Source organism: Myotis nattereri (genome assembly GCF_964212035.1).
Source record: "Myotis nattereri genome assembly, chromosome: 6".
Lineage (NCBI taxonomy): Eukaryota > Metazoa > Chordata > Mammalia > Chiroptera > Vespertilionidae > Myotis > Myotis nattereri.
This window is the reverse complement of record NC_138081.1, coordinates 42,446,431-42,518,519: the sequence shown is the minus strand read 5'-3', so window position 1 is coordinate 42,518,519 and position 72,089 is coordinate 42,446,431. Positions and strand designations below refer to the sequence as shown.

At 40.4% G+C, this 72,089-nt stretch overlaps 1 protein-coding gene and 1 pseudogene across 2 annotated transcripts; one reads left to right on the top strand and one right to left on the bottom strand.

The window, feature by feature from the left end:
- Positions 1-42,995: 42,995 nt before the first annotated feature.
- On the bottom strand, positions 42,996-57,767 carry LOC308520831 (PC4 and SFRS1-interacting protein-like; annotated as a pseudogene). Its single transcript has 2 exons — positions 57,659-57,767; positions 42,996-43,921 (listed from the first exon to the last, which is right to left on the bottom strand). The product of its transcript is annotated as a PC4 and SFRS1-interacting protein-like (transcript).
- A 10,246-nt stretch (positions 57,768-68,013) lies between these two features.
- On the top strand, positions 68,014-70,770 carry TENT5A (terminal nucleotidyltransferase 5A). The gene is made up of 2 exons (XM_081093538.1): positions 68,014-68,571; positions 69,874-70,770. Exons 1-2 carry the CDS (start codon positions 68,047-68,049, stop codon positions 70,648-70,650), a joined length of 1,302 nt encoding a protein of 433 aa, XP_080949664.1. The 5' UTR covers positions 68,014-68,046; the 3' UTR covers positions 70,651-70,770.
- Positions 70,771-72,089: the final 1,319 nt, after the last annotated feature.

Genomic DNA, 72,089 nt, shown 5'->3' with positions numbered 1-72,089 from the left:
GAGGCCTGATGCATGAAATTCGTGCACGGGGGTGGGGGGTTGGAGGAGAGTGGCGGGGAATGTCCCTCAGCCCAGCCTGCACCCTCTCTAATCTGGGACCCCTCAGGGGATGTCTAATGCTAGTTTAGGCCAGATCACTGTGGGATCAAACCTAAACCAGCAGTTGGACATCACTCTTACAATCCGGGACTGCTGGCTCCCAACCGCTTGCCTGCCTGCCTGCTTGATCACCCCCTAACAACTCCCCTGACAACCTGATCAACGCCTAACTGCTCCCCTGCTGACCCAATCACCTCCAGCTGCCCTCCCCTACTGGCCTGATTGTCCACAACTGCCCTCCTCTGCCTGCCATCTTGTGGCTGTGGGTGCCGCCATCTTTGAGGGTGGGGCAGTCAATTAGCATATTCCCTCCTTATTGGCTGTGGGCACCGCCATCTTTGCGATGGCATGAGGGTCAATTAGCATATTCCCTCTTTATTAGATAGGATCATGTATTTATGGTCTCTGGCATAGGACCTGGCACTTAATCACTCAATGAATATTAAATGTTTTCCTTTATCCTTTCTTTTGTAATTCTTTTCTGAATTAGTGGGTAGGATTATTTTATATGATTCACTAAATAACCTGAGAGACAGTCACTGCTGTGATTGAAAGCCAAATGTATGAATGTGATCTATGCATCTACACTAATAAAAGAGAAGATGCAAATTGACCATACCTTCGCAACACCCACAAGCTAATCAGGAGTGAGTATACAAATTAACCCAACAAAGATGGTGGGTTAATTTACATACACAGATGCCAAGTGGCCGGGGGCGGGGCAGGACACTTGCATCATTGCCATGGCAACAACACAGGCATTCCACACTGCCCCAGCCACTCTGGGCCTCTGGGCAGCATGGGAAGGTGGAAAGGCGGCTCTGGGTCGGAGCAAAGGCGGTGCTGGCAGCCAGGGGAAGGAAGGCCCATTTTTGTATGAATCTTCGTGCATCAGGCCTCTAGTAATAGCAATAAAAAGAGATACATGAGTATTACTTACAATAATTACAATGCTGTGCTGATGGAACAGGGCTGATTAGTTTGAAAAAATGTTAATGTTAGAAACTGAACTACCAAGCAAAATAGAGACAGGCTCATAGAAAGCAGGTTCTGGTGTGTGTGTGGGGAGTGGTTGGGGGTAAGGGTTGGTGGTAGAGGGATTCAGGGAAAAAGATAAAAAAAAGAGAGAGAGAACTCATGTACATGGACAACAGTGTGGTGATGGGGGATGGAAGAGGGCATAGAGGGGATAATTTGGTGATTAAAAATAAAATAAAACAAAAAGAAAATAACAGCAGGTGGAAACATGAGTTTAAAAGCAAAAAGAAAGTTAATGTTAGTAATGAAATTCTTCTGAAGCCTTCAAAAGGAAAGAACTATGGCCATCTTCAAATACTTAGAAAGGCACTTCTTTTCTATTGTCTTACTTTTGAAGACTATGCAGGTAGTGATTCTAAAAAGGAAAATGTTACTGAAATACATATATGATTTTCATTTTTCTAAGAATTTCATTATCATTTCACTCATTCAGGCATTAATTCAATATTTAATTATTTACAGTACCAGATACTGTATTAGGTGCAAAGAATATAGAAAACAAAACAGCCAATCAACAAATAAATATGCAATCACAAATTTTGGTTAGGGCATTCAAAGAAAAGGATGTTATCACAATCAGTTCCTTTCTATAACCTTAGGCTTTCTATTGGGAGTCAGGTAATTCATTTTCACCTCTTACTTGTTTTTCCCTTTATACATTTATTTACTTACCCTCTGTAAATTCATAGATTTTAAATTGTGTATTTTTCTTTTTACATGTTTCTGTTTGTTTAGCCTTTTATTGGTAAATAAATCTGAAGGCTGTGGTATGCTAATTAATGTTTCACAGCAAAGCTCTGAGGAATAAAAAGTATGTGTGAATATATGTATATATACACATATATGTACATACATATATACTTTTATTATAAATTTTATACATATAAAATATATGTGTAGCACAGTTTATAAATAATTATAAATGCTATTTATAAATTCTATATATCCAATTGAGTTTCACAGAATACTGCTATTAGTTTTTGCAGAACTGTTGCATGCAATTGAACCATGATTTGACAAATAACGATACATCCCAATCTGCTACCTCTTTTCCCAATGTTTTTTATCATTAAATATAATATACATTTATTGTTAAACTAGCTATCTCTCTTGTACAAAAGTTATATTCATTAAACAGTAACCTCTTTCATCTTCAGCACTAGGCACAACACACTGTTAAGTGTAATTTGCATTATTAACATTTTCTCCATCACTCTCTTTAGTCACAACAATTGATGAAACAATAAGGCATGCCCTGATTTGTAATGTTAGCTATTTTCTGTCGTGAAACATTGCCATCATAACCATTTTAAAGCTATCAATGTAACATCACTAAAATGGAATTGGGAAGAACAGTAGCACACCATCATATCATATTTCCATCATGCTGATATAATAGAGTTAAATAACCTCAAGATCATAGAATATTAAAATAGAGTAAAATAACTGAGATGTGATAAATTTTGAATATTCATGAACTTCATTTTTTTTTTAAATATATTTTATTGATTTCTTACAGAGAGGAAGGGAGAGAGATAGAGAGTTAGAAACATCGATGAGAGAGAAACATCGATCAGCTGCCTCCTGCACATCTCCTACTGGGGATGTGCCCGCAACCCAGGTACATGCCCTTGACCGGAATCGAACCTGGGACCCTTCAGTCCGCAGGCCGACGCTCTATCCACTAAGCCAAACCGGTTTCGGCCATGAACTTCATTTTTAATATAATATATTGAACTATAAGTTTATAAAATTAAATATTTAATGATAGGCATGTTTAACAATTGACTCACTAAATTCCTAAAAATCAAATGATTTGGTTCTAGCACAGCCCTGCTGAAGGATGCTGGAAACATTGGGTATTCTAGTTGTAACAATAATAGTGCTCATGCATCTAGTGCTCACTAGATCCCAGGTATTATTCTAAGTAGTTTAGATTCACAATCTCAATTATAACTCATAATGGCTCTGTGAGGCAGATATTATCATTTCTATCTCTACTTTACAAATGAAGAAATGGAAGCACATAGAGGTTATTTAGCTTGTCTAAGTTTTATAAAACTCCATCTGCCTCTCAAAGATAGATACATTTATCACAAATTTATTGTGCCTCTAAAGATAAAATCAATATTCTAACCAGGCTCAGAATTTAGCAATGAGAACAACAGCTTTGTGTGTGTGTGTGTGTGTGTGTGTGTGTGTGTGTGTGTGTGTGGTGATTTGAATAAAGATCCAAGGCTATTTAAAAGAGGGAGGCATAAATGGTGCTTGGGAAGGGAGACGAGGATTTACTGAAGTCTTTACTACGATATATCAGCTGAATGAGTGGGTAGCTTGGGACTAGCTAGCCTCATAAAGCAGGTGTGAACTGAGAAATGCTTTGAGGAATGGATGAGAATTTAAGTTTAGATAAAGGAGGAGGGCATGGGTCCACAAAGTACCCAAAGTGAATGTGGCTATTATTTATTAATGTAATAAAGTTTTTACTTTATGCTGTAAGCACTGGAAAGCCTTAAAGAGTTAATACATAGAAATATGAAAGTGTCAGTTTAGGCATAGAAGATGAGTAGTAGAATGACAAAGCGGCAGATAGGACACCCTTGCAGAATATGATTTGAAGTTTAGCACTCCCACTTATAAGGTGAATGACCTTTGGCCATTGCACACATCTGTAAACCTTAATTTCTCATGCCAAGAAACAGGAGTATAATAGTATCTTTCTCAGCATGGTTTTGTGACAATTAAGTGATTATAAAGACAAAACACTTAGCACAGTACTTGGACAAAAGAACATTATAATAGAAATAATTATCATCCTTATTATATGGTTGGTAATAAAAGTCTGACACCAAGTGATGCAAGTGGAAATAAATTTGGGAGGAAAATAAATAGTTGGCAAGACTAGACTGGATGCAGGAAGAAAGAGAGAAGGCAACATCAAAGCGGATTCTTGGTTTAGACCCTGAGAAAGCAGATAATACCATTAGTATTCATGGAGAAAAAGGCAGGTAGAAGAGAGAAGCAAGTCATCTTTCCACTGTACTTACTGTCTGGGAAGGTCTGATATTCTCCCCAAGACCCAGTCAGACACAAGCAAGGTCACATAAAGGTCCTGGAGTCTCTACCAGGGTGAGACTAGTGGTAAGGTGAGTGCTCCCCATTGGGCAATATGGCAGAAGAGCTGGAGCCAGGGAGATCCCATCATAGGCATCTGGGTCAGCCCTGGAGGATGAAGGTGTGGTATCTGCATGAAGCAACAGAAGGATCCAGGTTGCAAACAGAGTGAGAGTTCAGCAGTAGCCAAGGTTTCATAAACAGTCAGGAGTAAAATTTTAACAAAAGATGCTTTTCTAGAGGAATAGAAAATTGAGACTTAAGGGAAAATAAGATGAAGGAAGATCATGTGTTGGAAGGTGTGCTGGAATATAGGTGAGGAGTGAGAAAGAGAAATAAGATACAAACCCAGATACTAGAGATCAGTATTAAAATAAGATTGAGTCATAAAGAGGAAATCATAAAACTAGAACTGGAATAGAACTGAAGAGCAGGATTAGTGGTTCTAAGGCAAAAGCTTCCCTTTTTGTTTCTTTTTCTAAAATTATATTACTTTTATTAAATATTCAATAAATCTGAAAATATTTATAAATTATGTATAGCTATACGAAAAAGAATAACCAGAGACATATCCAGGTTTTATGGAACCTAAAACTTATGCATATTGTGGGATCTTCTTTAAAGAAAAAAGGGCAAAGTCATGAATACAAAATTAGATATAAAGACATTTCTTTAGAATTAAAAAATAAATCACAATAAATTACAAACTTTAAAAAGGCAGAAAAGTACGATAAACTTTACAAAATCCAGAAAAAATACATAGTATTTATTCAGTGGGTTATTTATTTTATTTTTGCTTTATTTTTAGTTGCATAATGGAGAAGTACAGAACCCCAAAACCTTCCCTATGCTTAGGGCTCTAACGAAAGAGCTTGCTGTAGCTCTGAAAGTGATTTTAATGAGAGATAGTGGTGAGGAGAAAAATGAATGAGGAGACAATGGCAGGAAGTTGGCAGCTCCCAGAATGTTTCATATCTGTGCCAATCAAACAGTGGAACTCTGTGAGATTTAGTCTGAACAGTGCATTGCTTATGCCTACAAATCCACACTACACAGAGTTAGTCAAGCCATACATTTGTACTTGCCGATTGTGCTGGGGTGTGATACAAAATGAAGGGAGGAAATATAGGTGGGGAAGTAGAGGAAGGAGGGAAAAATTGGGTCATAGGGTGGAGTGTTTGATAACATGACCTTTCATCATGATGTTCTGGATATACTGCAGTGAAAACTGAAACAATCTTTTAAAAAATACAATAAGAATGATTTATGTGTATTTATGTAATTTTAAATGATAGATAAATTTTGTGGGGAAGAAAAAATAAAATAGATTCTTACCTATTATTTTTTAAAACCTGGGTTACAAAACACTATGAATAATATGACTGTTCTGTGTGGAAAGGAACAAAGGAACATACACACACATGCCCACATAAAATCATGGGGAGCAATACACATCAAACTACTTTTTAATAGTGGTTACACCAGAGGAATGGGTTTGGTGTGGGACAATGGGAAAGTTTTGAAGTTTTGACTTTTCTACTTAATCTTTTAAATTTTACTTTTTATAACAAATATATATGTGTGTGTGTGTGTGTGTGTGTGTGTGTGTGTGTGTGTATAAACAAATTTAAATATTTGAAGCAGATATAAAAGAGTGGGTGAGAATGATTGGGCTGGAGAAAATGTCAGGTATTCTGTTCCTAAATTGCCCTTATTAGCTGCCCAGAACAGAGTATTCTGGTTCATCATACCTTACAATACACTTATCTTGGAATAAAATTTGAGATTAAAAATCACTGGTTATACAACAGTTAAGTTCCAGGAATCAGTACCGTATTAATTAGGTCAGGATGACCAGCTCTGGCTTTATCTTTTATTCTCACATTTCTGATTTATTTTCGAATCCCCACTTGGTCCTAATTATTTGCTAACTCTTTTAATGGGTAATAATGAATGAATGAAATACGTTCTTAAAAAAATAGAGTGAACTACAAAACAGTTGGAACATTTCTATTATAATGCCCCTCTTTATACAAAGTTTTTCTAAACAGTATTCAGTTCACCATAGCCTGTAACTTTATTAATTACATTTAGTCATCCCTGAAAACTGACATGTAGCATTTTAAAGGACAATATTATACAATGTTGCATGGTGCTAAAATTTTTCCAGGGTAACACAAAACACTCCTTGGGTTATTAGGGAAAGAAAATGGACTATTGTATGTACAAGAGATTTAAAAATAAAGTGTTTTTAGAAATTATAGTTTAATAATTATTCTATTTTGATAGGGTTGCCTTCTACTTAAAGTCTTAAAATATTCCAATTTCATAGAATTCTATATCATCTCTTCCATCTGTAAAATTTTCACTTAATATACAACATCTTTTTCATGGAGCTTCCTCTGATAGTTTTATGCTTAGACATCATACAGCATCATCTATAATAATAAAAGCGTAATATGCTAATTAGAGCAGATGTCCTTCCAGACTACCTTCTGGACAAAGCTGGGACTGCAAGGGAAGCCAGTGCCAGAAGCCGGGGGAAGGAAGGCCTACTCTTGCACCAATTTCATGCATCGGGCCTCTAGTAATATCAATAAAGTTCTGAGAAATGCTACTGCACACAGAACTTGATATCTAATTCTTCGCTATGTTAGGTATCTTGAATGAATGAATAATCAACCTGCCTTCTTAGTGGTGAGATAATGGAAAAGTAAACTTGCATTGAGCATCCCATGCATGGCTAAAATCATGCTATCTAATCAATAGTCAACTGTCCTTATTTTGCTCCACAGCTCATGTTAATAAGAACTTTAGTGTAGAATTTTGGATTCCTATCTAGGCACACATTCCATACTGTCACCCCCAAGTGGCACTTATACCAGTTAGCAAAATGAGGTAAAGTCACAGACCAATTACCTCAAGTTGTTGTTTCTAGAGCTCTCTGATGTCCAAGGGAAAACAGAGTCAAAAATCAAGACCTCCAAAATGGAAGAAACCAGATTTTTTTTTTTTTAAGGGGAGAATGATGACTATTATTTATTTATTTTTTAAAATATATTTTATTGATTTTTTTACAGAGAGGAAGGGAGGGGGGTAGAGAGTTAAAAACATCCATGAGAGAGAAACATCGATCAGCTGCCTCCTGCACACTCTCTACTGGGGATGTGCCCACAACCAAGGTACATGCCCTTGACCGGAATCGAACCCGGGACCCTTGAGTCCACAGGCTTATGCTCTATCCACTGAGCCAAACCGGTTAGGGCAAGAAACCAAATTTTTATGTCAATTCCTCATTCTGTTATTTTTCCTAAAAGAAACCCAGCATGCAGCATGAAAGGAAGCTAAACTGTAGGAAAACATTTATAGCGTTGGTCTTTAAAGCATGGTTGGATCTGGCCCTGCCAATAACTTACAAACAGTAATTCAGTTTTATCCACACACATACTCTAAGAAAAGAGCACAATAAAACTATGACTTTTTGCCATTCACTTGTCATAGAATGTTGAATATAGTTGAGGTCAAATTCCACACAGTTTTACAAAATGCTACTAATATAAATTTATCTGATCACTCCTGAAAAACCTTCTGACAGAAAATTACTATATAAAGTTGCTTCTTTTTCCTTATAAAAGAAAACAATTTATTTTCATTGTAAATAAGAGAATATTCTTGTTTCTCCTTCTAATCCACCAAAATAACAAAGTATGAGGGTAATTTTTAAGGATATGAGAAGATGGTTGCATGAAACTTTCACATCCATCCCAATATACTACCCGTTTTGAGAGGCAATGGAAAACATAAATGCCCTTGACTTCTCTCAAAGAAACTCTTATATAGCTATATACAAAGGAAAGTTTCAAACAGGTTTATCTTGTATCTTGTGCCTCAAAAAATCAATACAATTATAGAGCACCATTTAGAAATTTGGAAATGATTCTCTTCTTTTGATATCTGGAGCTGCTATAGCAAAACACACCAATATTCATCACCAAAATTCAATTTATATAAGAAACCTCTTCATAATATCAAAAGTTATAATTTCACATGGAAAAAACCTTACTTTTCTTTTTTCATACAAAAAGTGAATCTTAGTTTTAAGTTAATCTAGTAAATACTGGAAACTACAATGTGCTAATTGTTTTGTGTATATTTCAATACTTTTATTTTATTTTATACTAGAGGCCCGGTGCACAAAATCCATGCACTTTGGTGGGCGGCGGGGGGGGGGGAGGGGAGGGACTCCCTCAGCCCGGCCTGCACCCTCTCACAGTCCGGGGGATGTCCAACTGATGGCTTAGGGGAGCAGGCCTAAGCCAGAAGTCAGACATCCTTAGCGCTGCTGTGGAAGAGGGAGAGGCTCTTACCACTGCCGCTGTGCTCGCCAGCCATGAGCCCGGCTTCTGACTGAGCGGCAAGGACCACCAGGGGGCAGCTCCTGTGTTGAGCATCTGCTCCCGGGTGGTCAGTACATGTCATAGTGACTGGTCATTCTGTCATTCAGTCTATTTGCATATTACCTTTTTATTATATAGGGTGTTAAGGGTACTTCAGTACATTCACCAAAGTGGAAGTAGTGGAGCAAGTATTTTAGCTCTTTTTACTCTTCTACAACGAGAAAAATGTTTAATAATTTTAATTAAATAAAATTAATTGAACAAAGTTCATTGAATGTAAATTATGCTGGAGATAGTGTCTTTCACATTCAATACAAATGGCAAATACACAGAGATACTAAGATGCAAATGGTACAGTGTCTGTTCTCAAAAACTTTAAAAATCCAGTAAGGTAATAAGACAAAATCATACTAACTAGAAAGCAGGATATTTTAAGTCTCTTACAGTAAGAATGAAGTGCTTCACAGGAGAGTGAGATACATACATAGAGATAAAATCAGAATTGGAATAGAAAAATGAGCCAAGTGGTAGAAAAAGATTCAAGTAACCAAAACCATTTGATAAGAATCTTGAAGGTTCAGTAGTTTTTAATGTTTTAACTTTTCATTTTACAGTAGTTTTAGACTCACAAGAAGTGCAGAAATAGTATATAGTTGTCATATACCTTTCATGCAACTTTCACCAATGACAGCACCTTCCATGATAATGGTACATTATTATCAAAACCAGGAAATTGGTATTTGTAAAATACTGTTAACTAAAGTATAGACTTTATTAGGATTTCACAGTGTTTATATGCACTCCTGTGTGTGTGTGTGTGTGTGTGTGTGTGCGTTTATGTAGTTCTTTGAAATTTTATCACATGTATATATTTATGTAGGTATCACCAGAGCAAGGACATAAACCTGTTCCACCACCACAAAGAAAATACCTCGTGTTACCCTTTTAACACCCTCTTTAGATTTCCCTGGAAATCTAGGTTAGAACCCTGGAAATCACTGAGCAGTTCTCCATCGTTCTCTTTTGCAATTTCAAGAATATTACATATGTAGAATCAAACAATATGCAACCTTTCGTTTTATTTGGCTTTTTAAAAATTGAGAATACACTAAAGATTCATCTAAGTCATTGCATGTATCAACAGTTAATTCCTTTTAGTGCTGAACTAAATGGGTATACCACAATTTATTCATCCATTTCAGCTGAAATGAGTATGGGGTGTTTCTACTACTTGGTTATTAAAAGAAAAGCTGCTCTGAATGTATATAAGATTTTGTGTACTAATATAAATTTTTATTTCTCTTCCCAGGAGTATGATTGTTGGCTTGTTTGGTAAGTGTATATTTAGAGGTGGAATTTTAATAAATTTATAGTCATTAACCACTATAAACTTCCTTGTATAAGCATTGTTGTTAATTTTTAAATATTTATTTGAGAATTACAATTGCTATCTCAATGGGAATAGGCTTTTAAATGCTTTTAATATATATTTTATTCTCAAGAAAAGGCATGGTAATTCCAGTCATTCACACCAGAATTATGTGAGCAGGCCCATTCTCCAATCTTGCAATAACATGAGTATCATCCTTTTTAATTATTGCCAACCTGAAAGTCAAAACTGGTGTCTTGTGTTTTAACTTACATTTTGACTATATGCATTTCCTCATGAATTTCTTATGTATAACTTTCCCTACATTTGTATGGGGATTTTTATTGTTCTTACTGATTCAAAATATTTGTGTGCGTTATTTATACATATAAAAGAAATATTGTCAAGTATGTTGCAAAAATGTTCATAACTAGTGATTTGCCTTTTAACATTTAAAAAAATGCTTTTTGACATACATACATTTCAAACTGTTATACAGACAAATCTAACACCCATTTTCCCTTTATGGTTTTTGCACCAAACTTTATGTTTATAAAGGCTTTCCACATGTGAAAATTATATAATTTACCAGTGTTTTTAGATACTAATTTTTATAATCTTTCTTTTCTTTTTTTCTGTCTTCCAATCACATAATTATACATTTGGAATTCATTTCAAAGTAAGAAAATAGGTTAGGTAAAGAACTAACTTATTCTTCACCAAGATTAGCCAGTGGTCCTAACTCCATAATAGACTATGTTGTCTTTTCCCACTGAAGTACTACCTTTTTCACATACCAAATTCTTACATTTGAGTATGTTTTGAATTTATTTTTCTCTTTCATTGGTCTCTTTTTCTATTCCTGTACCAATATCATTCTATTTTATTAAATATTGACTTTGAGATACATTTTTATAATCTGTAAGTTAAATCCACCATCACTATTTGATCAAGTATCAAAAAGTCACATTGGGATATGGGGACTTTTATTACAATTATCAAAATGTTTAAATTTGTTTGGAAATAACCTGTTTTTAATATGAAAATTTCCATTCAGCCTCTCAGGAAAGAAGTATTGTATATTACTTGCTAAATTCACATTATTTTGGGGTACTATTATGAACTAATAATTTTTCATTTCATGTTTTCTGTATGGTTATGGGAAAATGTATTAAATTTGTAACAAGTCACCTTGCTGAATTTTCTTTTCCTTTTTTTTAAATATACTTTTATTGGTTTCAGAGAGTAAGGGAGAGGGAGAGTGAGCTAGAAATGTCAATAATGAGAGAAAATCATTGACCAGCTGCCTCCTGCACACCCCCCACTGAGGATCAAGCCCACAACCTGGGCATGTGTCCAGATCGGAAACTGAACAGTGACCTCCTGGTTCATAGGTTGACACTCAACCATTGAGCCACACCAGCCCAGGCTGAATTTTCTTATTAGTTCTAGCATATTTTTAAAGGCCACTTTATATAGATTTTCCAGGAAGGGAAAATAATCATTCCATATGTAAATACTGATAATTTAATCTTCACCTTTCCAATTTTATACCTCCTATATCATGTTCTCCTCTGAATGCATAATTAATCACATCTAGAATAATTGTAGGTAAGAGAAATAATATACTTATATATTAGCTAGAGGCCCGGTGCACAAAATTCATGCACAGGAGAGGTGGTCTCTCAGGACTCGGGCCTAAACCAGCAGTCGGACATCCCTCCCACAATCCAGGACAGCTCGCCCCTAACTGCTCGCCTGCCTGCCTGCCTGCTCAGTGCACATCACAGCGACTGGTTGTTCCACCATAACAATTGCTTAGGCTTTTATATATATAGATCAGCAGTCGCCAACTGGTGGTCTGCAGACCACTGGTGGTCCATGAGGTCCAAAAGGGTGGCAACCGCTGGTTTAGGGAAACCTTTGGAACAGCGGTTGCCAATCAGTGGCCTGTGGACCACTGGTGGTCTGTGAGGTCTGAAAGGTTGGCGACCACTGATATAGATTATTTACAATAAAAGATGTCCTAATATAAAATCCTTGGACTTAGAGAATAAATATGTAGCCAGATATCGTTTTATTTTGTCACATCATGCTAATATTTTTATTATTTTTACATTAATTCATATGTGAAATATACTACAATGAGGTTCTGCTAATTATATATCAATGCATTACAAAGCTTTTCTTCATTCTCTATTATCTTAAACCAATTAAGTGGCTTGAGAATTATTTATGCAGGGAATATTTGGGGGGAAAAACTACTCAGAAATCCAATTGGATCAGGTACCTAGAGTGAGGAGATATCGCTCTTTGATATCTCTCTTCATTTCCTATGTAATTATTTGTTTCTTGGACCATCCAATCTCTCCTTTAGTCCACTTTTCTATTTTGTTTACATTCTCTTAAAAAATAATCAATTTTCCTTGGGATTGTCAACTTTATTCCTAGAAAACTTTACAAATCTTTCTAATAGACTTAGCAACTTACATTTTTAATGAAAAAATTACAGCCACTAACTGAATTCTTTCTGATTATGGTATTATGCAAATAGAAATAAAAATTAAAATAATTTTCTTTTAAACTTAGTAAAAATTTTCCTCTTTCTTTTCTCATTTCTTTATTTTCCCCCAGAGAGGAAACATTTAGCTCATATGTTTCCACACACTTTGTTCTCTCTCTTGACTGTAATTTCTCATATCCTCTCTTTTCTAGTCCCCTTCAACCTGACTTATGTCCAGCCTTTTTTACTTCCTCTCATCCTTCAAACAAACAAACAATTATAACTGAGAAAGGATTCAGAATAACATATCCCCAAATGCTTCTGTTAATCTATTCCTCACCACCTGGGAAAATCATAATTTCCTGTGAAGAAACAGAGTATGTAATTTCTGAGAACTTTATAGTCTGGCTCAGTAGAACCTTTTAGACAGTCATGTATGTCAGGAGTAGCCATGCTTCTAGACAGAGACTGAGTAGAATAAGATTACTTATAAGAAGTATCTGTCTGTAGAAGCTCTTCTGTCTTCTAGCCTCAATTATGTTTAGCTTAAGAAATATGGAAAGAAACAAGTAATTTAGAATGATGATAATGCTAATGTACAGAATCTATATTCACAGAGAAGACCTCACAGTCCAAAGAATATACTAGCTCATTCTTTATGATAGGTTAATAAATCTGGACACTTCAATCTTCAAGTTAGGGATATTGGGATATGAGGAAAAAACCTGACTCACTTCAAAAAAAAAAAAAAAGATGCTTCATGAAAGATGTACATCATAGCATAACTAAAAAATCACTAGAAGCTGGAGCAGTTAGAGAACTTGTGTATACATTATTCTCACATGCTCCCAGAAATGGCAAACCTTGAGTAAGGGACCCAGTTAGTTCCATGAACACTTCCTCTGCTGTTCCGTCCAAGAAAAGCATGATATATCTCTACCACCAAGGAGCTCATAGTAAAACTATTTGGCCTCTAAAATAAGAAATGGCCTCATGAAACTGTCTGAAATCACACAGAAAGAAGCTCATTAATACTATTATTTAGGAGAAGGATTCTTTGGGCCTAGTGACCAGCAGATGTAGAGACAATCAAAGTAAAACTAGAAATTGTAATAAAAAAACAAAATGGATTTTTTTCATCAATGTTGCATTTGACTGTTTAAAAACAATAACAACTTAGTACTTACTTGACAAATAGCCCTTTTTCATCCCTCCCCCAGTTTTCAGTACCACTTAAGGAAAACATCCCAGGATGTGTATTATTGTGTTTTAACTACAGTTGAGGGCACAGTGGCATGTGATTGTAGTATAATAACTAAAACCCTGGAGTGCCTTTTTATTCCATTAAAAATGACCTTAGCTTTGGATCACAGAGCTTTGCATTAATTTGTCGTCTTTGTGGTTTCCTCTCCACAGGTCTGCTTCCTCTTACAGGGTGATGCATTGAATCATGACCACAGGGGTCAGTGAAATTCACTATGTTTCCCATGAGCAATGACCCATCATTCAGCGTTTTCTATTAACATGCCACTGCTGTGAATGAATAAAGTCATATGAAGTGTATGGAAATTGCAGAGCAGATGGGCTACATAAATATCATTTGGTGTTCATGATGGAGACAATAATCTTCTCATCTTCAAACAGGAGGCATTTGGATTCCAAAAAAGGACATGTTTATAAGTTTGGTTGCTGTAAGAAAAAAGAGCTCTATTGCTTCTATTAGAAGTGACACCTCTTTGGGGTTAATTTAACTTTGTTTTCTGTCTGTTCCAAGGGGGTCTTTTAAAAATGATGGCTAATACTGGATCTGATTGTGCCCTCTAGTGTGAAGACTTCCCAGACTTTTCTAGAATTGATGAAGGGCCTCTGTTCTCATCACAGGAAGCATGGGTCTTAGCTCACATTGTCTCTGCACTAGATTCCCATTTGGGGAACATATACTGGAAGGGGGTGGCATGAGCTAGCTAGCATCATTCATAACAGTCTAAAAATATCTACTAAGGGCTGATTGCAAGCCATATTTTGTGCTAGGCAATGTGTGAGGGGCACACACCATAAATGAGAAAGCCAGTGATTCTTATACAGTTTGGAAAGTATACCTGAACCCAATGGGACATGTACCAAAATGTTCACTGAGGTATTGTCTATAATACTGAAAAATTCAGAAATGACCCAAATGCCATTAATAAAAAACTGGCAAAATAAACTACAAGATATCCATACAGTGGAAAAAGCATTCATTATTTATAAAGAGGGAGGCAGATTTGTATGTGGAGAGATCTCTAAGACATGATGTTAATATGCCAAGTGATATATCCGGTATGGTACTTCCATGTAAACACACATAATATGATATATTTTCTCCATACTCATCAGATGCACAGCAAACCACCGTGAAAGAATGCCCTCCAAAATAGGCCCTCCTACTGCATAGTGGCAGTAGTACTGTTCACATTGGAGCCCAGTTATATGATGACAACAAGTGATACTTGATGACCCTATACCAACCGGATGATGCTAGTTAACTTCAGGGAGTAAAGGAGATCAAGATTAAAGGTAGATGTTAAACGTAGCTTTAGCTATTATCTACAATGTTTTCATTCTTAAAGGAGATTATATTAGTGAGTTAAATATATATCAAATATTAATTTTAAAGTAATACATTATTCCTACTTTCCAATAGCTAGCAATTGAGAGGAGAAATTGTGTATATTCAAATAATTCTATTTGAATAACAAAGTGTGGCCAGGGCTATTCTTGATATCCTAACCATGTGTGGTGGGATTATCTGTCTTTCTGTTTCTTGGAGGAGGAGTTTAGTAAAAGTGTCCTTAATGAACGTAGGGCATATCCATAAACATAGTCCTATGGGAGTCCTCCAAAATGGAAATGGAGTGGGAAGGATAGATGTGGAGAGCCCAAAAAGAGAAATTGTTATTTACTGGCAATTTACTAAGTACAAGGTACTGCTTTAAGCACTTTATTTGAGCATTATTCCATTTCATAGCCACACTAATGCTCTGAGTTAGGAATTATCATCACTATTATTATTCCCATTTTACAGATGGGGTTAAGGTAAATTCAGGATTGCAGAGATACCAATTTGCTAGTATGGCTCCCGAGTCTATATTTTCAATGTCCTCCTACTGAAGATGTCTACTCTATATCCCATCTTTGCATTCTTTTCTCCCAATTCTCATAGGAATATGGAACACTTTAAAATATTAACTAGAAAATGTGTATGACACACTAAAGCAACCCAAAGGGTTCTCTTATCTGTAATCTCAGTTCTTCTTGTCATACCTCCAAACTTAGGGTGAGAAAACACTTCAATTCTTATTTTTCCTATTCTAAAGAAGTCAATCATGAATTATATGACTTACCTGAATGTCCTTCCAATTAAGAGCTAATTGAAATAAGGGCTCAGAACCAGTGAGTTAATACGGTAAACAATACATCCCTCTGGTCAGAAAATCATGAATGCCTCACCTCCATTCAGTGAGGTTTCTGGAACCAGTCCTCATTTTAAAATATCCACTATAAATCACAAATCAGAATAAGTCATCAAGTCCTCTTGTTTAAAAATTTCCATTGATTTCATCTACATCTACAATAAAACCTTAATTCCTTATCATGGCTATGAAGATAACAGGTGTCTGCTTCACCTCTGGGCCTCATCTCTTTCCACTCTCTCCCATATTCTTTGTCTTTCTCATTTCCAAATAGTCCTGCCATGTGGCTTCAACCACTGTTTCTTCTGCTTGGAATACTCTTCTCCTTACCTTCCCATGGCTGTCTTCTTGGCCTTCAGCTCTCAAATGACATCTTGAAGGTAACTTTCTAGACCACCCAAACTAAAGTATCCCTCCATATCCCTTTGCCCTGTGTTAATTTCCTCATAGCATTTATGGATCTGGAATTTTCTAATTTATCTGTTTTTATACTATTGATTGATAGACTCTCTTCTCTAGAATGTAAACCCTGGGGCGGGGCATGGGGAATGAGGGGAGGGATAGCATTCTTGTCTGTCTTGTTCACATCCATATCCCCAGCCAGGACCCACAACTGAATATACACACAAACGGTCACCGAATAAATTGTTTCCAATTTACCCAACCATTCAGGTTTCCCCTTTACCCCTCAAAGGCCAAGCAATTGTAGTATAGCCAGTCTGTGTAGGTCTTAGGAAAATTCCCTTATTTTTCCCCCCCTTACTTTTGATAGTTCAAAAACCTGAAGACAGAAAGGCAAAGAAACCTGCCCAAGACATAGTGAGTCAAAAGCAAACATGGATTAAAATCTGGTCTTTTCACTTGCAGAATAGAGCTCTTTCAGTACATTGTACTGCTCCCACTCTAAATAAGGAACTGAGGTGACCTTTGATTTATAACCTCTAACTATGATCTATGAGAGGAGGTATGGTTACATAGGAGTGTTGTCTTTCTGAAGATAAATATATCATCACTTGGATGGCTTGGCACTTGAACTGATGATAGGGACAGATCCATATTAGGCACCTTCCATATTCTATGCACTGTTTTAGAGTTTAACATGTATTAATCCATATTATCCTCAAACAATCCTTATTAAGTAGATATTATTAACACTCCATTTGATGGGGAATTTGAGGCACAGATGTTAGGGAATTTGCCCATGGTCACAGAACTAGTAAACTGTGAAGCAGGATCCAAACCCAGGTAGTCTAGTCTAAAGCCCTCATTTTAATCATCAGTGATGTTCTGTTTGCTCTGGCCATGAGGCAAAACACCAAATCAGAGAGTTTCCTTTGAGATGAAATAGGTAAAAATTATGGGTGAATTGTGAGGCAAATGGTAATCAGTAGTGCAGTTTTCAAGATTGCTGTATTGGCAAATTTGTTGCTTTTTCAGGCTTTAATTTCCTTTGTACAATGGTCCTCCATCAGTGGCAATGAAAGAAACAGAACAAACATTATTGAGTCACCACTCCTTCCGAAGCACTGAACAGTGGTTTATTGATGGCAGGTGTATGGAACTTCCTGGAACATGTTGTTTACAAATAAAGACATCTTTCTGGCATTAAGAGAGTGGAGAGGATGTGGATCTTGCTGGTCTGGGAGTATGACACACTAAATAACTGATTGAAGAGGAATGGTTTCTCTGCTCCTCCATGCTGGCCAGAGTGTTTTATTCCAGTTGGGCTAGCAGAAAGGTGCTGCACTGGGAGAGTATCAAGCAGCAGAGCAACAAAATCTCTCCCCCCTGAGTGAGAGCAAGCATCCCTTTTAGGTCAAGAGCTCCCTATTTTTCTGACTGGGACAATTTCGTAAGCTAGAACTCTTCCTAGATTCTCCTCAATTCCATTAAGTTTGAGTTATTGACTTTCCATTCTGATTACTACTAAAGTTTCTTTTAAAATAAATGAGACACAGAATCCAGAAAAATGCAGAATCTCAAATGTAAAATGAATTAAAATGCCTTCAGGAAGATCCAAATGCAAAGTGAATATTTGGATGAAATATTTCATTTGGTAACACAGGTTGATTACATATCTGCCTCATTCCATTCTTTAAGCCCCGTATTGAGACAGCATAAGGACATGGGCCTGGGATCCCAAGGATACGGAATAGAAACACTGCAGAGCTTGGGCCACCTGGCTGCCCCTTGCCTGATCCCAAGGACACCAGATGGCCAGAAAAAAACCCACAAAAATGTCACCATACCACCATTTCCCTGCTCAAAAAATTGCAGAATTTTATCTCCCTTCTAACTGCTCTCTTTTCTTGCCTTGACATGGAAAATTCCACAAGCCTACCTTCTTCAAAACGCCTGTCTTTTCATGTCTTTTCACTTTGTCCTCAGTTATAAAAGCAACTAAGCAGAGCTGGTCCCTGAGTCAGTTCAGAGAACTTTTCTTTCCTCTGTGCTGCCTACCTGGGCTTGAGTAAATGCTTAATAAAAATCTCTCTGGAAATTTCTCTGGGGCTTCCTTTCAATTTCTATAAAAGAACTTTAACACTGGTAACATTATGCGGAGACTCAGATGGAACCCCTTGTGTCCCTACAGCAGCAGGACAATGTGGGGGAGATGAGTCAGTCTTGCCATGCCAGGCCTGGCTAGCAGCCACCTGAACTTCTGATTCACCGTGGATGCTACTGGTAAGTCCTCCTCCAACCTTCGCAGCTCTCTCCTCCTACCCCAACAGATTTTATTCCCTGCCATGTTCATTTTTTTTTTTTCTGTGCTGTCCCTGTGTCCCTGAAAGTGGCTGGAGTCCCATCACAGTTAGGTTCGAGTCTCGCTGCAATTGTACTGTCCCAGAGTGGCCAACTGGTGGGCAGAATGATTGCTTCCCTCTAGCCCAGTGATTCTCAACCTTCCTAATGCCGCGACCCTTTAATACAGTTCCTCATGTTGTGGTGACCCCCAACCATAAAATTATTTTCCTTGCTACTTCATAACTGTAATGTTGCTACTGTTGTGAATCGTAATGTAAATATCTGATATGCAGAATGTACTTAGGCGTGAAAGGGTCGTTCGACCCCCAAAGGTGTCAAGACCCACAGGTTGAGAACTGCTGCTCTAGCCCACCCAAACATCTCAGGTTAAACACCCAAGTCCCAACCATGGGGTTCTAGTCCCCTTTTCTGATTATTCTGTTTGTGTTTTGTCTTGTTCAAATCACAGCTTCCTGGAACTCCCTCTCCACTTCCCTCCCCTTTAAAATTCTTCTGTTTGGTCTGGAAGTTCTGAGACAGTCTTTTGGACATTAGTCTCCCATCTTCCCAGACTGCCAGCTTCCTGAATAAAGAAAACTTTCCTTTTCACCCAACACTTGTCTCTTAAGTACTGGCTTCCAAGCAGCCAACAGCCAAACTTGTTTTTTGTTTGTTTGTTTTTTTAGGCTGTGCTCTGCTCCATGATTTCTAACCCCCTCAGATCTCCCAGGACAGAGCAACGAATTGCAATAGTGAGCTCACCCATTCATTTCCTGGGCTAATGTCTGTGACAACCTGAGGAACAGGATCCCTATGTTTCTAGAAGTTATAAATTGCATCATGAATTTGCCAATCTAAAGAATGCTAATTGTTTACTTTTGTCATCACTAAAATTAAGGTTTTTAAATGCTAAGAATTCTAATTAAGATGGAATAAAACTTTTTGGAAATAAAAGGTATAAGGTACAGAGATACCAGTACATTTTTTGAAGGCAGCTAAGGGAAAGTAGTTTGTTAAGAGGCAAGCTAAAAGGTACTAAGAAAGTTGTGGAAAGTTTATTAAGAAAAATCATAAGAAAGGAAATTTTATATATTATTAAGTTGAATAAGATTAGAAAGAATGTAATTAAGTAAATATGTTTAAATATAAAAATCAATCTGATACAGAATTAGAGTTTGGTTATATTTTGGTCTTTTAAAAAGAGAATTTTCCTGTATTATTGTTCTGCTCCAGATAAGATATGAAATTTTTCTATCTGGAAAATAAAGATTTTATGTTTCATTAAAACAGTTTTCAGTGTTGTCTTAATCAGACCCTTAATTACTTAAAAAAAAAAATCTTCTCAGTCCTAAGAGCTAATGTTTGGTAACCGGTGTGTTTGGTACTTTTTATTGTCACTTTGAGTAAATAAATAATTTAATATTGTTTCATAATGTATATGATCTTTTTGGTCAAGTATGTTTGACAACTTTCCCAGGGTTTAAATTTTAAAAGGAGATGTTTTTCTTAATCTGGAAATGGCTTTGAGTTGTTCCAATGAATCCCTAGAACACCTGAAAAAAACTGTTTTCTCTCCTTACAAAAAGAAAAATTTTAAACCAATTAGGCCTATTTGATATCCTTAAATTACATGGGAAGCTTTGTCAACAAAGGAAATAATTTTGTTGTATTTGTATGTATATAGTCTTATTATTAAATAACGGATAGTCTAGAGATTACATAAAAATCTCCAGGAATCTACAAATCCTGATACAATACTCATTTGTACTTCTTGCTGTCTTTACAGAAAAACAAAGTTGTCAATTGCATTATAATCGGATCTATAACCATCTCATTTTAAGTTTTGTCATTTAAAGACAGTCATTATTTTACTCTGATGCTTTTGTAAGTACATTTCATCTCCAGAAAGATCCCTGATAAGGACTCTTCTAAAATAGAGTTTTCTGAGAATAAACTTTCAGATCATACCTTTAAACTAGATGAAGGTTTGAAAGCTCTAAAGAATAAGTGGATTCATGAAATGCTGACAAAGGCTCAAGATAGACAAGAATTAATTATATGGGACTGAATGAACTGAGGGTAACTATTATTTTTATAACTTGTTTTGCTTGAAGTATTATCTCTTTAAGTGTTTTTGTTTTCCAGATATAAGAACACTTATTTTTTCTTAGAGCAATTTGGTAAATTATACATTTGTAAGCAACATCGAAACATTTCTATTTTTTCCCCTACTAGATCCCTCTGGAAATTTGGAGACTGAATGAATATTTTTATTTTCATGACAATATGGTTATTTGCATAAATTCAATAGGAATCTGTTTTTTTATAATAAGACAGTTGAAAACTCTTAATGAGTCTTTAACTGCAATGTAATGTTTGAAAGAGACATGCATACTAGTAGACTTTGGATGTCACCAGTAATTTAAGTTGACTTAGGAGGCCAATAAAGTCCCTTGGAAAAACAGCCTGGTATCTTGCTTTCATGGCTCACCGCAGTCTTCCCAGGTAAAGAAGAATCTCAAGACATTTTGGGGAACTTTGAGAGCTTGAGAAATTCACCCAAATCAATAGGTGTTACAGGCAAATGCTGATGGCAACTATGTGGCTTGGCTTCTTAGCCCTGAGAGGCTAATTAAGGCTCAGTCTGTAGATTCCTTATGAAATTCCAGCAAAGCAGACTTAAAAAGAGCTTATATGATCAATTGCTGTTCTTGTTATACCTATGCAAATAACAGGCCCAATTTATTAAAACTGGGCTTATACAATAAATTAGTCTTAACTTGGCTATTTTTGATAAAATGAGGTTGATTTTAGAGAGAAAAATTGTTTCAGTAAAAATCATACTGCACAACTGTCGGTAACAGATTCTAGTCTGGTTAATTATTTTTCAACTGTGGACTACACTGGATCCTGAATTTGTCTCACAAAAGTGTTTGGCTGCAGCCCTCTAAACTAAGTTTTTAATTTTCCTCGCATCCTTTACCTTGGAATTACTGAAAACTAAAACTTTTTTTTCTGAGCCTTGCAATTATGGACTCTAGCTAGATGACATAATGTAAATTTTGTTTTAAAAAAGAGAAAGAAATTATCACAACCTGGTTAAAAGGAGTATACTCTGGAAATCCAAATCAAATCTGGGAAACCATTAAAAGTTACCTATCCTAGCTTATCTGGTTTCTTCCGCTTCTGGGGCTCCTCGTAGCCCTTCTATTCTTACTATTATTTGGTCCTTGTCTCTTTAATCTTTTCCTAAAGTTTGTCTCTTACAGATTACAACAGTTCCATGTCAAGCTAATGGTCATTCAGAGCTTCCCACCCATCCCAGACAAAGACCCAGGTCCTTACTGCTCTTTAGATCAGACAAGGAGAGAACTTATTCCTCCCAAATATACGGACAATGCCCTTGTTCTGCAGAAAGCAGCTACAGAAAAAGACCTCTAGCCTTAATCCCTTAAGAATAAGGAAGATAAAATATTTGGGGGGGGCGGGCAATGAGACAGCATAGAATCCTGGACCCAGCCTGGAACCTAGGACTCTGAATAACAAAAACCACAGAGCTGCTGTAATCCTGCTGTCACTTACCTGACTCCAAGGAACCAGGTGGCCAGAAAAACACACTGATAAGCCAACCACAAGAATGTTACCACCCTTCTACTAAAAAAAACTGCAGAATTTTATCTTCATTCTAAGTTTTAAAATTTTCTAGCATAGCATGAACTGCTTTAGGATAATGAAGTCTAACCAAAAAATATGATGATTTTACTTGCTCGTAATTACATTTTAGATAGAATGCTATCTAGAAGTGACATTGATCCTCTGATATTTTTCTGAAGTGGGACAGACCTATGGGTACTCTGAAAGATGGATAGCTGAGCATGGACAGGAATATCTGGGTCAGAAAAATGTTGTAAAATATGCTTAGGGTTGAACCTTCATTAAAACACTTTACTCTCTATTATTGTGTATAGCTAAAACACAGCACATATACTGTAAACATTCAGACCTTACTCATGGAAAGAAATAATTACTTCTCAGTTTTACTAATTCTTACAAATAGGTAATTGAATTCCTGTTTTGTAAGAGGAAAATCACATTAAGTTGTTACATGGTTGCCAATATTTTCAATCTAATTAGCAATCACACAAAATTCAAACCTATTTCTTTCTACTCCACCCCCCCCAATTAAAAACAACAACAAAACACCAACAGCTAATGTTAATTGTAAGAATCGCACTTGACAGAGCATATGAATTTGCCCTTTTGATTGGTTGAAAAGGGTTCTAGTATCAGCAATTTACAAATGATTCAACCTAAATAGTAGAAATAACATAATCTAGGAATTTGGAGACCTGGATCTTCCTCTAATCAGTTGTTTGTACTTTGGCAAGTTGTTCAGACCCTCTGACCTCCACTTCTCTCAGCTCTAAACTAGGATTAATAGTGTGCACTCTGTGCAAACTCTTAAGGTTGCTGCCAGTATCAAAGTAATATTTGTAAACTAAACAATGCTGTACAAGTACAGGATATTACAGACATTAAATAGCTAAGCTCAGTGTTGTCCTCTTATTTCTCTAAGTGGAACTATATATCCTATCTAATAAAAGAGAAACATGGTAATTAGCATACGACTGCTACCCTTCCCATTGGCTAATCAGGGCAATATGCAAATTAACTGGCAGCTAAGATGGCGGCCGGCAGCCAGGCAGCTTGAAACTAACATGAGGCTTGCTTGCTTCAGTGAAGGAGGACTCCAGCGTTCCCGCCTACTGCTACAGGTCTCTGAGCTGCAACTCTAAGCAACTATGTTACAAATACAGAAGCTAAACAAAACCCCAGAAACCTACTTTAGTCCCGCTGGGCTTCAGCCAGCAGGATCGCAACACTGTTTCAAATACAGAAGGTAAACAAAGGCCAGAAACCTGCTTTCAGCAGCGGAGGCCTAAGAGCTGGAGCCAAGCCTCAAAGCTAAACCTGGCCCAGAAAAAAAAAAGAAAAAAAGAAAAAAAGGAGCAGTTGGGAGCTTCAGTCACCCGCCAGCCTGAAAACAGCCCTCAGCCCCTCACCCAGACTGGCCAGGCACCCCAGTGGGGACCCCCACCCTGAAGGGTGTGTGACCAGCTGAAAACAGCCATCATCCCCTCACCCAGGCTGGCCAGGCACCCCAGTAGGGGCCCCCACCCTGATCCAGGACACCCTTCAGGGCAAACCAGCCGGCACCCACCCATGCACCAGGCCTCTATCCTATATAGTAAAAGGGTAATATGCCTCCCAGCACCGGGATCAGTGTGACAGGGGGCAGCGCCCAAACCCCCTGATCGCCCTGCGGCTCTGTGTGTGACAGGGGGCGGGGCCACAACCCCCTGATCAGCCCTGCTCTGTGCCTGATAGAGGGGAGCTCCCCAAACCCCTGATCGCCCTGCGGCTCTGTGTGTGACAGGGTGCGGCAACCCAACCCCCTGATTGGCCCTGCTCTGTGTGTGACAGAGGGCAGCGCCCCAACCCCCTGATCGGCCCTGCTCTGTGTGTGACGGGGTAGAGCCATAACCTCCCCATCGGCCCTGCCCTGAGTGTGACAGTGGCAGTGCCCCAACCCCCTGATCCGCCCTGCTCTGTGCGTGACAGGGGGCGGTGTCCCAACTCCCCTATCGGCCCTGCTCTGTGTATGACAGGGGAGAGCTCCCCAACCCCCTGATGGGCCCTGTCTGTGTGTGACAGGGTACGGAGCCCCAACCCCCTTGATGGGCCCTGCTCTGTGCGGGACAGGGGCAGCGCCCCAACCCCCTGATTGGCCCTGCTCTGTGCGTGACAGGAGCGGCGCCGCAACCTCCCCATCGACCCTGCCTTGAGTGTGACAGGGGGCGGTGCCCCAACCCCCCATTCGGCCCTACCCTGTGCATGACTGAGGGTGGCATCGCAACCTCCCAATCCGCCCTGCTCTGTGCATGACACGGGGCGGCGCCCCAACTCCCCAATCGGCCCTGCTCTGAGCCCGACCAGGGGCTGCACCTAGGGATTGGGCCTGCCCTCTGCCACCTGGGAGCAGGCCTAAGCCAGCAGGTCGTTATCTCCTGAGGGGTCCCAGACTGCGAGAGGGCACAGGCCAGGCTGAGGGACCCCACCTCCCCCCTGATTGCACAAATTTTTGTGCACCGGGCCTCTAGTATATATATATAAAAGCCTAAGTGACCGTTGTGACTGGACAACCGGCCAGTAGTCATGACGTGCAGTGACCACCAGGGGGCAGATGCTCAATGCAGGAGCTGCCCCCTGGTGGTCAGTGTGCTCCCACAGCCAACCTCCCATGGCCAGCCAACCTCCCACAGTCCCTCCCCCTGGTCGGCCCTGATCAGCCCCAATTGCTGGTCAGGCCAAGGGACCCCACCCGTGCATGAATTCGTGCACTGGGCCTCTAGTCCTATATAATAAAAGCCTAATATGCTAAGTATCCGGTCATCCAGTTGGTCATTCAACCAATCAAAGTGTAATGTGCTAATGATATGCTAAGGCCGCTCAACCACTCACTATGATGTGCACTGAACACCAGGGGGCAGATGCTCCGACTGGTAGGTTAGCTTGCTGCTGGGGTCTGGCTGTTCGGGACTTAGCAAGATGGGCCGGACACGCCCTGAAGCCTAAAAGGTTCTCCATCACTGCTCTAGCATATACTTAAAAATACTATCAGTTAAAAAAATTGCTGACTGGTTTTCTCAGTGGTTAGAGGCTCCATTCCTGGTCAAGGGCATGTACCTCGGTTGCAGGTTCCCCAGCCCTGGTGGGGACACATGTGGGAGGCAACCAATCTAGGTGTCTCTCTCACATGAATGTTTCTCTCTTTCCCCTTCCTCCTTCCTTTCCTCTCTCTCCAGAAATCAATGGAAGAAATATCCTTGGGTGAGGATTAAAAAAATTATTTTACCAATTTACTAAAAGTGAAACTGAAGCTAAATCACTAACATATAAAGCATCAGTAGATATCTTAATAACTGCTCTGTTTCAGAAAATGTAAGCCCTTATAGTCAACAAAGCAGTTTCTGAAGATTAAATGCAAAAGTCAAATTATCCAAGAAGAGCCAATTAAAAAGTAAACCCAAACATTTTGTTGCCCACATAGCTCATCTTTCCCAGAAAATTTTAAGATCAAAATTTCGATGTCATACTAAACCAGTACTTCAAGTTTCCATTTTCAATCCACTTAGAGAATCCTAAAAATTCCAAATTCCTACATACATACACTTTGCAATCATATGATCCATTGCCCTGGTGTTTATGGCAGAATTTTTCATTTGAATATACAGACAGGTTAAAAAGTGTCTTTTAGAGAAGCCTCTGGTCTAATATTTAACTCTTTAGAGTGGATAGGGAATGTCTCTATCACCTAAAAAGAAATCTCTTCTGTTGGGAAGACTTTGTTCCAGAGATGACTGACCCAAGAAGATGCCCACTATTATTTCGTTAATGCAGCGGTTCTCAACCTGTGGGTCGCGACCCCTTTGGCGGTCGAACGACCCTTTCACAGGGGTCGCCTAAGACCACCCTGCATATCAGATATTTACATTACGATTCACAACAGTAGCAACATTACAGTTATGAAGTAGCAACAAAAATAATTTTATGGTTGGGTCACATGAGGAACTGTATTTAAAGGGTCAGAAGGTTGAGAACCACTGCTTTAATGGTTCAATTGGGAGAGAAATTGACTTGGATTGAGAACCTGGGTCTGCACTCTAGCACTAACCTACATGCTGAGTGACCTCAGACAATTGACTGACTCAAGAGTCAGCTTTAGCCACCTGAGATGTGACGAATGATAGCTTAATTCATAGAGCTGATGAGAGAGTCAAATAAGACAATATCTGTGTATGTATGTACTATGAAATGCTAATAAATATACAGTCTATAGCATTCCTGACAGGGTAATTAAAAGTAAGTACTCGCTTTGATTTTACAGAGTGATTTAGGTGAAAAACAATAAAGTCTACTTGTTGCTACTAGCCTGACCCAGAGTTCTAGATCAGCAGGTACAAACAACAGCATTTTAAGTCTTAATTAAAAAATTTAATACACTCTGACATACCTGTGGGCAGTTGACTGATGATCTAGGAACTTTTAAAGATTGATAGACTTTATAAGGCATTAAGGAGAACCGATTATGTTATGCATTAGACTGAATAAATGCTTTAAAGTATATATTGAATTAGTAATCCAGACTGAATAACCCTTAAAGTATAGTCAACAAAAGTATAGTTTTACAGAGAGTTCTCCATGGTGAGCCAAAACCAGGAATATAAAGTTTACTAGAAATAAACATCAAGTCCTATTCTTAGCTTGATATTAATAATAAAAGGGCCTAATGTTTATATATATTTTTACAGATTATAAATCATTTACACATACTGTTACATTTAAACCTACCCAAAATGCTACTTTCCTATATTTTCACTTTTTAATAAATAAACTGTGATACAGCCAGTATAAACATCTTGTCCAAAGTCACATGTCTAGTAAATTGTTGACTGAACTTAAGATCAGGCCTTCTGATGCTAAGTCCTATGCTTCTCCTAAGTATATTAAGGTGATGTATGAAGCTAAGATATTATGTGAATTTAGAGGGCAGGAGCCCCACCTTCATTAAAATACTTTTGGAGAGCAGCAATCTTAACTTACCTTCATGAAAATACATCGTGTAGAACAAGACTATTGGACTGTGTACTGGTCAGGCCATATCTGGAGCATATATTCTATTCTGAGTACTATATTGAAAAGTTTGAGATTTATGAAGAGTCATAAAGTGGAGAGTTGCCAGGAACTTTTTTCTAGTAGTTAAAGTTCTGAAAACCATGCCTTAGAAGGAGCAACTGAGGAATTTGGGATTTTCAGTATGGAAAAATCAACATTGGTGGTGGTGGTAGGAGGTGGGGTGATATGTGCAGGGAAAGTACTGGTATATTCATTGTCTCCAAAGCTCTGAGCAGCTGTCACATCAGAGGGATTAGATATGTAGATCCAAAGACCAGAAGAGACTGATGAAGAGAAATTTTCAAGGTCATTTTTTAGTCAATATAAAGAAAAAATTTCAAAAAAATCAAAGTTGCTCAAGAAGTCAGTATATTTATTGTGGGTATAACTTGTAAAATTTCAAGTGAAGATGGGATATTATTCAGTGTGGATGATGTCATTATGGTTTTGGCACTGGGTAAGGAAGCTGGAATAAATGGACTTCAAGGGCTTTTCTCGGGGCTTCTAAGATTCTATGGTTTAATCTTTCTCCAAAATTACTAAGCTTGAGCAGAGGGCAAAAACACATCTGTTCTCATAACCAACATTTCTAATGATACCTATGTTCTACTATCAGTGCTTACCATATTACCCCAAAACTTAGCAGCTTAAGATATGTGTTTGTGAGTCAGAGTTATGGAAAGGCCTCTACATTGTCTGGCACTCAGCTGGAAAGAGTCCATGGCTTGGAGGAGGTTGGAATCATCTAGAGCTGTGCTGTCCAATACAGTAGACACTAACCACATATGACGATTAAGTACTTGAAATATATCTAGTCTGAATTGAGTTGTACTCTGAGTGACACACACACACACACACACACACACACACACTTTCAAAGACGATATGAAAATAAAAGAATTTAAACTATCATTAATAAGTTGTAATATTGATTATATATTGAAATAATATGTGGATATATTGGGTGAAATCAATTATATTAACAACATCAATGTGTTCATGTGTTTCTTTTTAATTTTTAAGATATGGCTAATAGAAAATTTAAAATTATATATGTAGTTTATATTATAATCTATTGGACACCATTGATATTAATGTGATGCTGGCTGTAGACTGGCATCACAGCTAGGAAACTGACTGGAACACGTACATGTGGTCTTTTCATGTCAGTAAGGCTTGCAGTCTCAGGATAGATGAAATATTTGTATGGTAGCATAAGGCTTCAAAGGTAAGCTTTCTAGTATTCAAGGTGAAAGCTGCATTGACTTTTTTATTTAGCCCTGGAAGTCATATGCATCACTTTACTGCATTCTATTAGTTACAAGAAAACCATAAACCAGCACAGATTCAAGAGAAGGAGCACACTATAGAGGGGCATGTGGTATGGAGGCATGTGGGCTGCTCAGCCTTCTTGGAAAACATAATCTTCTACAATTTGTTACCAGCATATACCAACAGAGCTATAAAATGTCCTAATTCAGATTTAAAGGGCCATTCTTGAAGTTTAAGTAAAGTCCTAGATATGAGATAGATAAGAGTTTTTCTAAAGAGACCCTTAAATCTTGAAATCAAGCAAATATGTTATGCTTAGGAATTACATTAATAGCCACTATTACAGGTGAATATAATTTAAAATGCAAACTGTCATTTAACTGTTTAAAATGCTGTCTGTATGCTAAGAAAAAAAGTCATAAATCCAGTCTTTCAGGTCTCAACTTACTTAAATTAAGTAGTAAATCCAATACATAAGATACTATTAAATAAAGGTTAATAGAACAGTCTTTGGATCATACACACATAGGCCCTATAAGTTTCCTTATCTATAAAAAAATGTGACAATACCTAGGATAATTTTAGGGAAGATTATATAGGAAAACAAGTCAATGGCTTAACACTACATATACTGAGGCCTCACTGTTGTTATTAGAGAGAATGCACTTCAACATAATAAAGGTCATATATAACATACCCACAGCTAACCTCATACTCAATTGTGAAGAGCTAAAAGCTTTTCCTCTAAGATCAGGAATGCTACAAGGATGACCACCCTAACCACGTTTATTCAACATAATACTAGAAATCCTAGCCAGAGAAAGTGTGGCAAGAAAATATATAAAAGTCATCCAAATTAAAATGGAAGAAGTAAAACTCTCTCAATTTGCAGATGACACATTATATATAGAAAATCTTAAGGACTCCAAAAACACAAACAAACAAACAAAAAACTGTTAGAACTAATAAAAATAAATTTAGTAAGTTTCAGGATATAAAATCATTATACAAAAATCAAATGCATTTCTATATAATAATGACATATATAAAAGAGAAATTAAGAAAACAATCCCAATAAAATACCTAGGATAAATTTAACCAAGGAGGTAAATGATCTGTACATTGAAACTATAAGATATTGGTGAAAAAAATGAAGATATAACTAAATAGAAAGATATTCTATGTTAATGGATGGAAAGAATTAATATTGTTAAAATGTCCATATTACCCAAAGCAATCCACACACTCAATCTGAGGCCTGTTAAAATTCCAATGGCATTTTTCACAGGCATAGAAAAAGCAATCCTAAAATTTGTATGAAACCACCAAAGACCCTGAATAGCCAAAGCTATCTTGAGAAAGAAGAACAAAGCTGGAAACATCCCAGTCTGATTTGAAAGTGTATTAAAATACATAATAATAATTAAAAAAAAAAAAACCTATATGATACTGGCATAAAAACAGACACATAAATCAATGGAATAGAATAGAGATCCTAGAAATAAACCTATGCATATAGGGTTAAGAAATTTATTACAAAAGAGCCAAGAATATACAATGGGAAAACGATAGTTTCTTCAATAAATGGTGGGAAAACTGGACAGCTAGATGTAAAAGAATGAAACTGGCCTCCTATCTTATACTACATATACAGTGGGGCCTTGACTTACGAGTGTCCCGACTAACGAGTTTTTTGAGATACCAGCTGTCTCTAGGCCGATTTTTTGCATTGAGTTGATAATTTGAGTTAACGAGCTCGAGCTCGGTCTCGGAACGAATTAAACTCGTAAGTCAAGGCCCCACTGTATACAAAAATCAACTCAAAATGAATTAAAGACTTGGACCCTAGATCTGAAACAATAAAACTCCTAAAAGAAAATATTGAGGTAAGTTCTTTGACTGGTCTTGGGAGTGTGTTTTTTTGTTTGTTTGCTTGTTTGTTTTTAATTTGACACCAAAAGCAAAGGCCACAAAGTAAAAATCAACAAGTGGACCTAAATAAAACTAAAGAGCTTCTGCAGAGCAAACAAAACTATCAACAAAATGAAAAGACAACCTAAAGAATGTGAGAAAACATTTTCAAATCATATATCTGATAAGTTAGTATGCAAGAAATATAAGGAACAGATATAACTCAATATAAAAAAAAATAAAGACCTAACAATCCAAATGGGAATAAGATCTGAATGGACATTTTCCCAAAGAAGACATATAAATGCTCAATAGGTACATGAAAAGGTGCTCAACTTCACTAATCATCAGGTAATGCACATCAATACCACAGGGAGATATCACCTCACACCTGTTACAATGGCTTTCGTCAAAAGACAAGAAACAGCCCTAGCTGTCTTGGCTCAGTGGGTAGAACGTTAGCCTGCGATTGAAGGGTACCAGGTTCCATTCTGGTCAAGAGCTTGTGCCTCTGTTGCAGGCTCGATGTCTGGCCCGGGTCGGGGCATGTGTGGGAGGCAACTAATAGATGTTTCTCACATATATGTTTCTCTTTCTCTGTCTCTCCTTCTCCCTTCTACTGTCTCTAAAAATCAATGAGAAAGTATCCTCAGGTGAGGATGGAGAGAGAGAGAGAGAGAAAGAGAGAGAGAGAGAGAGAAAGAGAGAGAGAGAGAGAGAGAGAGAGAGAGAGAGAGAGAGAGAGAGAAGAAACAAGCATTGGCAAAGATGTGAAGAAAAGAAAAAAAGGGAATCCTTAGGTACTCTTGGAGGAAATGTAAATTTGTGCAGGCACTATGGAAAGAGTATGGAGGTTTCTCAAAAAATGAAAAAACAGACCTACCATGTGATTCAGTGATTCCACTTCTGGGTATATAAAACAAAAATGAAACCAAGATACTGAAGAGATATCTGCACTCCCATGTTCATTGTAACATTACTCACAATAGTCAAGATAGGAAAACAAACCTGTGTCCATCAGTAACAGAATAAAGACAATGTAGGGCAGAATCCAAGATGGCAAATAGAATAGGTAGAAGTTTCACTCACCTCTGCCCAGGACCTACAATTAAAATATAGAACAATCAACCTGAATAACCAACTGAAGACTAGCTGAACAGAAGTCTTATAACCAAGGGTTTACAGAAGGCACATTGAGACTAGCAGGAAGGGCAGAGACATGAAAAAGGCTGGCCCTGCATCCATGTGGCTGAGAATCTGGAGGAATACCTTAACTCCAAGTGTCCCTCTTGATGAGCACGGGGTCTCAACCCCATGCCAGGCTCCCCAGCTGCCTACAGATATGCCATTTTTCCTGGGTCAAGCACTCCTCTCCATACAGTGTCAGCCTGGGAGGATGAAATAGCCCCACCCTCCTGACTCCCTGTTGCCAGGCCCTGCAGAGAAGTCAGCTGCCTGGGCCCTGCTGTAAAGTCTGGGAAGATTCAGGGGATATTGGGATGTCAAAGACTGAGTTGTGTAGCTTTGGGGTGGGGCCCTTCACTCCACATCCGTGAGCCTGACCAGAGTTGCCCGCCCCACCCCCCATGAGAGATCCACTACCCAAAGCAATCTATAGATTCAAAGCAATTCCTATCAAAATGACAATGGTGTATTTTGCAGAACTAGAATAAATAATCCAATAATTTATATGGAACCACAAAAGACCCTGAATAGCCACAGCAATGTTGAGAAAGAATAACAAACTTGGAGTTGTCTGAGTTCTTTATAAATTTTGGACATTAATCCCTTATTGGCTGTATCATTGGTGAATATGTTCTCCCATTGAAAAGTTTTTTAGTTTGTTTATTGTTGCTTTTTTTGTTTTGTTTTGTTTTGTTTTCTTGATGGTTTCCTTTGCTTGGCAAAAAAACTTTTAGTTTGATGTAGTCCCACATGTTTATTTTTTCCTTTGTTTCCCTTGCCTGAGGAGATGTATCAGAAAAGAATATTGCTAGGAGAAATGTCTGACATTTTACTGCCTATGGGAAAGCTGTGATGGTAGTCCCAGAAAGTAGATTCTGATTTTCAGAAACTAAGGCAGGAATGACAGGGCTATGTTACAAATCTTTGGTAACTGAGGGGCAACTTTAAAAGGTGAAGGCAATATAGGTGAGCAAAGTGAGACAGCTAACTATATTTACCTAAACTGTAGTTTCTCCTAGGGTTAACCTTGGCAGAACATGATAAAATTAACAAATTCCTTTGAAGCAGAAAACTGCTGTCCTAGTGCTCAATGATGAATAAACAGCCCAAAGTCCAGGCTGAACTATTTGCTCCATAAATCTAAATACAGTGATGGTGTTTAGAGAGGGCTTCAGGGATGGAGGCTCTCTGATGTGTTTTTCTTCCCCTTGCTGATTCAAGGTCCACCAAGAAAGAAAAGGAAGGCGTTAAAAAACGTTTAATATGGAGAAAATCATAATTGTTTCTTTATAGTTCCATTAGGGGTGCTCCATACTTTTCTTGGGGTCAGCTGAAGGGATTCCTTTTATGTATAAGTATATACTCAGGCTAGTTTTCTAATTTTTTACATCTTAATATCTTTATTGATGTGGATAGCAAGCAGTGGTCCCATAGGAAAGGCCATTCTAGATTGTGATTATTGAGACCTATATTTAGTTGATCTGAATTATCTTTTTAAAATTTAATTTAATTTTTTCCATCAACATTTATCCCCTCTATGCCCTCTTCCATATCCCTCCCCCTGCCATCACCACACTTTTGTCCATATCCAGGAGTTCTCTCTTTTTCCTTTTTTTGCTCCATCACCCCCACCAGAACTGAATTATCTTTTAACACTGAGATGATATTAATTTGGCACCCACTAAAAATAAATAACAATTAGTTGTGATAAAAGAATGCAACAGGCTAAAAATATGAGCTTTTTATGGAAATGAAAAATATTAACAATAAAATCAAAACACCTGTGTGGTGAATAAATATAAATTTCAAAAATGATACCACAAAATAGTATACTTAAGTTATCTTACCTAATAATAGACAAACATGCAAATCGACTGTACCTTTGCTACGCCCACCAATTAGGTGAGTATGCAAATTAACCAAACAAAGATGGCAGTACATTTGCATATGTAGGCACCCAGCGGCAATTGGAGCCTGCAATCAGAGCTGAGAGGTCCCCTGTCCAGGCCTAATGCCTTGAGGAGTTAGGCCTGGGAAGGGGCGGAGCCGGTGATGGCAGGGATCAGGAGCAGAGTCAGTGATCATGAGCTGGGGGTCCCCTGCTCAGACCTAATGCCTCAGTCAGAAGCGTTAGGCCTGGGCAGGGGCAGAGCCGGCGATGGTGGGGAGCGGGGAGGGAGCCAGTGATGGCAGGGAGCAGGGGCAGAGCTGGCGATTGCAGGGGCTAGGGGTCCCCTGCCCAGGCCTAATGCCTCAGCTACAGGCGTTAGGCCAGTGCAGGGGCAGAGCCGGTGATCACGGGGAGCAGGGGTGGAGCCGGCAATCGCAGGAGGCTAGGGGTCTCCTGCCCAGGCCTAACGCCTTGACCAGAGGTGTTAGGCCTGGGCAGGGGCGAAGCCGGCGATTGCCGGGAGCAGGGGCAGAGTTGGGGGTTCCCTGCCCAGGCCTAACACCTCGACCACAGGCGTTAGGCCTGGGCAGGGGCAGAGCTGGCGATCACGGGGAGCAAGGGCGGAGCCGGCGATGGTGGGGATCTGGGGGTACCCTGCCCAGGCTTAATGCCTCAGTCAGAAGCATTAGGCCTGGGCAGGGGTGAAGCTGGCGATGGCAGGGAGCAGGGAGGGAGCCGGCAATGGTGGGGAGCAGGGAAGGAGCCAGTGATGGTGGGGAGCAGGGGCAGAGCCAGCAATCACGGGGAGCAGAGGCAGAGCTGGTGATGACGGGGAGCTAGAGGTCCCCTGCCCAGGCCTAATGATTCAGCCACAGGTGTTTGGCCTGGGCAGGGGCGGAGCGGGAGATTGTGGAGAGGTGGGGGTCCCCTGCCCAGGCCTAAGAGGTGTTAGGCCTGGGCAGTGGCGGAGCCGCCAATGGCGGGGAGCAGGGAGGGAGCCGGTGATGGCGGGGAACAGGGACGGAGCCTATGACTGCGGGAGCTGGGGGTCCCCTGCCCAGGCCTAATGACTCGGCCAGAGGCGTTAGGCCTGGGCAGGGGCTGAGCTAGCAATTTGTGTGAACTACAGAGGAAAAGCCTTTTCTGACTGCTCACTGGCTAAGCTCCCTGTATGCCACTGGTAATATTCTTAGTAACTTGGGTAATAAGAATCCAATAAGATGATCTAGGGTTTTTTACCACACTCCTGGAGAAAAAAAGGAAGGTCCACTGCTGGAGGGCTAAGAAATATCATATCCTGTCCTAGCTGGTTTTGCTCAGTGGAAAATGCCTCGGCCTGTCCACCACAGGGTCTGGGTTCAATTCTGACTAAGGGCATGTACTTAGGTTGCAGGCTCCTCCCTGGCCCGGGCCCAGGTCAGGGCTCATGCAGGGCTCAAAGTGTTCCTCTCACTTTGATGTTTCTCTCTGTCTTTCCCTTTCTCTTCCACATTCTCTAAAAATCAATGGGAACATATCCTCAAGTGAGGATAAAAAAAGAAAGAAAGAAATGTTATATCCTACGAAAGACACATCTTGAAAATGCCTAAAGAAAGTTGTAATATTTTCATGGTGAAGGGACTGGAGTCCATGTTGATGAAAATGCCTTGGTGGCTGTGATAACTGGCAGTGGCTGCAACAGCAGGGTGATGGGGCTGGTGCCTTCCCCTGATCATCCCGGTCGACACCCACAAAGGGCAGCCAGACTGTGGCTTAGGCCCGCTCCCCAAGGGGAGCAGGGAGTAGGACATCCCCTGAGGGCTCCCAGTATGTGATAGGGGGCAGGCTGGGCTGAGGGACCCCCCACTCCAGTGCACAAATTTTTGTGCACAAGGCCTCTAGTCTATATAAAAGGTTAATATGCTAAGTGTCCGATTGTCCAAACGGTTGCTATGATGCACACTGACCACCAGGGGGTAGACCCTCAACACAGGAGCTGCTGTGATCCGCACTGACCATTTACAGAGAAACAGCACCATGGACCTGGCACCCACAAATCAACACTTGGCTTCCCCCAAGTGGGACACAGGCCCCACAACCACCTTGGAGCAACAGCCCACCAAACTGCAGCTAATGCTGCTGAGACCCCATGGCGCAAAATGCAGCCCACAGCCCAGCCCAGCCCTGAAAAGGTCACTATGGGCACCAGGTAATGACGCCATATAGCAATGCCTGGCTTTCTCTCCCTAGCGACTAGCCTCCTTGCAGTTTCTTCAGCCCAGGAACATGACTTGCTTTATAGCCAGGTGCAAACATTTTACAGTTTAATCAAATGTTTAAGAAGTGTTTTCCCGCGCCTCATCTCATTTGATCCTCACAGAAGTCCTGGAGTAGGTAGATAGGAGACTTGGTGGAATCCTATTTTCTTTTCATTAGCTGAAAAACAGAGATTTAGAAAGCTTAGAAACTTGACCCGACTGAAAAGAAATAAGAAATGGTGGACCTTGAAAATGGCTTCAGGTTTTCTCACTGCGCAGAATATAGTCAAACACTGCTGTACTTAAATATTTTACCCTTTGTTTTCCCTGCATGATCTATAATAATAATCTGCTTTGTGTTGATATTTACTGCTGGGTTGCTGACAAATATCTGAAAGAGAAGTTGGGGTGCTTCACTGGTCTGGAAAAAGTTTAGCTAAATCAGAAAGCAGGTATAATTAAGCAAGTTTATATATATGTGTGTGTGTTTCCATCTGTCATTGTCAATTGTGAATTTGGTTGACACTTCTATTATAGAGAAAGGGCGAGTAGCGATATTAAAATATTTCTTCTAATTAATTTCCTTTCAATGTGCACAAATTCATGCACCGGGCCACTACTATATAAAGTTAAAATAGGTGAAACAATAATTGCTCCATTTTTAAAAATACGAATTGATCACTGTGCCAAGAAGCCAAATTGAGCATAAGTAGATACTGTTTTATTCCTTTAAGTTTTCATTTATTGAATTTATTGGGGTGACGTTGGTTAATAAAGTTATACAGGTTTCAGTTATACAATTCTACAATATATTATCTCTATACTGCATTGTGTCTTCACCACCCCAAGCCAAGTCTCCTTAGATCACCATTTATCCCCTTTACCTTCTTTTACCTCTAGCAATCATCATACTGTTTTCTGTGTCCATGAGTCTTTATTTTTGTTTCTTTGCTTAATCCCTTCACCCTTCTCACCCAGCCTCCAACCCTCTCCCCTCTGACAGCTGTCAGTCTGTTCTCTATATCCATGAGTCTGTCTCCACTTTGTTAGTTTATTTTGCTCATTAGAATCCACATATAAGTGAAATCATATGATATCTGTCTTTCTCTGACTGGCTTATTTCACTTAGCATAATACTCTCTAGATTCATCCATGCTGTTACAAAAGGTAAGATTTCCTTCTTTTTAAATGGCTGAGTAATATTCTATTGTGTAAATGTACCAAAGCTTTTTTAGCCTCTCATCTACTAACGGGCACTTGGAATGCTTCTAAATTTTAGTTACTGTAAATAACGCTGCATGAATTTAGGTGTGAAACAATTCTTTTGAATTAGTGTTTCTGGTTTCTTTGGATATAGTCCCAGAAGTGGAATTTCTGGGTTATAAGGCAGTTCCATTTTATTTATTTATTTATTTATTTATTTATTTATTTATTAGTATATATTTTTATTGATTTCAGAGAGGAAGGGAAAGGGAGAGAGAAACATCAATGATGAGAGAGAATCATTGATAGGCCACCTCCTGCACATCCCCTACTGGGGATTGAACCCGCAACCCGGGCATGTGCCCTTGGCCAGAATCAAACCCGGGACCCTTCAGTCCGCAGGCCCATGCTCTACCCACTGAGCAAGACCAGCCAGGGCATCCATTTTTAACTTTTTAAAAAAAGTTTGTTTAGGTAACTCCATACTCGTTTCCACAGTCTGCATTCCCACCAACAGTGCATCAGGGTTCCTTTTCTCTGCATCCTCACCAACACTTGTTTGTGGATTTATTGATGATATCCATTCTGATAGTTTTGTTTTTAAATTGCATTTCTTTGATGATTAGTGACCATAAGCATCATTTCATATGTCTATTGGCCATCTGTATATCCTCTTTGGAGAAGTGTGTATTCAGGTCCTTTGCTCGTTTCTTAATTGAATTGTTTGTTTTTTGGTGTTGAATTTTATAAGTTCCTTATAAATTTTGAATATTAAGCCAATAAGTAGGTACTCAAGCAAATAAATTTCCACAATTTTGTTGATGAAATTTAAAAATATTAATAATTGAGTACACTATTTAAATACAAGTCTACTAATTAAAAGAATTATTTTTTTGTTACTTAATTGAAGCTCAACGTTAGTGTTCTTTCTCATCCAATTGATTGCAAATGTTTTTCTGTAATAATCATTCCTGCTACTGGGGCCACACAAAAACAGGCTGTCGAACGGATTTTGCCCACTGGCAACAGACTGCTGATCATTGGTTTAGATGCTTGGAAAAAGACTCATCAAAGCACTGTCTATAAAAGAGCAAGTAATAGTTAACCAGTAACATCCCTTGGTTTCTGTTTTCCATGTGTCATTACTGGGTCCTGGTACCGGGATAATGCACTAGTCTGCCAACCAAATATAAGGAGTCCTTAACATAAACTTGGAATCTTTTAGCTGAGACAGTAATATGAAAATGATAGTAAATACATGATATAAGAAAAGGAACCCAGCACAGAGCAGTGTGAGCAGCCAACACAGAAAGGGGAAGAAAAGGACTTTCAGAATGGGTAAGATGGAGGGGATTCTTTCTTGTGAGTGATAAACAGTATAGCCTGTTCCTTAAGTGAGAAGGAACTAGAAATTTAAATCAGATCTACTCAAATGGTATTTACTTGTATTCAAATTAATTGTTTGTAAAATGGATATCACTTTTATGCTAGAATCTGTGTGGCTTCAGTTCTTACATACAAATCCCTTCAAAAGTCTTAAGAAACATCCTACATGTGTATATGGTATTTTGGACAGATTGGTGCCTATTGGAATCAAGACTGAGCTTCAAAGTGAAGAAAAAAGGATAACCTAGCCATGACCTCACTCCTTCATCTTTCTCTCCAACCAAATGTTCCATTAACATGACAAGTTATGTCTATTACATAAGAATGTCTTTGTCCATATCCAGGTTCTATTTCTCAGCAGGTACAAGTATCCATTAGAAAAGACCCAGTTAAAGAACTAAGACTCTAGAATTAGGCTTCTGGGTTTAAATCTCAATGTTACCCTCTGTGACCTTGGGCAAGTTACTTTTTGTCTCAGTAACAGTTAGTTCAGCTGTAAAATGGGGTAACAGTTCTACATCATTGGATTTTTGTGAGCATTAAGTTAATTCCTATAAGCTATTTATCATCCTGCCTGTTCCATATTATATGCTCAATACATATCAGCTACTTTTATAATATGATTATCCAATGTACCTATGATCTTTATCATAATGGCAATATCACTTTTGATATGCAATGAATAGAGAATTCACAAATTCATTCACAAATATTTTCTGTGCCAAGCAATACTATAGTCACTGGATAACATAAACAAAATAGATAAGTATCTAGTCTTGTGGTACTTTCATCCTGTTGGGAGGAGGGGAGAACAGAAAATACAACAACAACATGCAATCAAATAAAATGTAACATGTGTCAGATTTGGAGAAAATGAGCACAGGAGTAAAATAGAGAGTATTGAGAAAAGAGAGATTACAATAGGCTGGGTGATCATGAGGTCTTCCTGGATGCGGTGGACTTCTCTCCTAAGGGGCTGAAAGACCTGAGCTATGTTGTCAGACTTAGCACATAAAAATACAGAAGTCTAGTTAAAGTCCACTGAGCATCCTGTATTTTATTTGGCAACAATGTCTGGGACTGAAGGATGAGTTTTATTTTGGAATAAAGGTCAAATAAGTTTCAGTGATAAATTCTGATGGGAATGGGGTATCACAAGGTGTGAAAGGGAGAAGGTCACAGAGCTCTGGGGCTCCATTTGCACTGCTGTTGAGGTCTGGGTCAGGATATCCTATTCTGATTAGCAAGCACTTGATGTTGTGAGATTTCTGCCTGTGAGTAGGTAGGAAATGAAACATGTAGAACTCTATGGCTTCCTCCTAACTCCTAATATTTATTACCTTTAAGACAGACTTAAAATGATCTTAGATGTCAGGTCATCCAATCCTTAGGAAATAGATTGAAAAGTTTCAAATGAGTTGCTCAGTTTCATGAGTAGTGCCTCTCTGAACCTGGATTATTGGCTTAGATGCTCAAAAGATCAGTAAACTGCAAGGAAAAATTTCCCATATATAATTTTTCTTTTGTTCCCCCTATGTAATTTTTCAGTGTCCCCCTATGTAATTTTTCACCCATGGTCCAGTATAGCAGAGTTTTCTCCAAAAGGATGCTTTCAAGAGTGGGTAGTGGTAGTTTCTGTCATACAATGTAATTCTCTTTCTAATGATTCAGTGTTGTTCTTTTATACACAGGGAGGCATTGGCTTCATCTCAGCTATGAAGGGATGATGGTGGTAATGTTGAATATTGTATGAAATTGAAAGATGGAGCCAGCTCGCTTGGACATGAGGTCAGGGTTTTTTGTCCATTTTGTTCATTTTTGAAAGTTCAGTTATATATAAAATTATATAACAATGCTTAGTACATAGTTGGTACTCAGTAAATATGAATAAGAATTGCAATATTATGAGGTTTTCTTAAAGTCAAAAATTGATTTTTGTTACATCACTATGAAATAATGCTTATCTGTATACTTCTTCTCCAAATAAATATGTTAGAGATGTTTTCTTGCAGATGCTGAAAAAAATGTATGTCATAGTGGTTCAGAAAATAGGCCTCACTTCACACTTCCTAGTCATGTGACTTTTCCTTATCTTTGAACCTCTTCTATAAAACAGGGGCGATAATACTAGTATCACACTAGTGTTTCTTTTCTCATCAAAATTTTGAAATCAGTTGATATATAGATCATTTAAATCAGTGCTTGTCACATACCAGGCACTGGAATTCTAGCTATTATTTAATTCTAGGGGTCCAATGCATGAATTCATGCACCTTGAAAGGAACTGTGGGCCGTGAGTCTGTAGTGGGTACAAGGGCAGGTTTTGGCCCATCCTCCATGCCCCTTCCTGGCTCCTCCTGCCACAGCCTCTGGTCCCCTCCCTGCCAGCAGCCCTGCTCCCACCGCCGCTGCTCCCACATGATGATGGTTCCAGTCCTGCTCACATCCATTGATGGCATGAAGCCACTGGGGCTGACGCCAGCAGCAGATGCAAGTGGCATCTGCCCCAATTGGCCCTCAGGAGCAGGGGGAGGTGGAGAAGCCCTCAGGGGCAATCAGGGCCGGCAGTCACCATTCACACCTGCTGATGGTGCCAAGTGATCAGGGCAGGTGCCGGGCGCTGGCAGCAGGTGCGAGCGCCGGGTAGGACCATGGCGCACAGGAGCAAATAATTTTCGGTAACCATCAGAGGCTAACCCTGATGACAGCGACTGGTACCCCACCCTGACCTGGCACCCCGCTCACCTGCTCCACCATCCTGCTGTGGCCGATGCCCACCATGGTCTGCACTCTGCCACCTGCTGCTGACACCCACCATGTTCTGTGCGTACCCCCTGGTGGTTAGTGCACGTCATAGTGATCGGTTGTTCAGTTGTTCTGCCATTCGGTCTATTTGCATATTAGGGTTTTATATATATACTAGGGGCCCGGTGCACGAAATTCGTGCACTGGGTGTGTGTGGGGGGGAGTGTCCCTCAGCCCAGCCTGCCCCCTCTCACATACTGGGAGACCTCAGGCATTGACCCCCATCATCCTCCGATCGCCTGATCGGCCCCTTGCCCAGGCCTGACGCCTCCGCCAGAGGTGTCAGGCTTGGACAGGGGACCCCCATCTCCCCCCGATCACTGGCTCTGGCCCCAACCCAGGCCTGAGGCCTCTGGCCCAGGAATCATGCCTGGGCAGGGGACCCCCATCTCCCTCTGATCGCTTGCTCCACCCCCCGCCCAAGTCTGACGCCTCTGACCCAGGCTTCAGGCCTGTGCAAGGGGACCATCATATCCCCCCAACCCCCGGCTCCGCACCCTGCCCAGGCCTGATGCCTCGGCCAGAGGAGTTGACCCTCATCACCCTCCGATCACTAATCACCGGATCGGCCCCTTGACCAAGCCTGAGGCCTCCGGCAGAGGTGTCAGGCCTGGGCAGGGGACCCCCAGCTCCCCGCGGTTGCAGGCTCCGCCCCTGCCCAGGCCTAACGCCTCTGGCCTAGGCGTCCGGCCCAGGCAGCGGGGACCTGCAGTGGCAGCGGGGGGCACCGCGATTGTGGGCTTCGCTTTAGGCCCAGGCAAGGGACCCCTAGCTCCTAGGACTGCCAGCTTCGACCGTGCCCAGCTCCCATCGCTGGCTCCACCCCTACTTCCTGCTATCACTGGCCAGGGCGGCAAAGGCGCCTGATTCTCCAGCTCTTAGCTCACCCCTGGGTTTCAGATCACTGTCAGTGGCAGGGGGCTTCTTCCTGCTTTCCCTTTCGCCTCCCTGTATTGTGCCTACATATGCAAATTAGCCGCCATCTTGTTGGCAGTTAACTGCCAAACTTAGTTGGCAGTTAACTGCCAATCTTAGTTGGCAGTTAATTTGCATATAGCCCTGATTAGCCAATGAAAACGGTATCGCCACACGCCAATTACCATTTTTCTCTTTTATTAGTGTAGATATACTATAGAAACTTTATATTATTTCTAATATGTCTTCTATTATCCCCAATATAATGCTTAGCACATTGTCTGTCATCTATAATGATCGCCAGGTGATTATATAATGTTTATATATTAGAAAAAAGTTTAAACTATTCTTGACCTCAAGTGCAAACATATTTATAAGGCAAGGAGGCAGTGCCTTCCCCTTCTAGTCATGGGCCATATCCACTTTGGCAAGTTCAAGGCCTTTGATAAGCTTTTGTGGTCAGGAATCCAAAGCAAATACAACTGAGAGTGAGGTGGCGAAGTGGCTTGTTAAGATGTGTATTTGCACCTTATCCCCTTCCACCTGTGCCTATGCACAATGTATATCACAAAGTACACTAGAAAATCTAAAATATATGCTTTACAATTAAGCAATGTTTAATTACTTTTAAACAAAGATAGAGATATTTTCTCCCTCAAATCAAGTTTTAAATATCAAAACCTATGCTTATAAAAATTTAAAACTTTCAGCTACCTAAATATTGCAAATAAAATCCATTAAAAACTTCTCAAATGTTTTTTATATTCCAGATATGTCAACCTAGCATCCTTCAGAGATATTTCAGTCTCTCTCTTCACTGGATGACTTTTTCTGGCTGCTGGCGTTGTCTTTGCTTTCTTATGTTGTGGCTGATTACTGTCTTGAACCTCAGATCCTCCATTTAGAGTCTTTGAACCTGCTTGTTCCTTTCCTAGCTTTTTGTTTGGCCTTTTCTTCCCTTGATCTTTGGTTTTATTTGCTCCCTCATGCTGTCTTTGTTCGACAAGAGATTTATTCAGCACTTGTGTGATTATAGAATCTCCTACACCAACCAGAAACATGTTTTTAAACTTGTTAAACAACATTGCAGACTTTTCCATGATAATCTCACTCACTTTGGATCTCTGTATTTTTTTTCAGTGTGGTAATTATCTGTGTGTTTCTGAAACTTGTTGCATTGTGACCTGAAGTGAAGCAACATCCAAGGCCTCAGTACACCTGTTCATATCAAGATTATCAATTTTGAGTGATTTTTTAATTTCAGCATGTCTCCTTTGAAGTCAAGAACCCATTGATATTTCACACTTCTCCATTTTCTTAACTTCTGGCTTCTCTCCTTCATCTTTATTCCACTGCCCAGTTTCCATTTGCTCCTCTTGCTTGTGTTTTCTATCTGCTGTTTCTTTCTCATGTTGGCCTTTGGGCATATTTCTTCTCTGAGCAGTCTGAAAGTTTCTTCCACCTTTTCTCTTCACCTTGATCATCTCCTTCTTCAGAATCAGAGGTTGATGTAACCTCTGTTTTAAATAAATTTTTCCTTTTTGATTCAATTTCTTTCTTCCCCTCCTTTTTGTCTATCTTTTGGCTTATTTTTTTCCTTCTGGCCCTCTTCATCCTTTTTAAAGCTGTTTTATAGGTTGTTTTCCTCTTGCCCCTTTTCTTACTTTTGTATTTTTGTTGTTGTTGTTAATCCTCAGCCAAGGATATTTTTTCCATTGATGTTTAGAGAGAGTGGAAGGGAAGGGATAAGACAAAGAAACATCGATGTGAAAGAGAAACACTGATTGGTTGCCTCCTGCACATGCCCTGACTGGGCCTAGGGATCAAGCTTGCAACCAGGGTATGTGCCCTTGACCAGAATCAAACCTGAGACCCTTTAGTCCACAGGCTGATGCTCTAACCACTGGGTCAAACCAGCCAGGATAGTTTTGTTTTCTTTAGTTATATGTCACTCTATGAAGGGCAGGTATGTTTTATCGTTTTGGGAATGCCTCTTGGTTTTGGAATCTTGATTTCTGTAACTGCAGGTAGTCCTCTTTTAGGACTCACTTTTAGATTAACAGGTGCTATTGCTGTTGCCATTTCTCCTATTGCCTCGGTTTCTACTTGCTTTGGTGCCTTTCTGTAAAATCTATCTTAAATTACTATGTATTTCTTGAGTGCCAGATCCACAAAACCAAATACCTGCTACACATCACCAGATTTCCCATTTAGCATTAGAGCTAGCTGTTATTGAGCACTTGAAATGAGTACTTGTCAGGCGCTGTTCTAAGTGCTTTAGAAATATCTCATTTAATCCTTATTTTAGCACTCACTATAACCCTATGAGGTACTTTATTATCCTCACTTTAGAAAGAGGAAACTGAGACATAGATAATTTAAGTAGTTTTCTCAGGTTGTAAAGGTGTTAAGTGCTAGAGCTGGAATTTGGGGCCTCGGATAGTCTGACTTCAAAGCCGATCACTAATGGCAGTGTGCTGTTGCCTCACTTGCCTAACCTCTCAGGCTACTCAGAGCCGGAGCCATGCCCAAGCAGCAGTGTCCAGGACTCCTGAGGATACACTACTTTACAGATCCCCTATTACCTGCTGGGTGCTCAGTGTCAGTTCTTTGCAACCATTACCAGGGGCAGTTTGGCGATCTTATTCAAATATCAAACTCTCTGAGTCTAAAATGTTTCCCAAATCTCATGCAATTTTAGTTAGAGCCTACATCAGGAGGAAGATCTGGGTCAGATATGAATTACTGTTGCCTCCTAAAAGCCTCATGGTTATTGATAAATTCTGTTTATAGAATACTGTGGCTGTGATGTTGCCATGGTCACTTTCACTATGTTGCTACTAGGCCCTGAGGCAAAGTGGAAAAGCTGGAACTGAAAGCATCCCTTTTAGCATTTATAGAGTTTGACCTTCCAGGCTGTTTTCTCTATCTGGAATCCCTGGACTCATAGCTATCCAACACGCCCCTTCTGATTCTTCCCTTACAGCTATCACTTAAAATATGGACAATAAGAATTATAGCTATAATATCTTAATTATCTATGAGGAGCCAAGTAGTATAGTGTCCATTTAATCTTTTCCACAATTCTGTAAGAAAGTATTATCACTGCCATTTTATACATGAGAAACTTAGGCTTAGAGAGGCAAACTAATTTGCCCAAGCTCTAATTTGCTTCTTCAGATCACCTTGAGCAGGGCTGAAGAAAGGGGAGGAGAGAACCACGCTCAGGAAGAGGCCAACTCAAATTCCTTCTCCAATCCCCAAGGAAGCAGATTTTGCCTTTCCTGCCTCTGGTATTGCCTCACACTTGGGCACAATGGACTTTAATAATAATACTAATATTATTTCATTACATATGTATAACTCTTCTTTTTCACTTCCTCAGCTCTCATTTCATTTTTTTTCCTGTATTGATTAAGGTATTACAAATGTGTCCTTATCCCTCCATTGTCCCCCCATTTCCCCACTCATGCCCTCCCCCCCGGTGTCTGTATCCATTGGTTATGCTTATATGCATGCATACAAGTCTTTTGGTTGATCTCTCCCCCTTAGCCCCACCCTCCCCTTTACACGTTACCAAGTACTTCTGCATAAAAGAGTTCTCCATAAATGTGGAAGGGTAGATCCTCTCCCCTTTATCCTCCAATTTCTTTCTGGGCAGAGCTAGATTTTCTGTGAAGCTCAGAAGTTTAAATCTTCAGGGACTCTCATTTACTTAGGCATAGGCTTTTGTAAGATTTAAAAAACATTTTAGCCCTAGCTGGTTTGGCTCAGCATCGGCCTGCAGACTGAAGGGTCCCGGGTTCGATTCCGGTCAAGGGCACACGCATGGGTTGCAGGCTCGATCCCCAGTACGGGGTGTGCAGGAGGTAGCTGATCAATGATACTCTCTTATCATTGATGTTTCCATCTCTCTCTCCCTCTCCTTCTTCTCTGAAATCAATAAAAATGTATTTTATGCCCTAATCGGTTTGGCTCAATGGATAGAGCGTCCGCCTGCGGACTGAAGGGTCCCAGGTTCGATTCCGGCCAAAGGCATGTACCTTAGTTGCGGGCACATACCCAGTAGGGAGTGTGCAGGAGGCAGCTGATCGATGTTTCTCTCTCATCAATGTTTCTAATTCTCTATCCCTCTCTCTTCTTCTCTGTAAAAAATCAATAAAATATATATTTTTTAAAAAAGAAATTCTCTTCTATTAGGAAATACAGGAGAAAACAATCAGAATATGCAACCAAAAAAAAAAAAAAAACCAGTAGGAGAAAAAAACAGTACAAGGTATGTCAGGAAGGCAATTAAAAACATGGATAGTATAGTGGTATTTGTCAGTTTATTAAATATATTCTTAGTGGTGATTTCTTAACTTATTCTAATTAAATATTCACTTATATCTATTATTTTGCATTCTTTCTATTAAAGATGGCCCCTATAATTGCAAGCTTCAGATCTCGCAGATCCTATAATTGCCTCAGCCACTACAGCATTCAAAAATGCAGTAACTAACCATACCCTTCAGTGAATGGTTGATGGCAGGAGAGGTGGGCTTGCAGGGGAGTAGTTTTGGAACCGAACTGGGACATAGGCTCTCGGCTGTGGTGTGAGAGATCTGGTCCCACATGTTGCTTGGCTCCGTGTCAGACTCACATGATCCGCTTTTTTCTCAGTAAGGTCAGTCTAATAATCAGGCAGCTGTCACATCACTGCAGGGCAGTAAAGCCTTCCCCAACCTGCTACCACATCTCTCCTCCACCTCCATGGAAACTAAAATGTCAGAGGTAGAGACACATTTCTTTGAGTTTGGAAAGCTATCCAGTTTTCAATAAATCATTATTATTTTGTTTGGTTTTTGTTTGTTTGTTTGTTTTTCCCAAGAAATTATTAAAAGCAAACATTCTTACAAGCAATCTTATCGTAAATACGTATTAAGTATACCTTAGTCCTGAGGCTTAGGAGAGGTTGATGAAGATGAGAATGATGACCTAACAATTCTGAACATCCACTATGTATTAGGCCATATGTTGTACCTGATATTTTGCATGGTCTCAGTTTATCCTCCAACAGAGGAGGAAATTGATGCTTAAAGGGGCCACAACACAGCTCTTGGCTGAACAACATTTCACAGAGATTAGGACACAAAAAGAGTTAAATAACAAATTAGGAGACAAGGGCTTTAAAAATTTCAGGCATTTCACAATCATGCCTTGGGCCAGCCCTACACTTTACTGTTTTCCCTAACTCTAGTAAAATGCTGATTATTACTTCTCCTAATCACACAAAGTAGAATATACTCTACATTATGTAGGATATAAAAATATAACCTGTGGGCAATGAAAGTATGTTCACCCAGCATGAGGAACATAATTGGGATTAAAAGCCAAATGACACCAGGATTTCAACAAAAATCAATTACCAAGGGTGAAAGGATTTTTCAGATAACTGGAACCAGACAGTTAAACATTAACTTTCAATGGTTTGAAGTGTTTAGGTTTTGCAATGGTGTGGTTTGGAAGCTCTCCAGCACACAAAAAAAGCTATTTTCTTTTTAGAGGAGAGCTCTCTGCAATATTTTCTTTGCTGAAATAATGTGATCTTTAATAAGGTATTACATGACCCAAACTTATAAATGGACCCATTATTTTAGTTGACCTCATTCTTACTAGGTTTTTATAAGTCGACAATGAACTATCAACAGCTTCCTGATAATTAATCCTACTTACCCAAAGAACTATTGGTCTGTTAGACTTATCTGTGCTAAGAGGAAGCTTTTATTGTACCAGACTTTTTCTCGTTGAATAAAACCACACTAAAGTTCTGCAGAAAGGTCCAACATTGTGAGGTTTGAGAATGAAGAAACAGATTGAAAATTATGATGCTCCCCCCCAATCCCCCTGCCCTGTGTTCAGCTTTATGCTTGCTGAACATCTTTGGTTCATCCAGCAGCACAAGAATGGCTTTTACAGTAGTCAGCAGCACAGCTAGTCAGGTCAGGAGTGGCTCTCTGGGTGGCTTTATCAAAATGTATGGACATTTAGCATATGCAGTTAGTTACTTGGGTGGTCTGTTTTGAGAAACAATGGGTGAAGCATCTCACATAGCAACCAAAGTAGCTGATATTGGAAGTTAATTTTCTACAATTAGAGACTCATTTGTTTGACTCTGAAAATCTTTAAGAGTTTACTATTAAAATACAATTGCAGCCTTTGGTTGCCACCTACCCCAAAGCAAGACAAGTATCTGATGGTAGGAGGGGAAAGGCATGCTTATACAACTGATGCAATGGATTCTAGGAGGAAGAAAGATGATGAATACTAAATTTGTTTTCTTTAAATGGCAGAGGGAGTAGGGAATTACTGCTGGTCTCATCTAGCAATTTGTAAATGGGTTGTTTGAACATATGGATCTTAACATTTTCAGAGATTGTGGGTGTGTGCATATGTGTGTGTAAAATGAAAAGGTGTATTATTAGAGTCTGCCTCTCATCAGCAGAGCATAAAGTTCCTCAGGTAATGGTGTAATTTATAATTAAAGAGTTTCTGCATCTGCTAATTGCCCAGCACATCTATCCTTTTATTTTCCAAGACAAGTTTTAAATTTCAGTGATGATTTATTATAAATCTACTTCTCATCAGGTTAGAGACTTATCCCAAATAACAGTTTAAATTTAAGCTGCTCAAGCAGATATGGATAGAGAGATTAAGATAACCTTCCCTAAGGGAGGTCATTATATCCTATATTAGACAAAATAAAACATAAACATGACATTTGACCTGAGGTACTATAATTTTCATTACTCATTGTGGTGATGATGCAAGTTTTTGACCAGTTAGTTGATGGTGGTGAATTTATACTTTAAATGGCACAAAGATCAGATTACATTGTGAAAAAGTTCAGCAAAGCTAGACTTGTTACCTCAGAAGACCAAGGGACATTCCCTTTCAGAAGGAATGGAGATTTAATAGACACTGAGTTCAGTATTTCCTCCCCTGAACGCAACTTTTTTGTAGATATTCTACGCTTGCTTATAAACTCCCCTAGAGAATATCAATGATCCAGAAAAGAAATGCTTAGCCAAAAGTTGAGAGAAATACCTACTGGTGACCATCAGGTTATGTTCCAATTTTTTATGTACCCTTAAAAAACTGGCTGGTTATCTGTAATTTTCCTCTATTATTAATGACACAATCTTCTTATATTTATACTCTGCATAGGTTATTATAAATAATTCTTAAAGAATAAGCGGGGTATAAATATAGGGATATAATACTTGAAATAAAATATACCACAGAACTCTGTCTCACCTCCCTTTATGTCCTTTCCAAGATGACCTCTTTCATCTTCAAGTATTTAAAGATACTTTTATGTGGATGAAATCCTTCTTCTTTCTGCCTCCACTCACCACTTTAGTGGTTTCTATGACCACTATGCTTAGTGATAAATCCACTTCACACTGCAATCTAGTATTTGCACATCTACATTTTTATGCATAAAAAAACTGAAAGCAAATGTCATGAAACTATACGATGGCCTCTGAAATTTTCTAGTGTACATAATTCTATTTCACTAATATTGGTCACATAACCAAAATGATTGTGTGACCCTAATGGGTTCTGACCCACAGTTTGAAAAACAGTAGTCTAAGCCAGCATCATTATATGCCCAGATATCTGCAAAAGCTTATTAACTGGTTTCCCTTTTTCTATTTTTCCCCTTTTGATTCCCTATTCTAGATAGCAGCAAGAAAGACTCAAAAATAAATCAGATAATGTCATTCCTCTGCTTAAAGCCTTCTGTGGCTTCTTGCAATTACAATAAAATCCTCACAAGTCCTACATGATCTAACACTTGACTTCTCTGCAGCCTAGTCTTATGCCCTCTCTCCCTTCCTCAATATACTCTGGCCCCTTGGAACTTGTTTCAGTTCCTCCAGGACACCAGATTCTTGCCTGTCTGGGTACAAGCTGTTCCCTTTTCCAGGAACACTCTTTCCCCAACTTCTTTTGCTCTTGGCTAAATTATTTTCTCTACAGAGAGGCTTTTCTTGACTATCCTAGTGGAAGTAAGATCATCCCTATTTATTTTCTATCTCAGTCTATTGTTTGAACATTTACAACATTTGGAAAAATGAGGGAGAAAACATGGCAGCTAGAAAACTTTGATCAAGTAACAGGCAGGATGGGGTAGTGGGAGGAAGACCTAGAGCAGAAAATTTCAGTTTTGAGGTCTGGGTCATACACATCTTAAGATCAAGAACTTGGACTTTAGAAGTGACTTCATTTGAGGTGTCTTGCTTGTAATTACTGCCTTTTAATTTTTGTATTTTTGTTTGGTATTGAGTCACATTAATTTTGAAAATGCTATTTCACTACAAAGAATGAAGGAATAGAAAGGTATAGTTACACATAGGCCAACAATCTAAAGACAGACTATCCGGTCTCAGAATTTAGTGTTGGCAGAGGTAATCAAAGTGATGGACCCTACAGAAAGGCAGTACTCAGGTGAAAGGGTCAGAGGCTGCTAGGTCAGCTCTTGCCAGCTGAGGGTTCTCTGTAAGATCTCTTCTTGACTCAGAACTTATTTAGAGGGTTTTTTTTGTGGTGTCTTAATTAGAAAAATATTTCAATCCTATACTATCCCTTTTCTAACTTCAGAGATCTTTCCTGTCATGGAAATCATGGATAACTTGCCAGCTTTGTACACAGACAGTCCTGCTGAAGGGCACTGTACGCTTCTTTGTCCTAGAGACTAAAAGTCCCTATTTCTGTTCCAGCAGTTCCAGATTTACACATGTTTGTACATGCTGTCAGTCCTCACTAGTAGTCGGCTGGAGGAAGGAGATGCAGAACACACCTGTGTTTGAGTTCAGGTGGGACTTGAAATCAGCTAAATTTGCCTGAGTCTCAAGGTAGATGACCCGAGGGAGGAGTCCCTGAAGCCTGAGATTGGGAGCATCATTTGAACTGTCAGGGGATCTGATGCTTAGGAGGAGCACAACCTGGTTTCTGGCCCTTCCCTCTTGCCATTGCTGTCTTCTCCTCCTAAGCATTAGGGTCCACACCAGCTCCTGCAGAAGAGTTAGCTTACAAAGAGTCAGGCTTGCTCTATAATATATGTACTTGTATTTTCTCATTTAATATTGCCCAGTATGCTCTCCCAGCCTGGCCCTTTATCACAATATTATATTTATTTCTTCTCAGCTCAGCCTAGGGGACCAGTACTGTGGGTATGTTGGTTCCCATCTTTCCTATCCCCTATAATTTCTCAGTGAAGATTTGTGTTAACTATTTACCATTTTCTCCCCACTAAGGCTTAACCTTGAAGAGTGGCTACTATGGCCACATCTAATGAAGTACGGATGCTTTTAAAGGGACTAATTGTTCTAAATTCTCATAGGAAGACTCCATGTCAAAACTAATCCTATATAATAAGAGAGGAATATGCTAATTATCCATTACTCTGTAATGCCATGACCAATTTACAAGTGGTGGAGAGCTACAGGAGGGCAGGGCAGTGAGCTATGAGCAGCAGAGAGCTACCAGCGGTGGTGGGCGGGTGGCCAGCTGAGGCAAACGGCAGCAAGCTACTCACACATGGATTCGTGCACAGGGCTACTAGTATATATTATTTCAATCCATCCCTAGGATTTCTACATCCAACCTTCAAACTCATGATTTAGTTACTTCATTTTAGAATAATACACTCAGCTGTTTCCATGTCAGTTACTGACTTTTCTCAAGCAATGAATAATAAGGAAGATATGGCATCAACGAAGGTGGCCTTGCCATAAGGTCAAAGGAACATGAATAGCTGATCTCTAGCATGTATGAACCTTTGGAGCAAATCCAGTTTCTTCCTAGGGCCTAATTGCCTTGAATTACAATTTATTAAAAACAAAATGAACCTCAAATAGCTGCAGCAATCCTGAGAAAGAAAAACAAATTAGGAAGGATCTCAACACCAGATATCAAGCTGTATTACAAAACCACTGTGCTCAAAACTGCCTGGTATTGGCACAAGAACAGACATATGGACCAATGGAATAGAATAGAGAACCCAGAAATTGACCCAAACCACTATGCTCAACTAATATTTGACAAAGGAGGCAAGAGCATACAATGGAATCAAGACAGTCTCTTAATAAATGGTGTTGGGAAAATTGGACAGATACATGCAAAAAAATGAAACTAGACCACCAACTTATACCATACACAAAAATAAACTCAAAATGGATAAAAGACTTAAACATAAGATAGGAAACCATAAAAATCTTAGAGGAATCCACAGGCAGCAAAATCTCAGACATATGCCGAAGCAATATCTTCACCGATATAGCTCCTGGGGCAATGGAAACTAAAGAGAAAATAAGCAAATGGGACTACATCAAAATAAAAAGCTTCTGCACAGCAAAAGAAACCATCAACAAAACAACAAGAAAGCCCACTGCATGGGAGAACATTTTTGCCAATGTTATCACCGATAAGGGTTTAATCTCCAACATTTACAGGGAACTCATACAACTTAACAAAAGGAAGATAAACAACCCAATCAAAAAAATGAGCAATTGACCTAAATACTTTTTGAAAGAGGACATAATGAAGGCCAAGAGACATAAGAAAACATGCTCAAAGTCACTAATCATCTGAGATATGCAAATCAAAACAACAATGAGGTACCATCTCACACCTGTCAGAATGGCTATCATCAACAAATCAACAAATGACAAGTGCTGTCGAGGATGCGGAGAAAAAGGAACCCTCATGCACTGCTGGTGGGAATGCAGACTGGTGCAGCCACTGTGGAGAACAGTATGGAGTTTCCTCAAAAAACTAAAAATGGAACTCCCATTTGACCCAGTCATCCCACTTCTAGGACTATATCCTAAGAAACTAGAAACACCAATCAGAAAGGATATATGCACCCCCTATGTTCATAGCAACACAATTTACCATAGCTAAGATTTGGAAACAGCCTAAGTACCCATTAGCAGATGAGTGGATTAAAAAACTGTGGTACATTTACACAATGGAATACTAAGCTGCTAAAAAAAGAAAGGAACTCCTACCATTTGCAACAGCATGGATGGACCTGGAGAGCGTTATCCTAAGCAGAATAAGTTAGTCAGAGAAAGATAAATATCACATGATCTCAGTCATTTGTGGAATATAATGAACAACATAAACTGATGAACAAAAACAGAGACAGAAAAGCATCAGTCAGACTGTCAAACCTCAGAAGGAAGGTAGGGGAGGGTGCAGGTAAGGGGAGAGATCAACCAAAGGACTTGTATGCATGCATATAAGCATAACCAATGCAAAAAAGCAGACACCAGGGGTGTGAGGGCATGAGCGGGGGGGAGGGGACAAGGGGGGAAATGACACATATGTAATACCTTAATCAATAAAGAAAAAAAAAGAATACAAGAAGCATGTCAATATAATCTTAATTAAAATTGGTGATAAAAAATAAAGAGAAATGGGCATGGGAAACTTTTTTAAAAATATATATATTTCTTTATTGATTTCAGAGAGGAAGGAAGAGGGAGCGAGAGATAGAAACATCAATGCTGAGAGAGAATCACTGATTGGCTGTCTCCTGCACGCCCCCCACTGGGGATCGAGCCCGCAACCCAAGCATGTGCCCTTGGCCGGAATCGAACCCAGGACCCTTCAGTCCGCAGGCCGATGCTCTACCCATTGAGCCAAACAGGACAGGGCAAAACTTTTACAATTAGGGTGTCAAAATTATGTATCCTAATCTGTTTTCCATAGTCAAAGTGAAACAATAAATTTATTACCTTAAAAAAAAAAAGAACAGGTCATTAAAAACAATGAACTGGCTGTTTTTGGCCTAGGGTTTAAGCTATTACCTAAATCCTGATTTAAAATGGTTTTGTGAGGCTTTCCTTTCTTCCCTTCCTCCTCTCCTCTCCTCTCCTCTCCTCTCCTCTCCTCTCCTCTCCTCTCCTCTCCTCTCCTCTCCTCCCCTCCCCTCCCCCCTCCCCTCCCCTCCCCTCCCCCCTCCTCCCCCCTCCCCTCCCCTCCCCTCCCCCCTCCCCTCCCCTCCCCTCCCCTCCCCCCTCCCCTCCCCTCCCCTCCCCTCCCCCCTCCCCTCCCCTCCCCTCCCCTCCCCTCCCTTCTCTTCTCCTCTCCTCCTCTCCTTTTCCTCCCTCCCTCCCTCCCTCCCTTCCTTCCTTCTTTCTTGTAATATCTTATTCTGGAATAATGTAACAAATAAGGAATATAGGAAACCACTGGGAATTCACCAGCATTTATGGAATTGTAAGGACGATCCATGGACAATGAGAACAATAACAATAAAACAGATTTCAACTGGTAAGAAACAGCATGTCATTGCCTGCAAGGGATGGCCAAGTGAGAAATTTGATTGTTTCATATGTTTCGATAATGCAATGTAACACAGATGCTGGACCAACTTATGCTATAATAATATCATATTTGATATTTTCTACTTAATTGTAATCAAAGTTCAATTTCTTAGTGCAATTAAATATAATAAAATATATTTTAGGCATTTATTAGCCAAACTGATTAAAGAAAACAAAGTGGCATCATCCCCAAATGAAAGAAAACTGGACTAAGGCCAAAGATGAAAGGAACCATATGGATAGATAAGACATCACAGCAAGAGACTTAAAGCTGAGGACCCCTGTGTTTAAAAAGCCTACAATGCTCTTCAGGGAGACACTACGCTGTCTACTGGCTTTGGGAAAATAACTTCTATTTCAATTTTATAAAACCAATATTTATGGTCAGTGCTGCCAACTAGGTGTGCAAAAGCCTTTTAATTTTAAGTGGAAGGGTATAGTGTTATCTCTGAGACTTTGTGAATGTTGAATCAAATTCCCTATAGTTCATTTCTGTTATAACTTAACATAAGAAATGTTACTGTCTAAGAGGAATAAACTGAAGATGGAATCATAATTCTGTATGGTGGATGGATGACAACCATACAGCTTAGATATTTGAAGAACTAAGCAGATTTAAAATATACAGTCCCTTTGTCCTCATAACCATATTAGTATTTTTAAACCACATATTTTGATTTTTTGAGATATACAGTCATAATACCTAAATATTCTAAAAACATAAGAACAAAAGCTTTAGTCAAAATGCTTAACACTATAGAATTTGAGTAATAACATCCTAATAAAAGTAAACGGTATATTTTTTATTTTATACCCATGCATGAAATCACAATTTGAAATCTAAAACTGATTATTCTTCATACATTACTTGATTTAAAAAACAGAACAGTGATGGAAGCTTCTAAAGTATTCCAAGAAGCATTGAAAAATAAATAAAACAAAGAAAAGTTAAATCTGAACAAAATCCCATTAATCACATATAAGTGGGGTTTCAGAAAAATAAGTCAGTAAATGCCATAAAATTGGAAACTGCTTTATATTAGCATTGAGTATATTTCTTAAAACTTTAAAATTAACCATATTCCAACTGAAAATGTTATCTTCCTAGATAGAGAAGTTTTACTACAGACACACAGATCATATTTAGACTATTTAATCTAGATTTTTTGCCAGGTGATTTTTAAGTAATCATTGTGATCAGACCTAAAGGATTTACAAAAGCTAGCTTAACAGTGGATGATAGCACTAGATTGATTTAATAGCCATTTATCTGTGTTAATAAACAAAAAATGAGGCTCTGGCCAAGTAGCTCAGTTAGTTAGAGCGTCGTCCCAACATGCCAAGGTTGTGGGTTCAATCCCTGATTAGGTCAGGGCATATACAAGAAACAACCAATGAATGCATAAATAAGTGGAATAGCAAATCGATGTTTCTATCTCTCTCTCTTTTTCTCTTTCTTCCCTTTCTCTCTCTCTCACTAAAATCAATCAATAAAAGAAATTCTAAAAATATAAATAGGAAATGAAAAAGGATGTGAGAAAGAACAAGTATCTAGGCAAAAAAATTAGGGGAGATATAAGCACATGTGTACACACATAGTCTCACCTCCCACTGAGACTGCATTCAATGCCCCCAAATCTTCTGCCAATCACAGATATGGGTGTAGTAACACCCCTATCAACCCATAACATTTGAATTTGAGGGGAGCTGAAGGCTCAGGCTACCCACTTTTTAAAAAAACTTTTATTTACTTATTAATTTTATTTCTTAATTTATTGGGGTGACATTGGTCAACATGAACACATAGGTTTCAGGTGTAGGTTTCCCTGTTTCAAGATCTGTTTATTGTACCATGTGCCCACCACCCTACCTACTTTTTAGTGCAACATAAAGCACCATTTGTAAAGCCTCTGGCTAATTTGGTCAATACAGGCACTTAAAATCGATAATGCAAGTTCCAGAGTAAATGTTTTTTATCAAATTGGTCTTTAATTAAATTTAGAAGATAACTGAAATGTCCATTTTGCTCTTTTTTTTAAAAAAAGAACTTTAACCAGACATCTGGCTGTTTAATATCATGTAGATAAAATATCTAAATAATTAGCTTGTTTTTCAAATTTTTAATCAAAATGTTTGCTATCTTTAGATGTAAAATGGATTAAGGATTAGTCATGATATCTCATTTTCTGTGACTTACAAAGTGTGACTCAAAATAATGACCTATCCAATACGCAAAGGGTAATTACTTTTATGCCAGATATATTTTAACCCCTAGTGTGCCGGGGAGCACGATAGCGCTCCTCCTGTCTTTCGCCAAAAGTGCCGGGAGCGCTATCACACTCCTCCTGCAGTGTCACTATTAGATGCTAGTAGTTCACTCTTTATTGACAGATGGCACCTAAGTGCAGATTACTTATAACTCCGAATGTTTGTAGTTCTAAAATTGACCACTGGCATTTATCTGCCTAATTTTTTTTGTGTGCATTCAAAGAATATACTAAATATTTTAGATTTTTATCAAAATCTTATTAAAAGTTAAACAATATCTTCATTCATGTATTCAAAGTCAACATTAATTTTATTTTAATATTATATGTTTTGTTCAAAATTTTTTTCTACTAGTATTTTATAATACAATCAGCAAACAATATATGTCAAAGATGAAAACAAATGTAGTAAAGGTTTCCTTAAGTTTTTGAATATGTAACTTCATTTACTTGTGGTTCATAATTTTTTTCCTAAACTGTTGTAAAATCAGCAAAAATGCCTTGGCAATGTTAGCATAGTTCCTAGGATATTGGTTGGCACTCAAAGGGTTAAAGTCATCTCTTCACTTGGTCTAGAGTTACATAAAATACAACAAACACATTGTAATGTTCTACATAAATATAATATTCAGTTATGATAAAATATAAAGTAAAATATAATGACTATCCTTGACTTTATCTTGTTAGGATTACTGTTTTTATCTGTTGAATAACGAATTACAAAATAAATGCACTATTCTGAAATGGACTCACCTTGCAGGTGTCTCCCATGTCCAGGAGTGTTCAAGCTGCCTGTGTCACGTCTGAGTATACTGGCTTCCTCAACAGCCCTGTAAAGCACATCAATTACATTCCAAGTCATGTTAGTAATAGAGTGGAAGTTTAACAAGTTACAAGTGCTTTCAAGAAGCATTTATTTTTTAAGACCAGCAAAGCCATGTATTCCTGGTCAGTGGAAGGATGTTAACTTATCGCTCACACAGGACTCACATTAAGTAGATGGAATGGGATGTGGTTGCCAAATTAATGTCAGTGAAGAAAACAAATACCCTCAGAATTTTAATAAACACTAGGGAGAGGTTTGAGGCAAAGAATCATAGGCACCATTTTCCCCCCTTTTAACATTCCAACCTGGCTTTCTGCTAAGAAAGATTAAGAGGATCACTTCTTTTATGCTAAACAATTACTCACTTCATTGACTAATCACAAATTTCAAAACCTGAAGAGTTCTTCTATTGCCCTTTAGAGATATCTAATTTGCCTAAACTGTGGCTATTTAATCATGTGTTAGCCCAAACTCCCTTTTAATACCTAGTACCTCTGTTGGAGTTGTGGCTTATTAGAAATCAATCTTCTCAAGTTCAAATATCAAACCTTTTTAAAAAGATTTTTTATTGTTTTCAGAGAGTAAGGGAGAGGGAGAGATAGAAACATCAATGATGAGAGAGAATCATTGATCAGCTGCCACCTGCAAGTCCCCCACTGGGGATTGAGCCCACAACCAGGGTGTGTGCCCCAACCAGGAATCGAACCATGACCTCCTGGTTCATAGGTGGATGCTCAACCACTGAGCAATGCCGGCCAGGCCAAATATCAAAACTTTAATATCTCTTTTTCCCCCGACTCCATCTCAATGAATGCCTAATTAACTAGCATCCTAAAAGCTTTCTGTTTATTAGAAAGTTACAATTTGAATCTCTTTTATCACATATTGCTAGAATAATTCAAGTGTCCAAGTGTCTCCCCCTCACCCTCACCCCAGAGAGTCCCTACCTAGTTTCCCAAATCATATTTTACTTAAGGAGCCCAGGATTGTCAAGAGTAGGATAGACTTCTCTTCCCATAGTTGCTTGCACAGTTAAAAAAATAAAAACTTGTCTTTTAAAAGGACTCATCATCCTAGTAGCTTTAAGAAAACATTTTTGTTTAAGTATTATTTATTGTGCTCTGTTTCTCAGACTTTCTATGACAATATGTTTTTGGTTGTTTACCATATTCCATAGTAATTTCTCCCAAATATCAAGATAATATCAATTGTACTATTTATTTATTTTGTTATTTCTTTCTTTGGCAACAAATAATCTGAGGTAAGGGAAGTTAATAAACAAAGTCTTCTGAAACAAAGAAATGGTAGAAATGTTATTACTGAATCAATGAGTAAATATGCTTTCTGTAGCTGCTACAAATTCATATAGTAGTTATGCAATTTCTGAATCTGGCATATAAAACGGTGCTAGCAAAGTGGGTATATATGATTTTTAAATAGCTCAGAATGAGCTAGATATACTCATACAAGATGGTCTTTTTTCACAAGGGACATAAATAATTTTGGCCAAATAGAAAAGAGGAATAATTTATTATACTCCCCCCTTTTACCCTTCTCAAAGTTTTACAAGCACCATAAGTAAATAAACATTAACATTTTCTTCAGAGAAGTTAAACATCCTTCCAGTACAAACCTGTAGAAGGAAAAACTCACACTACAAATATTACTTTGGGGAAAAGGAATTTACTTATTCATATTTAGTAGTTTTTGAAAATATATGTGTATTTCCAGTTTACATTTTGCAAAATTAAAATAATTTTGAATGTTGCTTTTGTTTGGAGTAAGCAAAACAGTCTGGCCCATGGGACTTGCAACATTGATTGAAACTGCAAACATTTCACCAAGATGTCCAAATAGGAAAAACTTCTAGCATAATCAGCACTGATAGTAGGATAAGAAAATACTAGCTAGTCTTATTGATGCAAAACTCTACTAAAGGACAATCTACATCGAGTTTGATTTTAAGAGTGATGATGTAGGTCTGTCTACCATATTTGTAGCTTGCATATTGAATTTCCTAAGCTCACTGACCTGTGACAATGAATAGAATTATTTTTATGTGGTTATAAACTTCAAATAAATATTCTTAAAAATAACACCTTAGGAAATTACACTTACAAGATTCTTAATGGTAGAATAGCAATGCTTTATAAGATGTTCACATCTGAGAATTTAATCTACACAAATAATCCTGTGTGTATCTAAAGGATTCCTTCAAACTAAACTGTTTGTTACTGATGATTTTAATCTACTCACACAAATGTAAGATGAAACAGTGCGGTCAAGAGAAAGGGGTGTGAGCCCTAACCGGTTTGGCTCAGTGGATAGAGCATCAGCCTGAGGACTCAAGGGTCCCAGGTTCGATTCTGGTCAAGGGCATGTACCTTGGTTGTGGGTACATCCCCAGGAGGGGGTGTGCAGGAGGCAGCTGATCGATGTTTCTAACTCTCTATCCCTCTCCCTTCCTCTCTGTAAAAAATCAATAAAATATATTTTTTTAAAAAAGAGAGAAAGGGGGTGTGAGCCCATGATTGAGAGCAGCTGAGTTTAACTAACTTTCCCATAACTAGTTATATTAACTTGGGAAAAGTCATCTAGCCTTTCTTCATCTCTAAAATTTGGACTGCACCTTAGTCAGAATATTTTTGAAGATAAAATAAGACAATCCTACATAATAAAAGAGAAAAATGCAAGTTAACCATCACTCCGTCACTCCGCTACACCCACCAGCCAATCAGAGTGACTATGCAAATTAATCCAACAAAGATGGCAGTTAATTTGCATCAGCAGGTGCAGAGCAAAGACTGAAGATGACTGAAGATGGCGGCAGTCACAGAGCTGAAAGGAGTAGGAGGATTGGATTGCTCCCAGCGACGGAGGAAGCCAAGCTTCCCGCTGGCCCTGGGCTCTGCTCAAGGAGGGGCTGGGGACCTGGGTCGCCAGGGGCGAAGCCAAGCCTCGCTGCTGCGGCAGGACCAAAGGCCTGGGTCCCGGGTGCTGGAGGAAAACCAGTGCTGGCAGCCAGGGGAAGGAAGCCCTATTGTGCGAATCTTCATGCAATGGGCCACTAGTATAGAATAAAAATGATTAAAAAGTTTAAAACTATAAAAGTTAACCTCTTGATTGGTAATAATCACACAAATAATAAAAAGTTGAAATACTATCTCCAAATTAACCTAGAAGTTGTATAACTTGGGGTGTTTCTGGCCTTCAATAAATCCCGAATAATTACTTGTTATTTCCCTGAAGAAACATGGGTAATTTCACAAGTACGATTTTGCTATGGAAACAGGTACAATAGTCCTTCTTATCCATGGGGGATATGTTCCACGACTCCCAATGAATGCCCAAAACCACATATAGTACTGAATCCTACATAATACTGCTCCCCATATATATATATATATATATATATATATATATATATATATATATATATATACACACACACACATACATACATACACACAATTTATGGCTTTTTGTTGGTATATCCGAATTGCCAACATCACTACTCTTGCACTTTGGAGCTATTATTAAGTAAAATAAGGGTGACTTGAATACAAGCACTGTGATACTGAGATTACCAAGAAGCTATACTATGTGACAAACAGGTGGTGGCATCTACATGTGACAAACAGGTGGAGTCGATGGACACAGAGATGATTTACATCCCCAGAGTGAGACCGCAGGAAATTTCATCACACTACTTAGAATAGTGAACAATTTAAAACTTATGAATTGTTTATTTCTGGAATTTCCATTTAATATTTTTGGACAACGGGTAACTGAAACCACAGAAAGAGAATCCAAAGATAAAGAAGGGCTACTGTAATTTAGTTTCAAAGTAAATTTTAATTTTTGCATGAAGCACTTTGATTAGTTGCTTCTTAATACTAACTGGACAGCAGAGAGATCTTTAATTTACTCTGCAATGTAGACACCTGCATGCACATGCTTCTTCGAAAAGGATGCCTGTATGTCCCTCAATGGCCTCAAGGATCAGTGGGAGTTGCCCTATAAAGGCAGTGAATGGCAAAGGGGTGGAGGGTGGCTCAAATTCCTCACTTTGCTACTGTTCTGCCTAGGCTGCAAGGTGCTTCTGCAGGTTCATATCGCTTCATATGAAAAGGATCAAAGAGCAGAAGCAATGAAGGGTGGTAAATCAATGGAGAGAGTGGGGAGGGCTGGTGTGGAAAGATCAAGGGGGAGATAGGAATATGAGGAGAGATTAGCTAGAGTGCTGTGGGAGAAAGAAGTTATAGGCTTAACAGCAGTTTTCTGGGCTCTTTCCTCTCTCCTTCTGGGTTTGAGCTTGTGAAAATCATTTCATATTTGTTTGCTTCCTAAAACCATTTTTGAGAAGATAGGAAGCCGACAAAGCAAAATGGGAAAGGTAGTGCCACAGATAAGTAAACTGAGGCAGTCTCCAAACCTCACGCTGTGCTTCAGTAGTGGTGTTTCTTGCAAGCTCTCAGTAAGGCTGCTTAGCTTCCTAGCTCTCTACCACTATTCATGGCTTGGGAAGAACCTCCCATGAGCGCAGTTAGGTAACTGTGCATTCTGGCCCTCAACAGTTATTTCAGGATAAAACACCTTGGTTCTCAATGTTAAATCCAAGCTAAACTTTCAGAACCTGTAAAGAAAGAAGGAAGAAAGAGCATATATGCATTCAAGTTCCTTGGTATTGGGGGGGGGGGGCTTTGTGGGGAAGGGAAAATGGTGGGGGCAGGCTAGAAGAGGTCAATGGGGGAAAAACGGGGGACATATGTAATACTTTCAACAATAAAGTCAACAATACTTTAAAGACTTTTTTAAAAAGAAAGAAGGAGCATTGTGAAGTCCAGTTTAGTTTTAAATCTAAAAGGAAAATGAGAAGCCTGGGAGAAGCCAGACTCAAGAATGAAAGGGAAAAGGAAAGCAACCACTTCTGTTAGTTACTTCACTTTCCTCTGCCTTATTTTCCCTGTATGGAAAATGGGAATGTAATATGTAAAGCTCTGATATTTGAAGAAAGTTTAAAAGAAATAATGTATGTGAGATACTGAGCACACTGCCTTGGCACATTATAACAAAATAAATAATGGTAACTGTTATTAAGGCTAAAATGGAATTTCTTCTTATGGTGCTAAGTCAAGAAAATTGTTACTACAACTTATAAATCAAGATCAACTTTTAATTATAAGTGTTTTTTTCTAAAAAATGTATGTAAAGTTTTCTTGTAAAATTTTCAAATAGAAATTCAGAACATCATATTATCATAGATTTCTATCCCTTTTAAATGGGGAAAAGTAAATATTTACCAAATAGGTTCAGGAGCTAAAGCCTGAAAAAAAAAAAAAACCCTGCAATTCTGTACCTAAATTTAATCCAAGAGTATCTGTGTTGAGAGATGTCTGGGCTGTGAATGTGTTTGGAAAGCATAAACTTTCTCATTTGATAATTATTTTTGGTTCACTAGGGGGAAAAATGTTTGCAATTGCAAAATTTGCAATTTCATGTAAAGATGAACATTCCTCCCCCACCCCCAGAATGTACATAAATATTATCTCACTTTGAAAACAGAGAAAAGAGTGGGGGTAGAAACAACAGCAGATGCTTCCATCCAACAACCTGCATACAGCGGCCACTATGAATCAGGCACATATGAATCCAGCCAAAGCACCACCAAGGCACTGCTAAAAGTGAAGTATCCCAGGTATCCTAGTGTAAGAGGTAGCAGGGTCTGGATTATGGAGATCTGGAAGGTTGTGGTAAGGAGAGAACCCGGTTGGAGAGTGGAGAATGCTTTGTTAAAAAGGGTTAAAGATGTGTCAGACACAAAGCCCTGGCAGCTTAGAAGGGGTCTTGCCCCACCACTGCTGGGACTCATCTTTCCCCAGCAAAGGGTCTGATGCATAGCAGACCCTCCATGCCTCTCAGCCGTGCCATTCACTCTTGATAGAGGCCTTAAGAGCAACTGCTCAGAGAAAGGGTCCCAACCTAGAGAGCCAGGCTGCAGGGGCTGTTATCAGCATAGGACAGAGTAGGCACTTGTGTTCAGGACCTCACGGGCATCTTACTAAAATGTAGGTTCTTTTAACCCCATAGAACACAACCTTGGGCATTCATGAAGCACAGATGCTCACCAGCTCTGAGATACTTTTTTTTGAGAAAGGGTTAAAATAAAGGACAAAATAATGGCAGTGGGACTAACCCCTTGATTTTTTTTTCTTTTTTCTTTAGCGCAATGTATCTCATTCATGAGTCATCTCTTTGGCCTTATTTTTAGGAGAAGAAAATGTTTTTTAAACATATTTTATATTTCAGAGAGGAATGGAGAGGGAGAGATAGAAACATCAACAATGAGAGAGGCTGCCTCCTGCATGTGCGCCACTGGGGATGAGCCTGCAACCCGGGCATGTGCCCTGACCAGGAATTGAACTGTGACCTCCTAGTTCAGTGGTCAGCAAACTCATTAGTCAACAGAGCCAAATATCAACAGTACGACGATTGAAATTTCTTTTGAGTGCCAAATTTTTTAAACTATATAGGTAGGTACATTGTTATTAACTTAATTAGGGTACTCCTAAGCTGGCCTTTGCTAAAAACGTCCTCAATCTGATTGAGGTACGTTCACTGAGGTCAACCCCTTCCAACTCTCCCATCCACACTCGTCTTGTATACTTGTTTCGTCTGTCTCCTTTCGTTCATCCTTCTCTATACATCCAAACCATCTCAACATACCTTTCTCAATCCTCGACACTACATCTTCTTTCACTCCACAACGTTCCCTTAAATTAACTTAATAAACTTTACTTTTGTCACCTGCACGCGATTTGCGGACACAACTAGCATTAACCACTGCACATAAGACTGCTGACTGACTGGCTCAGGCAACTCCTGCATGAATCGCGTGCACCTCCCCCGCGCTGCGTATCCCCGCTGCGACTCCCATCGCCTGACCGACGGACACCCCCCACTTCTTCCAACGCCACTTCTTCCAAATAGACTCTCCCAGGCCGAAAACCAACTTCTGCGCATGGGCCACGAAGTTTCAATCGCACTGTACGTGCGCGCCCGCACGTGGTATTTTGTGGAAGAGCCACACTCAAGGGGCCAAAGAGCCGCATGTGGCAAGCGAGCCGCGGTTTGCCAACCACTGTCCTAGTTCATCGGTCGTTGCTCAACCATTGAGCCAATGTGGCCGGGCAGAAAAAAACAAAAACAAAACATACATTTTTAACAGGCCTTTTCTTTTTCCTTTAAATCTTTTTTCCTATTTGTGCTGTCCTTGCCTTACAATGGGAAGGTCCTGGCAAGCTACAAACATCACATTCCTGAAAATAATGGCTAAATAGCAGTCACAGCCAAATGAGTTGGGTTTAAGGCCTGACCCCACATTGGCCATGAAACTTGGGCAAATCTCTTTACTTCTCGGTTCCTCTATTTCCAAATCCCTATGACATAGAATACCTTCTTGAAGAGTATATGTGGTTTTATGTGTAAAGAGTTAAGTAGAGGATGGCCCAGAGGTGACCAGTAAGTTCCTGGAACCTCCACAAACCTTATTTAAACGCACTACCAACCTCACTTCTTACTGTGGTGCTTTATATAGCCTTCCTCGGGCCTTTTCCAGCTCTCTTACACTCCTCCCTTTGTTGACTATCCTTTCTCCTTCCTCCTCAGCTATGGAAGGAAATCCAAATAAACTCCCCCCTCTCCTGCTCTTCTCTCCCAGGTCCCTTAGTCCTAGCTCAGCCCACTACTCCTGTGTCAGAACATACGTCTCTCACAACACAGGTACGGTGGAACCCTAATTATGGACGTGTCTGTCATGCCCATGAGAGCAGTGGTTCTCAACCTTGGCTGCACAGTAGAATCACCTGGGAGTCTTTATAAAATCCTGATTTCTGGGCCTCATCCTCCGGAAATTCTGTTTCTTTGTTATGGGGTGGGGCCACAACCTTAGTAACAAAAGAAACAGAATTTCCGGAGGATGAGGCCCGGAAATCAGGATTTTAGAAAGATTCCCGGTGATTCTACTGTGCAGCCACGGTTGAGAACCACCGCCTTAGACGCTGTGACTACAGTCATTCTTAACGCCTCGCCGCTCGGCTCGGTGCCTGGCAGGCAGGAGGTAGTCAAGCCGTACACACACACACACAGATGGAACTTTCCCGAACGTCTGTCTAGAATGGGTGGATGGATTCACGCGGGGGTGGCTGGACAGTGCGCTTTGGGGGAGGCGATGGTCTATGAGGATCGGGTGGTTGTCTCGGCGTCCTTTCCCCTCCCCGAACCCCCACTCCCTGCCCCCGCAGCGGGAGGACCATGGCCTCCGTCTAGGATCCAGCGGTTCCTCCGCTTTGGGACACAGCTCCGCAGGGCACCGGCAGGGGGCGGCCTTGTCACGCAGCTGGGTGCTCCCGGGGTGACCGCCCCGCCCCCTCAAGGCGCGCAGCTTTGGTGGGTGGGCGCTGGCTCCCCGGGCTCCCCCAGGTCAAAGGGGCGGACCGTCTCCTCCGGCCGGGCGGCGGGGTGGCGTGGGCCGCGGGAGGCCCTGTTCCGCCTCCCCTCCCCCGGCGCGCCCCGCTCAGCCCGCACCCCAGCGTCTCCCCGCCTCCACGCCGCGGGAAAGAAAGTTACTCCTTGTTGGGGAAGAGGCCGGGAGCGGCCGGAACGGGAGGCCAGGTGGAAGCGGGGAGCTTTCTAGCAAAGATGGTGCGAGTCCAGGGGGGTGCCCGTCACACTCCTTCCGCGCTGCTGAGGCGACGGAAGCTGGGGTGGGGGTGGGGGTGGGGAGACGCTATTTTACCCTTTACACTTGTTCTTTCACGTTTGGGGGGAAAACGACATCCTTTCGCACTGACATTCACGTGAAAAAGACAAACCTTCGCACGGCGCGAGGAACGCGCGGCGCCGCCTTGGGTTCTCGGAGAGAGCACCGCCGCCGGGCGCCCCACTCCGCGAGGGTCCCTCGGCGCCCCAGGGCCGCGCTGCCCGCCCACGGCCGGGGGCGCTCGCCGCCCGAGTCCCCGAGGCGTCGTTCAGGGACGCGCACGGGCCGGCGCCCCGCTCCTGGCGCCCCCCAGCTGCTGGGGCGCTGGGGTCGGACGCACGCTCGCGGCCCCGCCCCCGCGCTTCCCCGGGCGCGCCTCGGGCTCCCAGCGCTTCCCGAGGTTTCGAGAAACGAGAAACGAAACCCAGGGAGCCGAACCCAGCGAGCGAGCCCTTCCCCTCGGGCGCGGAGACTGATTTGCATGGACAAGTGGACGCAGGCGTGCGCGAGGCCCGGGCTTGGGACTGAAGTCCACGGCCCAGGTGTTAGCGATGCTCCGCGGGTCGTGGAGCACCTCGGGGGCCCGTCTCGAGGCTGGGACCACGCGCGGTATCCGGCGAGCGTTTCATGTGTGGGAACTTTCTACACTTGCGGGATTTTAGTTGCGGTCCTATTTTTGAGGGCCACTTGGGACCCTTGAGGAGTGTTGAGTGTCTCCTCGTGGGGAAAGACTGTGGGCGGGGAACTGCCCATAAGTCAAATGTGTGTAAATACACGCATGTATATACGCGCGCGCACACACAGGGCCAGCGGCCGGGAGCTCAGGGACCGCTGGCTGGCGCGGGCGGCCGGCACAGTCCGCCGGGAGGGGGCGGCGCCCTATGCAGATGAGGGGGGTGTGGCCAGCGCGCCGCGCCGGGCCCCGGAAGCGCGGGGAGGCCCGGTATAAAAAAAGTACTGAAGACATTTTTCCCGCACAACTGCTAAAGCTCCAGAGACAGGAGCGCGTGCGGCGGGGCGGCAGCAGGAGCCGCCACCTCCGGGACCACCGCGGCTGAGGCGGCAGCGGCGTGGGAGGGGGCGAGGGGCGGGACTGGCCGGCGCCGGCGGCCGGGGTCTGGGAAGGACTGAGTCGCTCGCGGCGGCCGGGAGCGCACTCGCCGCTCCTGGGAGTGTTGCGGCTTCGCTCGCAGTCGCTTTGCTCGCGGCGCTCCTAGAAGGGGCGGCCGTCTCCAGGTGACACAGACGGGACTCCCGCTTGCGCTTTCCAGATGCATCAGAGATACTTTTGGTGCGGGGCTGCTCTGCGGGGCGCGGCGGGGGACGGCGGGGTCGGGGGACGGCGGGGTCTGAGGAGGGGGCGTCTCTGAGGAATCCCCGAGCCGAGCCCAGGGACGAGCCGGGGAAGGGGTTCCCTGGGGCAGGGGGCGCGCTCTTTCCTCTTGGGGCGCCTGTGGCCGCCCGCCGCCTGACCGAGCTCCTTCCCCCCCCCCTCCTATTTTTTTTTTTCCTTTTAGGACTGACCAGGGCCAAGTGGCGTTCGGCGGGCACTTCATGGCGGAAGGTGAAGGGTACTTTGCTATGGCCGAGGACGAGCTGGCCGGCGGCCCCTACGCGCCCCTGGGCTGCGACTTCAGCGGCGGCAGCGACGTGGCGGGCGGCTGCGGCTTCGACGGGCCCGGCTCCGACTACGGCGACAGCCCCACGGCGCACTGCAACGTGCTCACCTGGGAGCAAGTGCAGCGGCTGGACGGCATCCTGAGCGAGACCATCCCGATCCACGGCCGCGGCAACTTCCCGACGCTCGAGCTGCAGCCCAGCCTGATCGTGAAGGTGGTGCGGCGGCGCCTGGCCGACCGGAGCATCTGCGTCCGCGACGTGCGCCTCAACGGCTCGGCGGCCAGCCACGTCCTGCACCAGGACAGCGGCCTGGGCTACAAGGACCTGGACCTCATCTTCTGCGCCGACCTGCGCGGGGAAGAGGAGTTTCAGACTGTGAAGGACGTCGTGCTGGACTGCCTGTTGGACTTCTTGCCCGAAGGGGTGAACAAAGAGAAGATCACCCCGCTCACGCTCAAGGTAAAGGCACCCCAACCGGGGCTTGGGGTCCGCCCCGGGGGGCAGGGGTTCACAGGGGCCAGGGGGAAAGAAAAGATGCCGGGAAAGAAATCTATGGCCGTGACAGGTCTGGGTGCGCTTATTTGTTTTGCTTTTGATTCTTTGCAAGGAGTAACCTAAGGTGCATGGAGGATGCCCAGTGTTTTACTTAACTTGGGGCTTCGGGCGCCACAACTCTCCTGCTTCCTCCTCTGCCCCCCCCCTTCCTTCTCCTTATTTTTTAACTCTTGGCATTCCTTGCTTGTGTCTTCTCCAGAGTAGATTCTAAGTGGAAGAATGAAATGATCTCAATCATTTTTTTTTTTGAGTCATTATATGTGCCAGTGGTTCTCAACCTTCTGGCCCTTTCAATACAGTTCCTCGTGTTGTGACCCAACCATAAAATTATTTTCGTTGCTACTTCATAACTGTAATGTTGCTACTGTTGTGAATCGTCATGTAAATATCTGATATGCAGGATGGTCTTAGGCGACCCCTGTGAAAGGGTCGTTCGACCGCCAAAGGGGTCGCGACCCACAGGTTGAGAACCGCTGTAAGTCGAAAATAGCAACCTGAAGCAGAACCAAGCCAGTGAGCTTATTGCGTTGGAAAATGTGAATAGATTTCCTAGCTGCATTCAGCTGACTCCCTGTGTTTAAGATAGACGTGGTGCTTCTCTGGGTTTGTTCATGTGTTAAGGATATAGTGTGCCCCCCCACCCCAACCACCTCTCTTTGTTTCAAAGCGCATTTTACACATTTAGTTAAAATTGAGGAATCGGCCTCCCAGAATGTCCTAATGTAGTTCATTTTTATTGCAACTGCCCAACACCCCTAGAGGGACAGACAAGATACTGATCTCATCTGTTGTCTCAGGGGGAGGAGAACTGAGTGACTAGAGACAAGAAGGAGAGGCAGACCAACTTTTCTCTGAATGCTCTTCTTTCTTTTGAATATTATGTGAATATTGTACCTATTAGACCATTTTCAAAAAATAACATTTCAGAAGTCAGACATGACAACAGAACCTTTTAGTACTGTGCTACATCTGCCAAAAGCCTCAAACTATTATTTCTCCTCTCTTTCCCAGACAGTAAAACCACTCGTTAAATGTATTTTTTTTTCCTGTTTTCAGAAGACTGTTTAAGCCTGTAGGTAGTGTTTTGCTGAAACTTGACAAAACAAAAGGGAAGGAACAAAGTAAATGTCATCTGTGAGGAGGATGTATTTACTTATTATTTTTGCTAGGTGTGCTCATCTTCTTGTTTTATCTTTTGAATTATAGGAAGCTTATGTGCAGAAAATGGTTAAAGTGTGCAATGACTCTGACCGATGGAGTCTTATATCCCTGTCAAACAACAGTGGCAAAAATGTGGAACTGAAATTTGTGGATTCCCTCCGGAGGCAGTTTGAATTTAGTGTAGATTCTTTTCAAATCAAATTAGACTCTCTTCTCCTCTTTTACGAATGTTCAGAGAACCCAATGACTGAAACATTTCACCCCACAATAATCGGTGAGAGCGTCTATGGCGATTTCCACGAAGCCTTTGATCACCTTTGTAATAAGATCATTGCCACGAGGAACCCAGAGGAAATCAGAGGAGGAGGCCTACTGAAGTACTGCAACCTTTTAGTAAGGGGCTTTAGGCCCGCCTCTGATGAGATCAAGACCCTTCAGAGGTATATGTGTTCCAGGTTTTTCATTGACTTCTCAGACATTGGAGAGCAGCAGAGAAAACTGGAGTCCTATTTACAGAACCACTTCGTGGGATTGGAAGACCGCAAGTATGACTATCTCATGACCCTTCATGGAGTGGTGAATGAGAGTACAGTGTGCCTGATGGGACATGAAAGAAGACAGACTTTAAACCTTATCACAATGCTGGCTATCCGGGTGCTAGCTGACCAAAATGTCATCCCTAACGTGGCTAATGTCACTTGCTATTACCAGCCGGCCCCCTATGTAGCAGATGCCAACTTTAGCAATTACTACATTGCACAGGTCCAGCCAGTATTCACATGCCAGCAACAGACATACTCTACTTGGCTGCCCTGCAATTAAAAATCATTTAAAAATGTCCTGTGGGGGAAGCCATTTCAGATAAGATAGAAAAAAATAAAAAGAAGGGAAAAAAAAGGTTGCGTGACCCAGCCCTGATTAGGGATGTGTTTTGTACAATGATGATCTGCTCCTGATTTTAAGCTTGGCAAAGTTTGTGGATCCTTTCATAGATATGGGAGCATGATCTTAAAATGATCCCCACCCACCATCAACCCATGCACCAAATCTGCCTACCCAATAAGATTCTATTCTGAAACAAAAGAGACCTGTCATTGAAAACAACCAGGTTCTCCTAAAATAACAAGGGGAAAAAATGCTTGATTGACAATATGGGTTTGCAGTACCTTGCTCCCATAGCTTTGCCATATGGGGTAGGGGGTGGCGGGCGGTGGGGGGGGGGGGGGGGGAGGTGGAGTTTCTTATAAGTTGGAATTCACAAAAGGGAAAATACAGAGGAAAAAATATCTCACCCCAACTTAATTATCAAATCAGGAGTTCAGATAGTAATAATACAGGAAGAAGGGAAACTCTAACATTGGGATTATTATCTGAAGCTTGTAGCAAGTGCTTTTTGTGAAACTATCCTATTGCGTTAACAGAAATGGCTTACTCCAAATGAACAGTAGTAGGTTGATGCAGTTTTCATAACAAACAGCAGAACTTACGATGACACAATCCATTATTTCCAGCTGCGTGTTTAGTTTGCATTTTTAAAATGTGAAAATGCAAGCAAAAACAGCTGTAGAAAGGAAAGTATGTTCAAGGACCAAAGATTTAACAGATAAAAATACCCAAGTAGAAGAGATATAGTAGAATATATAAAGAGTTACTATATTTGTTACACACCAATATACATCAAAGTGCCTGTTGCCTTCTGAAAATTTGAAGTGAAAAATTTTTATGGTTTAATGATTATTTTGTTTTATCAGGGACTAAAGAAATAAAACAGCATAAGCTTGTGAATGGTGGAAGAAATGCCCTATTTTTTCTTGGCAAATACTTGTATAAAGCTAACATTGTTGGTGTGATATTATATGTTCATGTGTATGTATATTATGTGTGTATATAGACGTATTTGGGATATGAATATATTCACACAACACATCGACTATGGTCTAATGTAGCATATAGGAAATGTTTAAATACTGTGCTTTTATGTTTCAACAGGATGACATGAGACGTGGGCATATTGCAGTGATGAATTAAAACCCACATCTAAAAATGTTAAAGCAAATGAAGGAGGAAAACAAGTAATATATTTGATAGGAAGTACAGAGATTATACATTTTTAGTGAGTGTTTTTCCCCTTTTTGTGTGTGTGTGTGTGTGTGAACCATAGAATTCCAAAAATGGGAGAATATTTGTTTGGCAGAGTACTCTTTTTTTTTTTTATATTTAACTGCCATTTTGACAGTTTGAACCCTTTTATATTACTTGCA

What these genes read in the sequence shown, in the direction of transcription:
- TENT5A (XM_081093538.1), top strand. Translation starts at nt 68,047, where the DNA reads ATGGCGGAAGGTGAAGGGTACTTTGCTATGGCCGAGGACGAGCTGGCC. An exon ending in TCACCCCGCTCACGCTCAAG is followed by an intron (nt 68,572 to 69,873) that starts GTAAAGGCACCC and finishes TTTGAATTATAG; the next exon opens with GAAGCTTATGTGCAGAAAAT.